Source organism: Parasteatoda tepidariorum, chromosome 10, assembly GCF_043381705.1.
Source record: "Parasteatoda tepidariorum isolate YZ-2023 chromosome 10, CAS_Ptep_4.0, whole genome shotgun sequence".
Taxonomy (NCBI): Eukaryota; Metazoa; Arthropoda; class Arachnida; order Araneae; family Theridiidae; genus Parasteatoda; species Parasteatoda tepidariorum.
The window spans coordinates 3666129-3738217 of NC_092213.1; the positions used below are offsets into that span (position 1 = coordinate 3666129).

The window sequence follows — 72089 nt, forward strand, 5'->3', positions numbered from 1 at the left end:
AGAGGATTGTTCATCAAGCGGTATCATCTTTCTCCACGATCGTGATAACGTAGACGATTTTCCATATCATCCATAACGTAGACGATTTGTTCCATATACTGCAATCCAATAACGAATATTGCTTTCCAAAAATTTGGTAGTGTTATAACTTCAAGAATTAATTTTTTTTTAATCTTAAAAATGTTTCTCTTCATATTTTTTGTGTGACTCCGGAATGAGCACGGATAATCCGCAAACCGGATAATCCGCGCAGGGATAATCGAGAGTGTACTGTATTTTTAAAATGTCAGATGTAAAAGAAAAATCAATACTTCTGAAAATAATTCCCCCTCCCCACAATAATTGTTATTGCTTTTTGTTAAAATAGTAAATGTATGTAGACTGAATTAATTACATAAAAATTAGATAATGTAAACATGTTACTTCAGTTAAATTTTCATGAAATGACTGAATTCTGAAAAAGTTTAAAACAATGAATACTGTAAGTAAGGCTATACGCTTGAACTAAGTGTATATTTGTTATCAGTGAACAATCCCTAAGTATGAATTATAGGATTTCGTTTGGAGGAAATATTAGGATCTTGGAATTTTCTGTGCATTTCTTGACGACTCTTGATTTCCGAAAATAGTTTTCCTTTGCTAGTTGCATGTTTGAAAGGAAGTTGCCTGAATTACCAAGATTTTTAAAGAAATTGACATGTTAGATGTGAGTGTATAGATAGGTATATATGTCCATAAAATGGAGAAAAAAACTTTGCACTTAAAGAATCCAAAATAAACTTGTGAAAATGTTACTATGAACAACAATGTTTGGGGTGAATGAGTAGTATCATAAACAGAATCTTGGAGGTTGGGCAGCTAAATGGAGCATGGCACATCGACCAGAGGTCTATTTTATATTATTTTATAACCCTCGAACAGCCAACACAATTTTTAAGTTTATGACTACTAATGTTCAACTCCATAGCTTTGTCATTTTGAACCCAGTCCAGGAGACAAGGAAACTCCTGGATTAAGTACTGGGAGAAATTTGCCTTCGTGGAGGAATTTTTGAAAAGAAGTAACATACATGGAAAGAAAAGCCACGATAACCTTTCACGGTTAGCCTGGCGGCATTAAATTTTATTTGTAAAAGATATGCAATTAAGTGGAGATAACTGTAGCAGAAGACAAAACAGGCTAGTTTCAGCAAAATGGTTGAATCAAATTAAGAAGAAAAGTTAATGACAGTGTTTAAAGTAAATACATGTTACACAACCTCTAAAATATCAGTACAGTCATTATTTCTACTAAACAGGTCAACCACAAACACAATTCCCTGATTTTTTTCCAGATCGTTTTTATCAAATTTGGGATGTGAAGGTTTGACAGAAGTTTAAGTGACCATAATTTTCTTACTTTCGTAACTGATGAAAAACAAGCTGCCAATCAGTTTTTGAGTTCAAAGGTTTCAACTTGTTGTTCTCCATAAGTACTTTAATTTGCTCTCGGGAAAAATGAAATTTGCATAGTTCTCTCCAAATGTGCTGCTCGTCAAGGAGAAATTTCATGTCATCGCATGCCTGGGAGGAATTCATCAGGTCTTTATAGTCACTTAACCTAAGCAAAATTTCTCTTAATATTGCTGCCGGCATATCGGTCAATCTATAAGAACCATCATCCATTGGCTGGAGAATAAAAAAAGCATAATTTGGATGTCAAATTAAAATACAAGATTTAATATTCAGTAATATACTCATTAAAGATTTATTCAAAATATTTGCATAAAGGGTGAAATAATTAATATTATAATTAATAATATTACAATTAAATGATGAAAGAATAAAAAGATTACGAAAATATTGTTAACAATTTACAATTAAAAAAAAATCAAAACTTTTAAGTTTGCTTCTACTATTTCTGAAGGAGATAGTGCTCATTTGATATTTCTTTTTATGTTGTACAACAGCGTGACCTACACATGGTATGATTTATGCTTTTTTCTTACTAATTTCCAGCATACATGTTTTGTATCACTAATATATTATGCATAGACGCTTTATAAAAATTAAGCCTTGTCATTTTTTGGCCAAAACTATTACTTACATGAAACTGACATGCATTGCAATTGCAACTTTTCGTGTTAAAACATCAAGAGTTCAGTACTCTAAATGTTCAGTGCTTCAGAGAAAACTAAACAAGCCATTTAACTTCTTGCCCTTAGTACAGCTCCTTTAGAGTATTTTGATCTTTTTACTAATTGTACTGTTAGAATTAGTAAAATATTTTTTAACGAACATATCACAATCAATTTGAGAAAAGATAATGTTTGAAAGTTTAAACATTCACTATTGTTTCATATAGATCTAATAAGTTATGCGCAATAATGATTTAAATATTTTTATTTACAGCTTAAATATTTTGCAGTAGGCAAAGTTTCTTCAATTCGAAATATCTTATGTATTACGAAGATAATTAATTAATATTTTTTATAGGAATAGTGGTAAAAAATTTGACATGTACAAGTAAAACATTATGCAAAATAAAGTTTTTATATTGTTTAAACGATTGAGAAATACTAAATTTTAAAAATATATCTTGTAATAGTTTTGAAAAACATATGCAAATGATATATTAAGATATAAAAAGAAAATTAACAAGCTCTATTTAACAGTCATGTCTATAGTTTAGGCTAAATAAAACTAGCGCTCTGAGAAACATACATGATATGCCAACCCATAAATTGTAACTTTACGAACCAACAGTAAACAAAACCAGACTACTAGTATATTTTTGTACTATATATATATATTTTTTTTTTGTATCTATCGCTAATAAAAAAAAAATTCTACAGATTTACTTTTTTGGTTCATACCACACATGCAAATGTGGTTGCTTTTCGCAACAGCAGATAAAATTTCTAAAAACATTTCTCAAGGAAAATTCAAAGAAAAAATATATTTATAGAATATATACGACATTTCTACAAGTAATATGCCCTTAAAAAATCACTTAAGATCAATAGAATCTATTATATTCTAATACACAAGATATTGACATTTGTTACTTTGAAACTGTCTGATTTTTCAACTTAGAATGTCATCTGTTCTAAAGAAAGAACATATTTATGAGGAGGCCTTCATAACCATCAAGACTGAATCTCCGTATGTGATCATTAAAGTACTTTTAAGACAATTCTATTTTACAACATGTTTTATTACCTGCTTGATTTCTATATCACTAGCGAATTGACAAATTCTGTCAATAGTCTTCAGATGTTGTTCCCATAGGAGAGTGCTGCCAAGAGGTCTCCCCCAGCAATAATACTTTCTAATGATCCTCCGCAAGTCGTAGAGAAGCATGTGGAGTATGTGCAAGTTCTGTTGGTTGCTTGCCACTGAAAAAGACACTCTCTATTCAAATGTTTTAAAATATTAATGATCAAGAATGCAATTTTGAAAGATTAATTAAGATTTGTTATTAATTAACACACCTTTCCAAAAGTTTAGGTACGAGTGAGTGACAAAATTATGGAATGATTCATGTGGGAAGAGATTTCTTTAACAATTCCCATGTATCAAAATTCTAATGTATTTGTTACAGTGAATGACCGAAATGGGAGGTTGTTGAATTCCGGTGAATGCTGACAATCACATTTGGTAAATGTCCGAAAGATATACTAGGTCTAGTGAAGTGCCACTGCCCGGTATGCCTTACATCAATGTTTTTTTATGGTCAAGTGCCCAGTATGCATTTAACCAGTATTCCGAACGCTGATGTTTCTCCTAATCTATCCTCAGCAGCTATTAAAATACCGAATAAATATAATAATATTAACAAATAAATTAATATCCAATCGGATATAACAAATATTTCAGACATTTACCAAAGCGACTATGTGATTGTTGACATTCACCTGTAAAAGTCAACATTCTCTTGATTTTGGTCTCTCATGCTGACATATACATTAAATGTATTTTTCCTTCCCAAATATTTTTGAATATGATTCTGTAAAGTCAGTATGTTAAACTAAATTTTGTCACATATTCATATTATTTTTATTATTGAATTAACTTTTCTTTAGCTGTAGATAGATTATTTTAATATGATTTTTTTTCTTCAAAAATATAATTTAATGCAAGCAAAAAAAAGTTTGTAAAAAGAGGCTATTAAATTAAAAGGACCCATTGATATCGGTAATCGACTAATTGGTGATAAAGAAAAAAGGGTCATAGAAAAAGAGAAGTTTTTTTAATGATACAGCTATAAAGATTTTGGTCTTTTGAAAGTTCAACAACACACATAATTTTTAAAAAAACATTTTTTTTTGTGAAACTCTTAAGAAATTAAGATATTTTTTCAATAAATTTATTTAAACTTTTGCCTGGAATTTGTAACAAATTAAACTTAACATGAATGCCAAATTTTAATTTATTAATTTTTCATGAATCAAAAAACTTTCAACTGGGTTTGATTATAAAAAATTTATAAGTTATGAAAGTTTTTATTCTTGGTGATATATTTTATAAAGTCTGACCGTACTGTCATGATTTCAGCAGGCTTTAAAATAATGGAAATTTTAGTCTCTTTACTTGCTATTAATCAATTTAGTTTATTTTAAATACTTAACAATGCATTTAAAAATTTTATGATCACAATAAAAATTCTCAATTCCTACATCAGAAAATGTTTACTTGAAGTATTTTAAAATTGCTGAAAAACATTAATAAAAATGAGATTTTAGGGATTGTAAATTGGGTCTGAGAACAAATTGATATCAAATTTCAAGTTATGGCTGCAAAACATAGCGTTTTACAGTTGGACGTAGACCCATGGACAGTGTTTACAGTCAATGGGATAACTGGAAGTGATGTATTGTGGGTATCTTGATCCTGATTAGTTGTTGAAGTGTGGCATTTGTTTACGTTAGCAACTGCTTTTTCCATTCTATTTCGAATAAGCCAGGCCCGTCAAGTATCATTTCTCTTAAGTGACACATTCTACATTCTTTCACAAAGATTTCAATTCCTTCACTATATATTTCTTCCTTAACACAAATACAGACAGAAAGCCTTATAGAACACAAACTAATTATGCATCGAAGTTGCCATGTACGCAAAACAAAAAATATCAAGTTTACAATAAAACTCATAAATAAAAAATCTAAGTTAAGTAAAAGACGCAAAGAGAAAGAATTATATATAAGAAAGAATAGTGCAGCATTTAATTAATTAGCATAGCTGCGTTAATTAACGTTTTAAATTGTGTGGAGAAACTTAGCTCGACTTTAACACTCCTTTTCGCTTATAAACAATCAGTTGACGCTAACATCAAAAAAAATTTTGAATTGTAAGGTATAAAATTTTTTACACCATTTTAACAAAGGTAATTTTACATGGCAAAATCTAAAATTCCAAATCGGTTGAGTAGCTCCTGAGAAATTGAATTTTATAAATACGTTTTTTTTAAAATTCAATTTTTCAGAAACTATTTTATCGATTTGGTTCAAATTTTGTACGTTACAATGTTAATTTGCATACATTAAATGATGTAAGAAGTTGTATACATTACAATTAAAAAATTTTTTCAAGCATTCATGAATAAAATAATAATAAATATTTCATAATACTAGCGCTGACATAATAGGTCGCATGTGTGGGTATCAGTGATCTTCTTCGTGATGTTACTCAATTGCCCGTATAGTATTGAAATAATACATCCTTAAGCAAGAAATAAACCCAACATAATGGGTAATGGCTTATAATGGTTATAATCCCATTGCTATCAAGATAACCAGAAACTTTTTTTTAAAAAGGTGGGATTTCTTTAATGCAATACAAATTAAGTTAATTGCATTAAAAAAAATTTCTTTTGCTTTCATGCTTGACTGAAAAAGTTCTTTGTCTCTAAGTGAAAAGATGAAATATCTCTTTTTCTAAATTTATTTTTTTATTTTAAAATTATATTTTTTGTGCTTGATTTTTATCATGATAGAAAGTTTTAAATAAACACATCTTTTTTTTAAAAAAACTATTAATTCTACTACATTTTAGCTGTATTATCTTTATTCTCTTAGTTTAAATAAACAGATACTGAAGTTTGTTCTAGTTTGGGCATACATTTTTTTTTATTGCAATAAGTATCTAAATAACAGTGACTTTACTAAAAGACAATTTCTATTTAAAATAACCCAAGCAGCAAAATAATTTTCATCTTCATTGATTCAATATTCACTAATCTTGGCTCAATAAGGGTTCACAGCGCTATTATTTCTCCGATATTAGCCCTATATAGAAACGTCCGATTCACCCGATATTTTACAACCAATATAGGCCCTATATAGAATTGTCACCCAATAGTTTATTTTTATAGTCATTATTCAGCTAATCTATATATATAGGCTTTATATTGACTCTATATAGGCTGATATTATCCAGAACCCATATTGAGCCAATTATTAGCCCCACTGGGGCCAAGGTGAAATTGTTACTAGGGATCATACACTATAACACTGTGGATAAATTGATAAAATTAGTTTTCTCATTTAAAATAAATCTTTTTAAAAATCTGAATGTGAACTAAAAGCAAAACTACAATAAAATGCAATACATATTAAAATGGAGTATCTATTATTTAATTTTTCTATTCATAGAACAAAACTATTCATTAAAATACCTTGTCGAGCGACTTCTTCTAGGACTACAAAGAGTATTTGTGTTGCACGACCACTCAAAGTTGTGAGATTTTGGGTAATCAGCAAATGTAAAAGCTGAAAAAAGGAAAACAATTTACAGAAATGATATAAAGTAAATAAAATGTTAACTTTAACATTATATCATAAAAGTTATCTTTGTGCTGGAATAAAATGTAATGAACAATATATGAAACTATTTCATTCGGGCATAAGAAGATTAATTCTGTAAGGGTGAGTTTAATTTTTTTTAAATAAATGTGAAGAAAAATAAGTTAAAATTGCTGAAAATTTTTTAATGAGATTTTCAGATCATGGAATGTAAAAACCAATTCTGAAACACACTAAAAAAATATATTCATTAACATTATTTTAATATTCCACTTCAAAACGGACCAAATAACCATTTCAAAATCGTAAATTTAGCTTGTATAAGAAAAATTGGATTTTTTTCAAAAACTAAATAATTGTTAATGATTTTAATTAGATACAAACAAAACTGCATTATTTAAAAGAATATCTTTTTTACTTTTAAAACAAGGATAAAACCTTTTATTTAAACTAAAAAATTTAGCCTAATGACTTTTACCAACAAACCAAAAATATTTTTAGAAGTTAAATATTGATAACTTGTTTCTTTTTTTAATTTTAAATATTGTCTTTCTATTAAAAAATCACAAGTACTGTCGCTGTTCAACTTTTGTTACATTTCGTTTTGCAACAAAAACTATGAAACTTGAAAATTTGAAATTACAAAGGTGTATAAAAATGTTGACAGGGAGTACAATGGCATTAGTTCAGGAATTATTTAAAATTGTTTTACAATAGTTAGGCTTACCTTGCATATGTAGTTAAACCTTCTAATATCATGCACTGCATTTCTAAAGTCTAACTTCTGAATAGCTTCACCAATATTATTGAAACTAGTGACCTAAATGAAGATGACAAATAATTGTGTTAATCAGTTAACAATAATATGCAAAAACAGCTATTATAAAATCTAAAAGGCAAATAAATTTAGAAATTGCATATGAAAGATTCAAATTCATAGCAGCATTGTATATTTCATCATTAATTTGTGCACACTATCGTTCCTACAGTTAGACAAAACTAGGTGCTCTTTATGCCCCGAAACACCCATTTATCTAGAATTAGAATAGAGAAAAGCCCAGTGGCTGAGTGGTAGCTCTTCACTCTCTCAGTCTTGGGTTCGGGAAAGGTTGATTCAGCCTTTCATTCTTTCAGTGGGTCAATAAAATGAGTACCAAGCATGCTTGGAGACTAAAAACAGGGGATTTCGCGTTTGGCTGACCACCCAACCAGAACGCCTGCACCCCAGAGTGAAGGTCAGGAAAACTGAAATGGACATAGTAGGCCCTCTTTGAGCTGCCCCGCCACTGAGTTTAGTTTAGAAACGGCCCTTATTACCACAGACTACACAGGGGTGGGAAAATTGTATAAGAAAAAAGTGTGAACATTTGAGAAATGATGTAAAAATGAAACTGTCAAATAATCCAGTGAGGTAATGGCATAAAATGTCACTTTTATGCGAAAAATCCATAAATCTTTTAAAAATTATTTTAAGAGTTATTATAAAATATTTGTTTTCATCAATATCATGTTCAACTTTTATTGAACAGCGACAGTTAGCAGTTTCTTGCTTAAAGTAAATTATTATATCAACTACGATACTAATACAGAATGTTATTCTGTACATAAAATCCATAAATATTTTTTATAATTAATTTAAGAATTGTTACAAAATGTCAAGTCAAGAGCCGCGATGGCTCAGGGAATAGAGCGTTCGTCTTCCAATGAGATGACCCGGGTTCAAATCCCGGCGATTGCTGGTTGGTACGAATCCGCATCCGGTTTGCATCGACCACAGTGCTGACGTGAAATATCCTCAGTGGTAGACGGATCATGGGTTAGAGTCCCTGCACCGTCAGGCTAACCATGGGAGGTTCTCGTGGTCTTCCTCTTCAAGTAACGCAAATGCGGGTCAGTTCTATCAAAATGACCTACACGAAGGCAAAATTTTTCCCCAATGCTTGATCCAGGAGTTCCTTTGTCTTCTGGATTGGGTTCAAAATTACAAGGCTACGGAGTTGAATATTAGTAGTCGTAAACCCCATGAGTTCCTTTTCAAAGCGAATTTGAATGAATACATAAGATCAATGTATTAAAATGTCCAGTGCGCAAAAAAGTTAATTAAAGAAATGGAACACCTAGAATAACTTTTGATCTAACGATTGTATCATGATGTACTAGGGACTCAATCCTAATGGTTTAAAGGGATGATCTAAAATATGTTAATTTTCATTACAATATCAGATGCAAACTTTGGACTGCTCTCCTAACTAAGCAATTGCGCTCATATTTTCCAAATTGTGACTGCAAACTATATTTTGAGGGTCAGGAATCCAAATCTGTCGAAAAAAAAGTATGTTTATCCAGAAAAAGTATCCATCGCGGCTCTGCACCAATCATTTAGCATATTTGAGGTCACCCTTTCAAACCATCAAAATCGAATTCCTAGGACATGCAGATCTGATCGTTAGATCAAAAATGGTTTACATTGTGCAAATTGCAATGGTTTACATTGCAATTACTGTGCATAAATTTGAAATGGTTTACTTGATAAAGTTTTGAGCTCTTAAAACAATAGATGGTTTTTAATAATAAATGGTAATTTTATGATTCACAGATGACTATGATAATTTAACAATTCAATCTAATCTCTTTTCTTTCTATTTTTTAATAAAAATGTAATATTTTCTGGAAATTGTCATGAATTGTCATATTTTCATGAAATCAAAATGTAATCCTGTTACTTGGTAGTATGATAGTTCTGATGCTGCAAAGTAACAGAATGCCAAACCTCTACTACATAATTTATCAACTTTATCCAAATTCACAGACTTGGTCCATAGTTTGCATTTTCAACTCCACTTAATAATCAGGTAAAAAATAAATAATTTTTTCACAATATAATTTAAAATAATCCATAAAAAATGATAATCAAAAAAATATTTCAAACACAAGTAATTTGCAAAATTGAATAAATAAAGTAATTATAACAAAGACAAAGAAATGCTTACTTCTTTGGTATTTTTTAAAGTTATTTGACAGTAAGGTTGATTTTCTTTCAAAGCTAAAACGAAAGAAGAAAAGATATACATTTTGAAGTAGTTATGTTTTTTCATTATAAAATCCTAGAACAATTTAAAAATAATTGAAAATGTACAATTGAAATGTTAAATATTAAATAAATCAAAATACATTTTGAATAAAGACAAAACGACGCTAATGTGTCTTTTCTTCCGTTGAATTTCGAAAAATAAGAAGGAAAAAAATGCAAGAAAAATAAGATAGTTAAAACGAACGCTATTTCGACAACCTTTTATGCAAAGAATAAAAATCTGTGTAAAAATTTCCGCTTTTATTTGTATGTTCTATAAAAATATCAAAACACAAATGACTAATTTCTTATTTATTGCACAAAAAAGAATTTCTGGGAGATGAAATGCTTTGTCCAGTGCGCATTATTTTAATTCGTGTCGGGCGAGCTATGCTGTCCTTAGTAAACATAAAAAAATCCCGGGGACACATAAAAAACAAAACTATGGAAGACGAGATATTTCGCTTTTTAAGTGCAATTTTACTGCAGGAAGACAAGAAATTCATCTCTTAAAAAAAAAAAACTTTTCAAATTAACACATTTAGACAAATTTATAGAATTTCGAGTTGGTTCCTTTCTATGATTTTTTGTTTGTTTTTGAGGTTCTCGCGGGCAGCTGACCGGAAGTTGCAAAGACTTGGCGATTATTCTGCCACTGATCACGATGCGGAAATCTCCCCATAAGTCCGAGCCCGACCAAAACCTTTTTTATATAAACGAGTGCGGGCTCGTGTTAAGCCCATCTCATCTCTAATAGATCATGAAAGTAAAGAGAATGATACTTAGCAACTTCCTCTGATGTATTTGATCAACACCTTCTAGAAAAGAGGCATCAGCACGAGTAAACAAGAAACTTGATCTTTTAGTAGTCCAAACGCAATGACAGCTTTCGTATTTGCCACCAGTGCGCAGCTTAGTAGACCGCACGTAGTGACATCTTTCTTATTTTTCATCCACTGCGCAGTTTACGTTCGTTACGTCGGACTGCTAAATTGATTTGTGCTGAGGCCTTCTTTCTAGGAGGTGTTGGTTAAGTCACTAATAGGTGCAAATAATGATCATGAAGGTAAAGAGAATGGTTGTGGCTTTCTCGTCTCAGGGATGGCTACGAACGTCCTGTGATGTTTTTTGGTTACTGACACGAAAACATTCTCTTAATTACTACTAGATTCTGAAATAATTTTTTACCTGAGTTATTGATAAATTCTATATCTGCACTCCCAAAAGGGAAATCCGAATTGCTCTCATAGGAACTGTTTTCTCTTTTTTTCTCCAGGAATACACTTCTATTTCGAGAATACCTAAAAATAAAAATATTTATTAATCCTTTTTATCTCCGAATTGAAACAATAGAATGCATAATTTTAAGCACATCATAAAAAAGGATTTATATTATAAAATAAATAAAAAAATTATGGAAAAAGAAAAATGGTTTGTTGTATTTCTGTTACCGTGAATGACCGAAATCACGAAAATGTCAACAATCACTGAGCCGCTTTGGAGAATGTTCGAAATATTTGTTACATCTGATTTGAAATTAATTTATTCATAGATATTACTACATTTATACGATATTTGCCTGGTCAGTAGGGCGCTGGGCCCATGTTCGAGAGTTCGAACCCCGCTGGCCGAAGACTCCCCGTGTAGTCAAGTGACGGATGCACGTTAAATCTGTCGAGTCGCTAAAGTCCTCCCATAAAAAATCAATACTTCTGGGGGTACTGGATTGGAGATCGATCTTTCTCTGATTCTGGTCAAAATTACGATCTGTGGATGAATGAATGTATGAATGGGTCCACCCTATAAACGGGTGTGACGTATGGTGCGGCGGAAGTCGAATTCTTGGCCATAGATGGCGCCACTGGAAAACAAGAATAATTGCACCCCCTCTGCTTAAACAGGCATACGTCAACAGCAACATTCGTTATTTTAATATCTACTGAGGATAGATAAACGTCAGTGTTCGGAGTACCAATTAAATGCGTACTGGACAGTGGCACTTAATCTTAAAAAACATTGATGTAGGTCATACTGGGAAAATGTATACCTGGCGGTGGCACTGAACTTACAATGATGTGGGGTACACCGTTCAGTGGCATTTTGATATATATTTCGGACATGCAGATGCGATCGGACTATACCTAGTATATATTTCCAACATTTACCAAAGAGACTTGTCAACATTCACCGGTGGAAAGTCAATAACCACTCATTTCGATCATTCGTGGTCTACAGCAAAATGACAAAACTTTTCTCTCAGCATCGTGAAAAAATGACACAGTGACTCAACAATTTCAGTTCAATTTATTTATTTCAATTCAAAATTTTGAATTTCAGTAATATCCCTTAAACAAACGGGTGAAGTAACAAATTGAACTTCGGTGCTAAAAATACATCAGCATCGCCCTGTAGTAAAAAGTTGAACAATATGTGTTAAAGAGAAATGTTATAGGATTGCAATAGTTGCGGAAATCTTTCTTTAAAACTCTCTTATAAAAATAATACGCTTTTTTTTGTGTTAGTTGCAACAACACGGCGACTTAGAGTTAATGAACTAATTTTTGAAATAGGTTGTTGTTGATAATTTTACGTCGCACTATAGCTGCACAATGGGCTATTGGCGACGGACTGGGAAACATCTCGGAGGATGATATGAGGCCGGAAAACGCAATTAATAATATTTTTTGAAAGTAGAAATTTTTTTTAATTGTTTTGGAATTTGCATTTCAGTTTTGAGCGTGATTGCGTATACGCAATCAATACTATAGAATTAATACTGATCCGCTGATTATTTAAAAAAAAATAATCTCGGACGATTGTTGTTGTTATGTTCTTGTTAATTTACGTCGCACTAGAGCTGCACAATGGGCTATTGGCGACGGACTGGGAAACATCTCGGAGGATGATCCGAAGACATGCCATCACAATTTTGATCCTCTGCGGAGGGGATGGCAATCCCACTTCGGTAGCCCGTCGACCTGCGCGCGAAATCGAGCACTTGACGGTAGCACAGTTTAACGAGGACCAATACCGCACATCCTCGGTCCCTTTGCAGACTGATCCAAGTGGTCACCCACCCGCACACTGACCGTAGCCAGTGATGCTTGACTTCGGTGATCTGCTGGGAACCGTGTCTTAACGATCAGTCCACTGCGGGACTTTTGAAATAGGAAAAAGAAGAAGAAAAATATGAGAAAAGTGAACTCCAAAATTACAAATAATTTTAAAAGTTATTTCAATTAACAATGATATGTAAAAAAAGTTTTGTGGTAGACTTCATAAAAATATATTTCAGAACTCAACGTAATGAAAGTTTTATGAAAGATAATAAAAACACTCAGTTCAAAACTTTTTAACACAATAATAAAAATACGAATTGCAATTTTACCTAAGACATTTAATGTCTAAATTTTAATTGGCATCACAAGCATTTTCATTAACTTTGCATCATAGGTTTCATTGGAACTTTCAGTAAAAAAACTGCCATTAATATGTATTTTAAGTTGTTAGTTTTTGAAAATGAAGGGAAAGTAGACACACTTGGGATCCCAAATTAATTTATAAGTGAGGGGAAAAAAACAAAACAGCAATCGAAATCAGAAAAATCAAGGTTGAGGAAGGCGAGTACATGAAAAACCAAAGTCAGTTTGATTGCGGGAAGGAAATGGAGAGAAATAAAAAGACTATTATTAGAGACACCTTGAAGTTCCACTCCGCAATAAAACAGGTTTTGATGTTCGTCTTTCATTATTGTTATCCATCTATTCCCTTATTGTGACTTCCTAATATTTTTATTTTCTTCTAAATTTTTGAAAAAAATATCTAAAAATATACCTTAAGGCTGTGCTAACTTTTTGTGTGTTATTTTTAAACACGATTTGTTCTGCCTNTTTATTTCAATTCAAAATTTTGAATTTCAGTAATATCCCTTAAACAAACGCAACAAATAACGAAGCAACAAATTGAACTTCTGTGCTAAAAATCCATCAGCATCGCCCTGTAGTAAAAAGTTGAACAATATGTGTTAAAGAGAAATGCTATAGGATTGCAATAATTGCCGAAATCTTTCTTTAAAACTCTCTTATAAAAATAATACGCTTTTTTTGTGTTAGTTGCAACAACACGGCGACTTAGAGTTAATGAACTAATTTTTGAAATAGGAAAAAGAAAGAAAAAAATATGAGAAAAGTGAACTCCGAAATTACAAATAATTTTAAAAGTTATTTCAATTAACAATGGTACGTAAAAAAAAGTTTCGTGATAGATTTCATAAAAATATATTTCAGAACTCAATGTAATGAATGTTATTTGAAAGATAATAAAAACACTCAATTCAAAACTTCAGCTTTAACACAATGATAAAAATATGAATTGTAATTTTACCCAAGACATTTATTGTCTAAATTTTAATTGGCATCACAAGCATTTTCATTAACTTTGCATCATAGGTTTAATTGGAACTTTCATTAAAAAAACAGCCATTAATACGTATTTTAAGTTGTTAGTTTTTGAAAATGAAGGGGAAATAGACACACTTGGGATCCCAAATTAATTTATAAGTGAGGGGAAAAAAACAAAACCGCAATCGAAATCTGAAAAATCAAGGTTGAGGAAGGCGAGTACATGAAAAACCAAAGTCAGTTTGATTAAGGGAAGGAAACGGAGAGAAATAAAAGACTACCTATTATTACAGACACCTTGAAGTTCCACTCCGCAATAAAGCAGGTTTTGATGTTCGTCTTTCATTATTGTTATCCATCTATTCCTTTATTGTGACTCCCTAATACTTTTATTTTCTTCTAAATTTTTGAAAAAAATATCTAAAAATATACTTTAAGGCTGTGCTTACTTCTTGTGCGTTATTTTTAAACACGATTTGTTCTGCCATCTCCTTACACAGTTTTTGAGAGATGAAATCATTACTAAATTCGAAAAATAAAAAGTAATGAAAACTCGAAGATACATTTTTGGATAAAAATAAAAATTTACAATTAAAATCCATTAATTCGATAAAAAAATTGCGAATAAAATAGTGAACAAAAGAATTCTAAAAGTGAAATAGAAAAAAAAAATCGAATTTAATTCTACGCTGGAATTAAAAATAATAATAATATTAGGTTGGCAATTTTTTTTTTTTTACTGTGAAACAAAATTTAATATTTTTTACTCGAAAAATGGACTTCCAACAATTGAAAATCTTCCATACTGTTCGGTAACTTTTTGCCATTTTTCTGGTCACTTCATGATTGCACACGTTCATAGAACTTCTCTTAATCAGCAAAAAACTAATGAATTGAGATTTGAGATCATCGTTATGACTGAAATTTTTATATTTAAAAAGTTTTGTTAACTTCGAAATAAATAATAATCCGATGCTAAGTCGGGGCAACATCACTTTCTAGCTAATAATAATGTCTTAAGTGTTGCTGATGATGTGTGAGGCCTCGCACTGTCATATGGATGGAAACGTAAACAATAACAATCTCGAGCTCGGCACCTACTCTAGTTCCGATTAAAAAGTTTGCAGCTGCTTACTACATGTTATTCTGATAGGCGATGTTTTCAAACGGATAATTTAGTTTTCAATAAAAGGACTAAATTAGATAATTTCTGAGCTCAAATCTGCCATATTTCATAAGATATTAATGTTATTATGTAATTCTGGTGAGTTTGAAGTGAAAATTTGTTTTAGTTATTTTGTAATTAATTATTAAAAAAGGTGACACGGTTGCTAGATTTTGAATAACTCGCTTTTTTGGCCGTCTTGATTTGGCCTCTTTCCATTTGTTTATTACTGTATGTTCGTGTTGCAAGCTGTGCACCATCTTACGTTAGTGTTAACACTTTTAGTATTGTAAACACAAGTATTGTTAGCATTGTAAACACAAGTAATAAGTAATCAAATACATTGTTTGCAAGAATCTCAAAACACAATGATGCCAAATGGCTTTAAAATACAACTGAAACAGTAACCCGGAAATTTAGGCAGTCCCGAGCTTGCAGCGTTCCCTAGTGTAGAAAACACCATCCATTGGAACAAGATTCTTTTACTATAATCCAGAGGTCGCCAAAGTGGTCTATATAGACCCCCAGGGGTCTATTTAACAAAATTGGGGGTCGATCTGATCCAGGGGGTCGAATTTTTTTTATAATTGACTTAATATCAGTTTCTTTATCGAACATAAATTAATAAACACATCATCAAAAACGTGGACATCAACCTGCAGGATGAGTTTGCTGAATTATTATCGGATCTTGAAGCAAAGACGCTTTTTAAAAATTTAACAATAAGTAAATTTTGAACAAATATAAATATAATGCAGAAATATGGAGAACTTTATGAAATAGATTAGCCTTTTTATGCTAGCTTTTCCAAGTTCCTATATGGTTGAAGCCGGTTTCAGTGGCGTAAATTCAATCTTAACTAAGTACAGAAATAAATTAAATGTGGAGTTACGAGGGGATTTAAAATTAAAATTGTCCAATTTTGAACCCAATATAGCGAACCTTGCAAAAAACACCAGGCACACTCATATCATTGGTTAAGAAGCAATAAATCTGTAGTTATTTAACTTATTATTTCTACTTATTTATAATTACTTATTATTTAATAAATATTAAGGTATTTAAATTTCAACATTAATATATTTTTCGTAAAACTATTGTTACACAATGTACTATCACTTTATTAAATGTTTATATCATGAAATAAATGTACAAACACAGTATCTAATAGAGTTTTATCTTAATTAACGGAAAATTACTTTTATGGGGGTCGATGGAGATTTCGAAAAATTATATAGGGGTCGATGATGAAAAAAGTTTGGCGACCCATGCTATAATCCATCTATGTAATCGTAGCATGAGTGGGAACACTTTTGTTTTTATAAGACAGCTCGTTTATTTTAAGTTTTATGCATACATATAAAATGCAGTGATAAATACATATAAAAAATATGTATGCATGTAAGCATAACACTATATATACATACAAGGTCGGGCCTAGACTGGGCCCGACCTTACACCCGATCAGGTTATAATTTAATGCTTATTTTCATAATCGGGTACTTGCACTTCAAGAAGAAGAAAACCTCCCATACCCTAACACTTAACCTATGACGTCAGCTATTCCTTATCAACAAAATGGCGTATTAGAGTGGAGCTAAGATTCTCCACACAAGTTTATTAAATACAGAGCCGTATCGCACATCACATTAGTTGAATTATAATTCTTTCTCGTCTTTTACTTAACTTAGACTTACTATTTGTTTATTTATTTCATTGTAATCGTGATAAATTTTTGTTTTGAGTACCTGGCAGAGTCGATGCATAATTATTTTGCTTATGATTCATATCCGCTTCGTGCCTCTGTTTGAGTTAAGTTTCTGTGTAAATATAGAGTGAAAGAATGGAAATCTTTGAGAGAGAATCTTTGCGAAGGAATATAGAATATGTCACTTAAGAGAATTGATACTTGGCTTACTCGAAATAGAATGGAAAGAACAGTTGCTAACGTGAACAAATGCCACGCATTAATGACCCCTCAGGATCGAGATACCCACACTACGTCACTTGCAGGAATCTCATTCATATCCAATTTCTAGTGAGAGTACATCACGTGACACGATTAAATCTATGTTAAATTAAGTGCGATTCAAATCAATACATTCGAATCAACATCAAATGCTTCAGTACAACGTCTGAATTAAATGCTCCAGGAAAAAAGTGTTTTCATTGTTGAGGAAAAAGCTTTTAAAAATATAAATCCATATTTCACATATTTTTAAATTCAAAAATTTTATTATTTACAACAAGATAGTCAAAAAAAATTTTCTCGTATGTAAAGATAATGATCAAAAACTTAAAAATATGTTCTTAATCTTAATAAAATATTTTGTTTGAAGCACATATTAACGTTTTAAAAACTTTAGATCTTTACTATAATTTTTCTCATTAAATTAAAGTTTTTGTGTCCTTAGTCGTCAACTGGATGTCCTTTATGTCCCCCTTACCCCCTTTTTTTGTTGAAAATTTGCATCTGGGGCAGTGGCCCCCACCCCCCACTTCTTTCGCTTCACTGATTCAGTATCAATTTACAACTTTTTTTCCTCCCTTTTAACAAATAAAATTCATTAAACACTAGAAACACAATTAAATTGATTTTTTTTTTAATTAAAAAAGCACTATTGTATAGAACAGGATTTCCAAGTAACTCGTTTTAGGCTAACTAGTTGAGTGTTATTATAATTTTTATTTATTTATTTAATTTTTTTTACTGATTAAAATCATACTGTTAAACTTTACTTGGGAACAGAAGCGAGAAAGAAAAAAAAAGAGAATTAAATAAAGAAAAGTGAGAAAGCTAGCAGTTGTTCACCTCGGTTTGGACGTGGGCAGAAGCCGGTTCACTAAGAAAGAACGAAACCTGTATTTAAGATGCATTTATAACTTTTTATCATCTTCAGATCAATAATATACTCTCCCATTTCTTTTTGCTTTGCGATATTCGAAATTTAAAGAAAAAAAAATGAAAGCAAGATTAAAAAAAAAGAAAGAAAAGCATATTAGAAGGTTATCCAGAAATGTAAAAGTACAAATAATGTGTATAATCGAATTTTCTAGAAGTGAGGTTAATGTTATGTCTTTTAAAAATTCTAAACAGCCCAAAAAATATTTTTAAATACACTTGATCCATGAACTGAAATTCGAAAGGGAAATTATAGGACAAAATTACAAAAGTAATATTCTCAAATTTGTAATCAAAGAATGTAATCATTATATTTTTGGCGGGAGAAAATATTTAGAGAACATGTCCCTAAATTTCGTAAGGAAATCTAATCGCAAAATGAAGTGCTTTGAACATGGCCATTGATTAAAGCAATTGCAATTGAAAATGTGTGCTAAAGTTATTCGATTCACTTAAAAACTTCCCGAGATAGCGAAATCGAACAATTAGCATAGGAGAGAGCCGGAGTGGCTCGGGAGATAGAGCGCTTGCCTCCCAATGAGGTGAATCGTGTTCGAATCCCAGCGATGGCTGGTCGATAGGAATTCAGCACCCGGCTCGCAAAGACTATAGTGCTGCCATAAAATATCCTCAGTGGCAGACGGATCATGGGCTAGAATCCTCTTGCCGTCTGACTAACCGTGGGAGCTTTTTGCGATTTTCTTCTCCAAGCAATGCAAATTAGTTCCATCGAAAAAGTCCTCCAAGATGGCCAGTTTGTAAATGCTTGATCCGGGAGTTCCTTTGTCTTCTGCGTTGAGTTCAAAATGACAAGGCTACGGAGCTAAACATTGATAGCCGTAAACTCAGAATTGGTTCAACGCCGGTTATAAAATGAAATAAAATGTCTCCAAATTTTAGACCCGCATGTGCAGTGCTTCCATCTAACGTACTGGAGCGTACCGAGCCTAACGTAAAAGTGCGAAATCTCCCTAATGTATGATGTCAGGATGCGGCTTGCAGCGACGCATAGCTTCATTCAATTTAATATACTTCTCTTACACGGCGACAAAAAAAAGCCTCATTACAACTCCCCGAATGGCAACGCTAGAAAATCGACCAATGATTGCCGCTAAAAATGTCACATGCCCGATCTAGGTGAGATGGCTCAACATATAGCGCCTTCAAAAAGGGAAACTGAAATACCAGAGTGTAAAATATTATGTCCTTATGCGCATCGTATTTTTTGTTAAATAATTTATTTATTATATATTAGTTTATAGATGGTAACGAGAAGAGTTTTGTGGTTGCTATGGTGACTAATTAGAATGTAAATTGTTTTTTTGAGTGAGTGTAAGATTTGTTTTTTGGAACTGCGATGCTGTAATTTTATTGTTTAGTTAATAAATCTTCCTTTTATATTAAACGTGATAGTAGTTTCCTTAATTATTTGATTCGAAGTCCTTTGAGTTTTATTTGAGGTCAGTTTATTTCGTATTTTTTGGCAAGAGAGAGCATTCTCACCAAATGAGATTTCTTCCGAAATTCAATGTTTTGTTTATGCAGGTTTTTCCATTGCAATTCACTTATTTCAATTTTTAATAGACTTAATTTATATACTTAATTTATAGATAAATTTATAGACTTAATTAATAGACTTATTATAGCCAAAATTTTAACCTTTTTAAAGAGATATCAGTTTCAGAAATTTTATCTTAAGATTTTAAACTATAGCACATTTCTAATAGGTTTAACGAATTACATGTCATTTATTTGAATTCAAATTTATTTTAATGACTTAGTATTTACTAAAAAGATGTAATTTTTTTTTAAAAAAAGAGTTTTTATATGAATTTGAATGATTGTTTTGAATTCTTAGAATTTTGTGCATTTGCAACGTGCCTAAGTTAGTAGCGAGCGAAGCGATTTTGGTTTGCGAAGCAAGCCATATAAGATTGCGTAGCAATTTTCGGGGGTTGGCGAGCGTTAGCGAGCAGGGGGCGCAGCCCACTAGTTTTAATAATTATTTGTACACAAAACTCTTACACTAATCAAAAAAAAAAATTTTTTTTTAAATTTCCATTAACAATACAAAAGAAGAACTCAACGAACTTTTTCGGTTGAAAAAAATGCAAATCTCTTCCTTAATTCGCAAGAGATAAATTTCAAAAGTACTGGAGGTAAAAGAAAGGATTACACAACACAGTGGCAAGATAATACTTTAAAGCCCATAAAAAGATTAAAGCGTCATTCTTTATATTTAAATAAAACAAATTTTTTAAAAAAAAGGTCTTTCAACCCTTTTTCACAGATGACGCAAAAAACGGCATCGCGAGCTGTGGAATAAACTCGAACAATAAAAACAACTCACGCGTCTACCTGCTCTTTGCTCATTTTCTAAAGACGCACTCAGAAATTCATTATCCTTTTTGTCACAAAAGCTGGGCAGCCATTCAACAATTTACGAACAATAGCGATGAAATAAGGAAAGGGGAATAAAAAAAAAAACTCCGGCGATGACAATTAAAAGAGAAAAAAATGAAAGTGGCCAACAATTCTAGAATATAAAGGGCAGTTACTTAACAGATGGGTGATCCGCCATCAACACTAGTGAATCATGTACCGCCAAGGGTGTGAACCTCGAACCAGGATTATAATTATAAAAAAGATTTTAGGTCTCACACGTAGTAAATTCGCCCTTATAATAACCGATTGTAGTAATTTATAATTGGTTTAGCGTACCCAGGTTTCATTTTAGGCGTTTAGAGAACACCTCGAATAATATTTAATCGTGAAAACGGACGCTTCACGCTATTTTTTTTTTTTTTTTTTTNTTTTTTTTTTTTTTTTTATCGTTTAAACGCGGATAGTTCAGGAAATATATTATCTTAAAAACAGACCTTTCAAAAAAATTTTTATCGTAAAAACTGAACATTCACAAAACATTTTGTTCTAAAAACGGGCCCTTTACAAATTATTTTATTGCAAAAACGAACCCTTCGCAGAATATTTTATTGTAAGAAACTGATCCTATACAAATTATTTTACCATAAAAACAGATTCTTTTGAAATTAATATGTCTTAAAAACGGACCCTCAGAAATTGTTTTATCATAAAAACACACCCATTCAAAATTATTAAATCTTAAAAACAGTCTCTTCACACATTATTCAATCGTATAAACGGATAATTCACACAATTTTTATCTCAACAATGGAACCTTATTTTTTTCTTTTGAAAAATTGAGTCGACGACGTCTTTAAATTCATAATTTTCAAACTTCCAAAAAACAATTACTTGTAAACAGCTTTTGTCACATACACACATATAAATAAATATAAGACCCTAGAGGAGAGAATTTGATTATACGGTATTTTTTGATTCAATAAATTTATGAGTAGAGTTTTCATGATTTTACAAAAACAGGATTCTTTAGAAAAACTCGGGACAAAACAACAAGGTTTATAAAATTAGGACTCTTATTTTTCTAAATTCATAAAATGAGTAGAATTTTCACACTACGTGACAAAAATACATATATCTCTTGGCAAACCTCAATTTTTTTTTGGTTTATAAGTACTTTAGAGACAGATCTTACTTCATCCGTATTATACCCTAAGGAACGAGATTTCTTTAATTTCATTTTAGGCTTTAATTTCTTTTATTGAAATGTGTTTTAATGGAGATAGAAACCAAATTTTAAATCTTAAGGTTGAAAATATTTTCGAAACATTTTTAAAGTTACGTATTACAATATCTTTGAAAAAGTTTTAAAATTTCTTGCAACCTTGAAATTTATTTTAATTTTATTGATTGAAAGTTATTCTTCAATTATATTTCAAGCTTTTTCGAAGGTAATTATAATGTTTTGAAAAAGTTTGAAATGTAATTCTAACTTTAAAATTTGGTTACTAGGTTTAATAGAATACATTTCAATGAAAAGATTGAAACAAAAAATTTACCAAAATAGTAATTTTCGAAGATTTTATACCAAAATTTTGGTAAAAAAATACTCTAAATTTTTTACTTCTCTAATTTACTCTATAGATCCTTTTCTTAATTTAATTTTATTTTTTAACATTATGCAGATAGGTTGAGTTAAATGTTAAAACTCCTCGTATATTCAAGATGTAAACATGTGATGTTAAATAGTTTATAGGATATTTAAGATTTTTCTAGATTTTTTTATGAAAAGTCCTGTTTATCGAGAAATTGTGAAATTTTCTTCTCCTCTAACAGCGTTACAGCCTAGAGCAGGCCAAGGCTTTCTCAGTATGCCTCTTCCAGACAGTTCGACTTGTAGCTAGATTTCTCCATCGATTCGCTTCCAATACTTTAAGATCCTTCTATACAGAGTCCCTTGTTGCAGGCATCCCCTCTCTTCCTTCTACCCTCAATCTTTAAAAAATGTTAGTTTTTTAGCTAGATCTTCACGATGAAAATCATGTCCCAGCCATCTGATTTTGTTTGATTTGATTTGATTTTTGTGAAAAATCACCTGTCTGTTCACGATTTTTGTGAATTTGGGAAAAACTAATTATGGAATCTATACCCATTGTAAAATGGTTTTTTTTTCTGTTAGGATCCTGATTTTATAAATATGTGATAAAAACGCCTCGTTTTTTATAGATGATATAAACTTAAAAAAAAAAAAAATATTTAAGCCCAAAATTTGTCTTACTCATTACTGAAAACTTACAAAACCTAAAACGAGTGTCTACAGTTGAAGTTTCATTAAACAATAGTAAAGAACAAACATTACGGAAGTTTGCTGAATAACGACTACATTCACCGACAATTTAAACGATTTTTTTTTTATGGTTATTAAAGTACTCCATCCACAAATGATATCCCTAAAAAAAGCTAGTGACGAAAAGTTACCATAATCCTTATTATAATGCCACTATCTCGATGCTTTTAAATAACTTTTCCACGTGCAAGTGATAGAGAAAGGTGTAAAGTGAGGTAAAAGCGATATTAAAAGCCTCTTCTATGTTCGAAAACCAATTGAACCGTGTCGACTGAGTATATATAACTGAAATAGCTAGTTCAATGCCCGCAGCGACAATTGTTCCAACATACTTGTCCGCGATTCCGTAACAAAACGTAAGACCTTTCCTTATTTTCTTTTTTAATTTTTCTGACTAATATGGACAGACCTGTCCCCACAATAAGAGAAGTGTCGCATCATTTTGTCCAACTTTTCACTTTTGTTCGTTCACTTCGGGTTGTTCCAACAGTTAACAGTTTTTTGGGTTAAACAGGAAGAGTCGGTATTATTGAATGGAGTATGTTAGGAAGTAAAGAAAAAAAAATGTTCATTAAACATCACGTGACCGCCGGGTTTTATCGATTGGATGTAAATCCTTGTACTTGCCTTTTCAACTAGTTGGTAAATGTAACAAAGTCACATATTGATAAATTACATGAGATCCTTTTTTAACAATACGATCAATACAATTATAATTGAAGAGCTTAGTACAATAGCACGTGAAGTGAAAAAAAAAATCTCAAATTGAAAGAGATTAGTGAATTGTAAAACAGAACGTTCTTCGTTGTAGAACACACACACACACACACACAAAAAAAAAAAAGGAATTATTTTGGAACAGTTAATTTTCGACTATTGCTGTAATTTATCGAAAATAACAACATTATTTGGAACAGTTGCTTTTCGAAAAACAGTAGCAAAACGGTTTACTATTGGTCGAGAAATACAGTTTGTCATTTTTGCAAATGCACCTTTTCGAAGCTAGCACAAAATAACATTTGCTATTTTTAGAAAAGTTAAATTTTCGATATTTCCTTCCTTTTTAAAAAAATTTTAATTTATTTAAGGCTTTATTGACAGTTTACAGGTAAATAAAAGACCATTTTTAGAAATGCGATTTATTTTGGTGAGAAAAATTCTAAACATATTCTTACTTTTTTCACAACTGGGCTTTATAGTAAACAAAATTTTTAAATTTTTTTTTCAGAAAATATTTTGTTAATAGATCGAACTGTATTATACGAGTCTTCTACGAGACATACGTAATACCCAAAACTTTATCAATATTATAATAACTTTAATTTAGAAATTTACTACCCATAACTTACAGTGAGATGCCCTTTTTGGAGACACACCTAAAATATATTATGGTTTTATGATTTCTGTCGACAGGGGTATAAATCATTTATCACAATCAATATAATCAATCAGTCAATAAGATAATGAAATACATCGTGTCATTTATTTTACATTTGAATAAATTAAATAAAAAACCCCAAGAGGTGTTTCTGACAAATCTCGTTCCGAATCAAAACAAAGATAACAATCAATCATCAGTTAAAAATAGCGCAAACGATCGCAAATTAGTAGCTGAAATTCAAATACATTATTCAAGCAGATTTTGGCAACACATTATCTAATTTATTTGCTAGCTCATCAAAGCTCCTCAAGCAACGCTTTCATATTAAATAAACAGCGCATAAGCATAATTCTTAAGCGAAGAACACGCCCTTTTTTTAAGAACAAAGAAGATTTTGATCCATAAACAAAATGTAACAATAATTTAACAGACGAAAAAAAAATGGCTATTTTGAATCGTCACGGCCAAGCGATATTCTCCATGCATTTAGCAGACACGTCGTCTAGATAAAGAGTTGGAAAAAAAAATTGTACATTAAAAAGCTCTTTGGAGTGTAAGCAAATCAAGTTTAAGGAAGTTATTCCAATCAAAACAGCAGGTGAAAAAAGTAGAGAAGAAAAAAAAGAAAGAAGCGGAAAAGAACATTTCTCGTCATGTATAAACATTTACTGCACCTTTCCATAAGTTAACGGATATAATTAGAGTAATTTAAATTTATTTTTCTAAACACTTATCTTAATGGTAATAAGAAATTGTTTGACTTTCAGTAAAAAAGATATAACTATAACTTGTGTTTCAGAGCCTTAAAGCAGCAGTTCTCAATTTTTTTCAGCTATGTTATCCTAAATAACTAAATGATCGAGCTTCTTTCGGCATTAAAAAAAAAATGCATTTTTCTGATTGAAAATCTAGAAGAGAAACACTTATGGCATTTTATAAATGCATACATCTTTTTCATAATTTATACGATATATTGTTATTAAACTCTGGATTATTGATTGGATATAAATGTAATCATTACTGGTCAAAAATCCTAACCTACGGTGCCCGATAATCCTTCCATGGAACCCTAGGATCCAGCTGAACACCTTTTGGGAACCGTTGCCTCAAAGTCAAAGCAAAGCTTTCACTTAAAACTATTATCCTTCTCAAAAACAAAGTTTGCGGAGTAGGTAGTTGAAATGTACGACATCTTTTTTTGAAAGCTCGACTTATTAATTAATATTTTCACCGAACTCAAGGAAAATATTATTAAATAAATATTAATTTGAAATGATATATCTCTATTCCTTTAAGAAAGATTGTATAGTTATAGGTGATCTATTTAAAATTACTTTTTAACATAAAAGTTAAAAAAATAAATAATAAAAACGTACTTTGTTCAAAATATTGAAATCGTGCTAAGTCATAATAAGAAAAAAGTTACATACATATCAATATCTCACACGCACATTTATAAGTATCGTATTATAAGATGATTCTTTTGACTAAATATTATTTCATTTTAAGAATATTCCAGTACTAGGAAACTATTACAAATATGATGCACAGAATTCGTTTGTACATCCTTTCAACTATGCTACTGAGCTACAATGNTTTTTTTTTTTTTTTTTTTTTTTTTTTTTTTTTTTTTTTTTTTTATTATTGTTTGAGGAAAGAGAGATTTATGAACTTTTTCAATAATTCTATCAAACATAGACTCAAAAGCATTCCAATGTGATAATTGTCATAGTATTGTTCACCTATTAATTATAAGCATCTGGTAAATTGTTGGAGTAGGACGAATTTCTCCGACTCCTCAGCCCTGTTCAAAAGAATTATCTGGATTTTAAAAGGCAAAAAATATAAATATCTTTAAAAAAAAAAATGCAACTAAAGTTGCCAATTCCTCTGGGTAAAATTTTTTAAAATCTATAATACTTAATTTTGCGCATTCTAATGTGTCTAAACATTGCAGTGTTACAATAAATTTTTAAATGATAAAAAATTAGGTTGCAAACGCTTTTCATTTTCTCACAAAATTGTGGCTTTTTTTTTTTTTTTTTTTTTTTTTTTTTTTTNTTTGGTATGTAACACCATTTTCATAATAAGTATAAAGTACATTGGCTAAGGTGAAAATTCTTAACCTAACAATTATGAAATACTAATACAAACAACAGTTATGAATAACTAATACAAACAACAGTTACGAATAACAAATACAAACAGCAGTTAAAAAAACAGCATATTAATAGATAAAAATATTAAAAATCCTTGACAGAGCTTTTGAAAAACAGCCTTAAAAAGAAATTTCGGGGAGGAAAAAAAAAAAACAGTTTTTCATAGAGCATGCAAATTGTATAATAACGATATTGTAAACATGAAAAGTTCCTAATATTTTCACATTTTTCTTTATTACAACAACTGTTTAAAAAATAAAAAAAACCGGAATAGGGATTATTTTCTACGAATGTTATGTGCTTTTTAAATTTCCTATGCTTCTAAATTTGAGGTATTTTTCATCTTTTTCAATTAAAACAAAATAATTTTAGTCGGACAATTCGTAGTTATTTTAGAACTGATTTCATAACACACAATACTAAAACACAACTTATAGTTGAAAAATTGTTACTTGTTTAAGGAAAAAAATGGTTAAGAAAATAAATGAATAGATTAGAAAAATTCTTTATAACTTCCTTAAAACCTTATTTTCTGGGTCATTAACCTAAATTTTAATAATAATAATAACCTTTTCCATTTCCAGATGAAATAAAATTTTTCCATGCAGTTTTGCAAATCAATTTACGAGGAAGTAATGAACTTCGAAGTTGCTTTTTTAGGGAAAAAACTGACATGATAAAGTAGAATATGAATTTTTTTGTAAAACTTTATTCAATTTAAAAAGAATTTTATTAAAAAAAATGTACAAAGAGCTCGTAAAATCGATTCTCTTTATAAATTAGTAAAAATATATAAATTTTATAGCTCCTAAGCGTTTTATTCTGTTAATTAAAAATAATAAATAGTTTGCTCTGTTAATTAAAAACAATGCAACTAATTAATCAAATTTTTTAATTATTTTCATACCGTAAATATTCTACTAACAGATGAGGTTAAGGGCTATTTAAATATTACGTAGGAACAGATTTTTATTGATTTAGGACACATACCCCTGGCAATAAAATAAGCAAATCACAACTCCTTATTTAATTATTTTTGCAATTTAATAGTTTTTTTTAATTTTATTTACGATGAAGGTCTTGTGTAAGGTATGTTTATACTTCTTTTTTTCCCTTGCCAGCAAAAATAAGCAAATCGCAAACAGATTTCTTTTTTGTGTACTTCTGTGCACCTATTTGAATACTTCCTTATATGATAATAAAGGAGACCTTTACTCGTGAAAAGGCCAAAATCTCCTTCCAACTGATTACTGTGTGATTTCGCATACATTATTACATTTTTTATTTTTCAAAGAAATTTTTTTCATACAAGAATATATAAAATTATAATGAATAAATTCAAAGAAGTGTAAAAATATTTGGTAACTAGACAGTAACCAGTTCTCATGGTAATATGAAATTGATAAGAAACAACAAATGTTTTTAAAATATCCAAGCGATATGTTGAAAATAATTAACTCTAAAAAAATAAATAAATAAAAAAAAAAAAAATTTTTTTTCTAAAAAATACATTACTACTAACTTAATCGTGCCATATCGTCGGGTATCATGAATCCGTCTTTAAAAAATAAATAAAATTAAGTCTTCCTGATAAAAACAAGGACATAAAAGCAATAGATACTGACATGCCACCTCTATAGATTTATCCCAAAAAAACAAGGTTTGAATCAAAAAATTCTGATGGCGTAACATTTGCTAATACGAAAAAAATTTACGAGATAATAGTCCGGCATACAAAATACGCAATACACATCTAGAGACTACTTAATGAGAGAAGATTTCTATTTTACTGCCGGAATACAGGAACACCCGATAGCGAAACCTGCTGGACGGTAATACAAATTCATTTATTCCTTTATCTCGCGCTGAGTCACCCATTTTTTTTCTTCTTTTCTTTATTCCAGTCAAAACTCCATTTGATGAAAGTTGCCAGGCGGAGTGAGGCCCGAGGTTATAGGGCAAAAACCTTTCGTCTCCCATGAAGAAGAGTCAGTAAATAAAAACATGTTTCGGATTGAATTTTAAGTGACGATAACCTAGGAATATAAAAATCCAAGAAATTAAAGCGAGGAACAATGATAACAGAATTGAAAAAAAAAAGAGAACACGGACAATCAGAAAAACAATAGAGGGAGGGCAGCTCCTTGTCTTAATGTTACTGTATCTGTTACCAACAACATACAATAAATTTTTTTTGGCAAAGTCGTAAATTATTTTCAAAATTATTTCTGAAGATTTACGTTGTTTATCATGGAATCAAATTCTGTATATAAAGGGAATAAGAGCCATGAAGCCAAATTCGCCAACACGCGTTGGAACAACACCCTATTCATATTTATACAAATCACCGACTACCCATAACAGGGCTCGAAAAAACTCAGAAATTTTACCCGTCCCCGAGGACGGAATGTCCAACAATGTATCCGTCATCCTTTGAAACTAACGCGTGGCTTCTAAATAAATACAAATATAATTTTCTCTTATTTATTACAAACATTTATATAAATTGCACAATGAATTAGTAGTTGCTAGGATTACACTATACAGTAATAAAAGAAATACTAGGTTACTGATAGTAGCCTAGTATTTCTTTTATGAAATAATTTAAATGACAAAGGTCAAGTTATCTGGAATGTTCAAAAATCCTANTCAATTTATCTGAGGGTACTGCGTTTTTTAAATGAATCAAATATGACGTTTGCCAGTTCCACAATCAAGCCCATGATTTACAGAGGTTTCTGCACAGAAATCTGAAAGAAATTTTCCATTTAGGTAGATGTTCATAATTGCGTTTAACGCTTCTTGTTTAAGATCAGTACGTAATGTGTTTTCTTTGTAAGTTCATTGCTGAAAAGCCCCTTTCAACCGCTGCAGTACTCCCAGACAGAGAAAACATCAATTCCACCATGCGCAGTATGTTGCTGTACGGGATTTCCAGATTAGGGGGTCATTATAGAAGTGAGGCGCTAGACTCTTGTAAGATAACAAAAATTGCAAATATATCACGAACATTAACGGGAAAATGTCCGTCCGAGCCGACGTCGGATTCGAGAAATTCGTTGTCCGCAGGGAATTTTTGACCACCGAGGACGGGCTGTTTTTCGAGCTCTGACCTATAATACTCATACGCTTTTCAAATACAACAATATCGTGATCAATTGATCATTATTGATAACTAAAATTATTGAATTCAATATCGTCGTAATTATTATCGATAACATGTTATAAAAATATTATACATGTTGGTAATTATTTAATATTACATTTCTGTGAATGTGTGCTAAATTTTATTTTGACGACGAAACTATTGACCCATTCAATATGAATTAGCTAAACAGGAAAAATATGGCGATGCATTGTTAAGTGTCTATAATCGTTATAATAAAATTTGTACTCGTGGGAGACAATGTTTATGTGGGTCACCAACACAGGGTCCCTATAACCGATAAGTATACTTATAGGTTATAGGGTTAATTTTATTCTCAAACAAACTTCATTTTGTTTGCCCACACATAAATTATGCGCAGATTTAGTAGAGAACCGAGGTTGTAGAGTAAATGCGGTATCTTCTTAGACAACCGACGTTGTTTTATAGTTACTGCGATATTCAGTAGAGAAACGAGGTTGTTCTGTAGTAATAGCAGTATTCAGTAGAGAACTGAGGTTTGTTCTGTAGTAACTGCAGTGATTAGTAGAGAACCGAGATTGTTCGGCAGTCAACCTGCGGTGGGAACGTTTAAAATGCTATTTGAGTGCTTGTTAGATGCTAGCAGTAAATATTAGTTACTAGTAGTATTAGTTGCTAGTAGTAAATGCGGTATTTTGTAGAAAACCGACGTTGTTTTTTAGTTATTGCGGTATTCAGAGAACAGAGATTGATCTGCCGTAACTGCAGTGCTTAGTAGAGAATCAAGGCTGTTTTGTAATAATTGCAGTGCTCAGTAGAGAACCGAGGTTGTTCTGTAATAACTGTGCTGCTCAGTAGAGAACCAAGATTGTAGTAAACCTGCGGTACTCAGAGAACCGAGATTTTTCTGTAGTAACAGCGGTGTTCAAAACTTACGAGCGTGAACGTGTGAAATGCTATTTCAGAGTCTCACAATCTCTAAATTGTATAGAATGCGGAATTTCAAACTTGACCGCATAAATAAAAGCAAGGGAGTTATTTTGAAATTAGCAATATATCTTGGAAGAAAAAAATTGAATTTCAAGTGTGTGAAAACCCAGTGTAGACGTGGGCAATAACGTAACTAAGGAACTCGAGGCCCAAAATACGGATAAATATATAATAATGCAGAATCAGTGAATTAAAACCTGGTTGTTTTTATGCGCACATGGACAAAAAGAAAATCAATGAGAACGAAACAAATACATTAATAATAATAATAAAAAAAAATAAACATATTTTCTAGGAGTAAAAACCTAACTGCTATACTTGGATAGGAGAAAAAATAGAATGGTTAAAAAAGAAGGGGGGGGGAAGTGAAATGAAACAGTTTCTGTTAATCACCAGTATATTTGCCGCGTTTATATATACTTCTTGAAAAATGTGTTGTTGCATACTAATCCCTGGATGGAAGTGGTCTCAATATTATCCCAGGTGTTAATGATGGCAGCCATCAATTTTACCACAAATTTAAACTACCTGTCTATAGCATGCACATCCCTACTGTACTGAAGATAGTCATGGTTTCTTGGAGATTTAAGGATCATTCCATGACATGCAATCCAAAAACCATTCCTGTGAAGATTTTGCAACGTAAATGCCAGAAACTTTGCTCGCTGGAAAATAGAGACTGGTCTACTAGTTATCTCTGCAATCAATAGATTTCTAGCATTTTTCTTATTTTTATTTATTTATTTTGTAGTAAGAAGCTGCCAAAATTCTTGGTAGAATAATCTTGCTGAGTTTACCACAATAACCGAAGTCTTTCCAGGCTATTAATGAGCCGCCGCATTGCTACATAATGAATAATTCTTTTTCTCATGCCATGTATTGATATGGTATGAGAAAACGCTAAGTCGTCCATGTAAGTCAAAATTCATTTCTTTTCTACTCTGTTTGTGAATAACTTTCAAGGCGAGTTACATTCTTGTAAATCTCAAATTGTTTCTATGTTATACAAAACGAAACAGTAGATAAGAAAAAGAGAGGAATATCTTCTCAAATGGACTACAAAGTAAAACTTCATGAATGGGGTAAAAAGGGTTTAGCTATAGTGATAAAACTAAACACGGCTTTTCATTCAGGCTGCATGAAGCCTATCGATTTTATTAAAAATTTCTAGAAACCCTTAACTGTCTTTTACAAAAATAACTGGTGGTCCAACTAAGATTTTTCTTCAGGACAACGCTCCCTTTCTCACAGTAAAATCTTCATGCGGACGATTTATCGATATTATAAACACACACCACCTAAACATCGACAAGCACCTACTCCCATGTTTAGATCTTCAACTTTTAACGGCCATAGTAGGAACGCCACGTAATTTTGACCCTTGTCAAACGATCTCTTTCTTCAAACTTCTACACCACGACCGATGACAGGAATTTCAGCAACGTCTACCTTTTTGCGCTTACACTCCGGTTTTGTCGACCGCCAGGATCGAACCCACTGCCTCAAGTCAACGGTGCGAGCGACGCCTTAACCGGAGCGCTGATATTAGGGTGCATGTAATTGAATGTTCTGTCCATTCCCTTGATCTCAATCCCCGAGAAAAATAGAGGGAGTATCTTCAGTAGGGCTGTCTATATAATGGCCAGTCTGTAACAGAACTGAAGGCTACAATCATTGGAACGTAGGATAACATTGATGCAACTGTCCTTCAGAGAATAGCAAATAGTATGTAACATTGTATTATGGTTGTAGAGTTCTAATAACGTGTTCTTTCAATTTAAATTTAAATTAGAAACAAACACGCATTCCATGATGCAACCCAAAAAAATTACAAACGGTAATATTTTGTCAACTATAGACAAATAAAGGATAACACTCAAAACATGGGAAAACTTACACTTCATTTATGTTTCCATATTCATTTTCTTAAATATGTTTTAGTCTCACAACGAGTTAAAATTTGTAAATGACAGGGAACTCTTATAAAGGGTGAAATTAAGCGTAAATTGAAATACAAATCACAATAATAAAACTTCCCAGAATATTAAACCTGTTCACACATCGCCTTGTGAGCATATCATAAGCAGAGTAATACAAAGGAAGTTTTCAAAATTTCTTCGGGTTTTAGGAAGTTTGTTATTGCTTGCATTCAGTCAACCATGTATTTCTGTAGAATTTGTCTTAAGTAAGAGCTCCCCATGCCATTCGTTTGAACCCGTCGCTGTGACTATATAGTAGGGGTGCGGGGTCACTGTTTAGGACAGGTTTTGGCTCGAGGCGGCAAGAGAATCTTTTTCTTCGGTCTATTGTGTTAGCCCTAGGGTGAAGAAAAGCTACCCTCCTTGAAATGCACTATTCTTCTTTCCATATCAGCAAACGGCCTCAGACTTAGTGGCACGGAGAGCTCTTACCGTAGACAAACTATAAGCTTTCTTAATACACATGTTTCGTTCTTTTTAGTTTTCGCCGTGCAAAAAAACAAGGTTCAGTTACACACGCCTCTGACTTCCTTAATCCCCACAGGAAACAAACGCGTAGAGAATTTTTTTTCCACCAAGTATTGTGCAATTTTTGACAGGAAATAAAATAGATCGATAAATGTATAATAAGAATAACGAAATTCAGAATTAATCTTTTAGCGCCCTTTTAATTTTCTTCTCACAAAATACCAAATTAAATAATAATTTTGACAAATTTTCACGAAATTAAATTATTTTCTGAAAAGACTTGCATTTAATTTAAATTATGTAACTTATAGTAACAACAAATGGAACTTAATATGCAGTTATAAATAAATATTGATAGAATATACAGTTACTAAATATACAGTCATAAATATGTAGTTATAGAATAAAATTATTGGGTTTTGTATATGTATAGAAAAACTTTTAACTGGTTTTATTTATAAAAAAGTTAATATCTTTTAACAGTTTATTTATATAAAAGTTAATATCTATTACCAGCTCTATGAAAAAATCAAAGAAAATTACATCAGTATAAAGTAACGATTTTCACTGTGATTAAAATAAGTCATAAAATTACATCCATTAAAATTACTGTAAAAGTTGCACTGATAATTTAAACTGAATGAGAAAAAATTTCCGCAGCAAAGAAAAAAAAATAGACATAGATACGCGCTAATTGCTGCTCGACAACTGCCAACTCATGCAAGTCAAATTGACCACATAAAAGACGTCTTTTTTTCCAAAAACGGTTGGAGACACAATTCAGTCGACGACAACTCAACCAAATGAATCATCAACTGCGCCAACTACCTTTAGTAGAAAGAAAAAAAAAGATAAACAAAAACGAACGACGACCTTTGAAAGTCGCTTCTTCATATTAAGGTCACCCAGAAGAGTTGCAATAAAAGAAAATAAATAATAGTCACTTCTAAAATAAATCAGAGGTAGTTTAGATGGGAATTATCGACTCTTAAACACTCGGAACATCAGAAAGGATTGAAGGAAGACACTAACACTGGAACAACAAATTGCTTTGGATTGGTTTATTCATCCCTGCTGGCGCCAAAGTCAGCCACGGGCGTGGGTTAGGTGTGGCAATATACGTGCAATTAGAGCGCAGCATGTTCTTAGAATTTTAACAACTTTTTTTTTTCAATTAAAAATAACAATAACAAGCAACAACAATTTCATTGTCTGGCACGTACTTGGTGGAAACAGATTAATTTATCAGTAACTTTCAGTTTTTTTCTTTTTTAAGGTTAAACAGCATGGCACGAAACGTGAGAGGGCATTATTTGGTAATGATAAAGCAATTGTTTCGGTTACTGATATAGCTGAATAAAAAGGGCAAAAGGATAGCAAGACACTGCCAACAGAAAAGAAAAAGATCTCAGAAAATATCTTCTCTCTTAGAAAAATCAGTTCAACATAGAACCGTAATATCGGTAATTGGACCATGATATTGTACAAACATGCGGTAATCTTAATAAGGTGTTTAACAGCGCTCTTAAAAGGTCTTTCACAAAGAGAAAAAAAAAGCCTCAGTGTAAGTGCCTTACACTTAAAATAAAGCTATTGTTTTAAACTATTTTTGACCCGGGCATCGTGTGCCATTGTACTGAAGCATTTGGTGTTGATTCGAATGAGTTGATTTGAATCGCAAGTGGATTTAACATAGATTTAAATCACGACACGTGATATAGTCTAATTCGCGATTTAATACGAATTCAAAACATATGGGAACATTTCTTCTATCAATTTTTTTTCTAGCCATAAAATAGAGTTCTTCAGTTTAGAAATGTTTCACTTCAGAACTTACCAAAAAGTTCCTTAGTCTCCACGTTTAACAAACGTCCTTATGTTAACGCTGTTTATCAAAGCTTTTTCGCCAAAGAAAATATAGAAAAAAAAGTTTCAGTGCCTTACACTTGAAGTAATGAGTTGATTTTAAACTATACATATAATCTTGCCAAGCAGAACTAAATGGGCTTTAGAATGGACAAATAACTTAAATATTTCAAAAATTAATAAACTTTTTTAAAAATCCCCTACTTGATGAAATATTTCCACCCAGATAATAATTATCAAAATCAATTAAAGATTTTTAATTTTTGTAAATTTTTATGAGCCCAGATAGCAGAATAACTTTTTAAATATTAGAACATTAGATCACAAATTGCTTTGGATTGGTTTACAAATACTGTTCTTTTGTGGCTTTTTAAGAATTAGCACAGAGGGCGCTGGCTAAATATGGGCTTAACTTGATCATTGTTATTCACAGCACAGCAGTTATTAAAATAGCATACTATTCCCCCAATTCCTATTTCAGGTGACGACAGAGGTTTTGAAAAAACATTTTTAAATCGGACCAGTTTTCGGTTAAATTGAACAATAATATCACGAAATTGAGTTCAATAAATACGATAATATGGGTACCATATTAAGATTGCAACAAATTTGAACGATATAAAGGCTCACAATTTCCTATAGTGTATAAGACTGACGCGAATTTGTCGAGAACATTTAGGAAGCTGATACTCGTTACCCTTGATACGGTAAAAACTCGAAAAAACTCTTTGGTCAAAATTCTTGATGGTTCCATCAAATCATTTTGATGGTTTATGTTGGTTTCAGTGCGATTCATGATGGTTCAACATCATACAATATTTTCCGTTATGCGTTCTGATATGCCAACAAACTTCCATCATTCCATGATGGAAAATGGTACTTTCATACTATGATGGTTAACCATCAAGAGAAGTTTGATTTTCATGGACCAACAATCTATTCAAGAATATACCATCAAAAATTATGTTGCACCATCATAAATCAGTCCGAATTCCTACATTGGGATGATGGTTGTTCATGATCGTTCGAATATTTGATTTCAAAGAAACTATGATGGAAATTTCTGATTGTTTAACATGAACAAACAAGTTGTAGGACCATCATAAATATTATGGTTCACGATGGAATTATTGATGATTATGTTGGTCCACCAATGGAAAAAAAAATCTAAAATTTTGATTTAGGCTAAGTTATTGCTTAGTAAAAGTCCGAAATATGCATAAAAATGAATCTATTTCGGTCTTTTACCAAGCCTTTGGGGTGAAACCACCAAGACAGTTTAGTAATTCCTACATCTTATCTAAAATCTAGGATTTACCAATCTTCATGCCTTTACAGTTCCTTATCATGACCAGGGTGCGTAGAGTTTTTAAAAAGTGCTTAAAGGTGCTCATTTTTGATTTACGTTTTTTATAAGTGCATTTTTTATTTTATTCGGGGTTGTTAAAAAGTGCTTATTTTTCAATCTTTTAGTAAAAGATTTTTTCTTTACTGTATTGATTGTTGTTCTAAATTACAAAAAAAGCATGATTTTCACAATTTTCTTTGCAATATTTATCAGAAACTAGTCATTCTATCATGATTATGTAACGTTTTTGAAAATGTTTCTAAATTTTATTGATTTTTTTTAATGTTTATAAATTAAGAAATTTAAACGATAGAAGAAAAATAATTTTTATTACCGCACAGTTCCTAATTATGAGTTTTTTTTTCTTGGAAAGTGATTAAAAATATTTTTTGAAAGCTTAGGAAGTACTTAAAAGGTGCAGATTTTTTGCTGAAAAATTTGCCTACGCATTCTGATGACAAAAGTGAAAATTTTTATTTCCGAGTGAAGAGTTTCATGATAGAAGGTACCAATTAAGTTTTGAAACAGCGAGAAAGCTTGGGTTTTGTTAAGCTGCAGACAGATTTCTCTGTCTGGTTATTAAATTTAGATGTTAAAATTTTTTTTAAACTGAAGCTTTTAAAATAATTAAAACGTGATTTAAAACTTTTATCCACGAAGCCTATAGAAAATTTGAAAAATCCGGTAGTTTTAAAAAAAAAAAAAACTTTGCGATTGGGTACTTGCACTTCAAGAAGATCTCTCTCACACACACACATTTGACTTATGATGTCAACGCCAGCCAATCCTTATCAGCAAAAGGACGTATTAAAATTAAGTTGAGTTTCTCTACCTAAGTTAGAATGTTAATTAACGATAAGTTAATTAAATACATATCGCACCTCGAATGAGTTGAAAAATAATTCTTTCTCGTCTACTTTTTTACTTAACTTTGATTTATTAATTGTTTATGTATTTTATTGTAACCGTGATATATTTTTGTTTTGTGTACCTGGCAAATTTGATACATAATTAATTGGTTTATGTTGCACATCGCTTCGTGTCTGTCTGTGTTAAGTCTCTGTGTAAACATATAGTAAAAGAATTGAAATCTTTGAGAAAGAATCTTTGTGAAAGAATATAGAATGTGTCATTTAAAGGAATCGATACTTGACGGAATTGGCTAACAAAAAATTGAAAGGGAAGAACAGTTTCTAACGTAAACAAATGCCCCCCGTTTCAAGAACCCATCAGGATCGATTTACCCACACTACGACACTTGCAGGTATCCCATAATCCATCAAGAACAGATATCATTTCAGCTTCCAATAACAATCTACTCTTGAGTGGTTGAGAGCTTACAACACCGTTCCGTCAACAACAAAAAGAAAAACTGAAATAACTCTCTCAAATAAATTAATTGTTTATCCACAAAATACGAAAACAACGCCATCAAAAAACAAAAAAAACTTATAACATAGGATCGACTGGAGGAAAGCATTGGAACTTCCTAAAAATCGAGTAGAACAAGGATATTATGGGTTGTAGTCCTTTTCTGGCTATTCTTAAAAATTAAAGTAGACAAAATCTTTGCTCAATGAACCAAAGCATCGAGGAAAAAACTGTTGCAATATCAACAGGAAAAAATGATTCGTAATCGGTAAAAAAAGGAAATGGACAATGACAACTATTTGAATGGTATTTTGGAGAAAATAATTCCTGGAGCGGAAATCGAAGAACTTTTCAGAATTAAACATACCGATAAGGGAGAATGAAGACAAGTGCTGTTTTAATGGATGTATAGTATCTTACTAAAAACAAGGTTAAAAATAAACGTGGTTAATAACTTATTTCATAAATAAACTCCTCTTTAATAGCAGGGAAAAAATTGTCCTCCTTAAAAAAAAAAAAAAAAAAGGAAACTATGGCCTTATTATTATCTAATTTACTTTATTTTTTGAATTCTGGTTTTTGCAAACTAGTTTTTTTTTTCCATTCCGTGAAATTTTGCAATCATTTTTCAAACCCCCCCCCCCCCCAAGTTCGCAATCTTAATACAAAAAGGTGCATTAGTAAACGGAGAAAGTCTTTCATTTTGATACTATAACAATTACCTACATCGAGGAGATTAGATTCTATGCATTTAAGATCAGAATATAGAAATATCTCTCTTTTATTAAATATAAAAAACAATGTTGTAAAACAAAAACATTCATTAATTACAGCATTATTTTATTTCAAATATTTCAATGATTTAATTATATTTGAGGCCTAAATTTCTATGATCCTATAAGTTTTATTTTCCTTTTAAGAAATGGTGCTCAAATACAGCTCAGTGGCAAGCAGAGATGGGTGAATATTCAGAGCTCTTCGATTCGATGCGAGTCCAAGAAAAAGAAAAAAAAGATAATTAAATTATTTAAAAAAAATTGGTTGGGATATGCATTTATAAAATTCTAAATCCTTTTTTAAATTCATTATAATTCAATTAGTGGAAATTATTTTTCTTCGTAAATTTTTTTTTATCATTCTAACAAAATTTTTTAAAAGCGATAAACATTTAAATTTTAATGACCTATGATAATTAAAGTACAAAGTATGCCTAGCATACCAAAGTAAAAATCAAAATTTGTTTGAGAAACATACTTTCTTCTTCATAAATATTTTGCTTCGATCAAAAAAATTTTTGTTAATAAAATTAATTTCATAATGAAAGTATTAGTAGTAAAAGATTTGTAGAAATAGTAGTGCTTTATTTGCGTCGCACTAGAAGTGCACTATGGGCTATTGGCGACTGTCTGAGAAACATTCCTGAGGATGACATGCCATCATAATTTCGATCACCTGCATAACCGCTTTTGGTAGCCGGACGACCGTCTTGCGAGCTCGAGCACTTTACCGTAGAACAGTTTAACGAGAATCGATACCGCGCACCCTTAGTCTTTTCATTGGCTCACTGACCGCAGCTAGTGATGCATAACTTCAATGATCCACTGGACACTAAGTCTTACGACTCATTCACTGTGAAACTAGTGAAAGATTTAAAGTTTTGGTGTCCTTTGTTTTATTTTATTTTGTAACCGGTGCTGAACAGCCGACCCAATTCTGAGTTTACGACCATCAATGTTCACTGCAATTTTAAATCCAACCCAGAAGACAAGGGTACTCCTGGATCGAGCCTTGGGAAAAACTAGCCTTCGTGTAGAACTTAATGACGGAACTCGCATTTGCGTTACATGTAACAGAAAACCACGAAAACCTCACACGGTGAGCCCGACAGCAAGGGACCCTAACCTCCCATAAATGATGCCACTCTTTTTGCAATATTTTTGAACCCGCTTCCACTTTGTCACGTCACATGTTGCTTTATAGTATCTAAACACACGCAGAACAAAATACGTGTTGTAAATTGCTCGGCCATCGCTTCCCCAATCTCATCTTTTGGATTGCATTGGTGCCTCTGTGAGGCAACTGATGAGTGATGGAGAGATTGTCTATGACTTGTTGATGCGACATGATTTTCTGGACTTGGTCTAGGGCTCCAGACCAAGGGGATAAACAACAACAACACATTTCAAATTTTATTTTTAAACTCTTAATTACGTTTTTTGAAAATATTTGCGAGCGAAACAGTAATTAATAGATGAAATACGTACTCATTTTGATAAAAAAAAATTTAAAAAAATACAATAAAATTAAATATTTAATCAGCTGGCTTTTAAATAGATTTTTTTCATTCAAAATGTCACGTGTCTTGCTACTCCCTTGTCCCAAACTGTCACAATTTCACGAACCCCCATTCTCTCCTTCGATCTGACCCTTTATTTATTTGCCTTTATTTCGACCCTTTATTGATTACATTTTTACACACCTCTTTTCAGGGACATATTATTAAGGAGTTTGCTCCGAACATCCACACGCCTTTGAAATAATAAAAATAATAAATAAAATGTTTTTTTTTTCAAAAAGAACATTGAGTTGATTTTTAAAAAAAACTACCTCAAATGTCTCAATAGAATATCACAACCGTCAATCTATCCTTTATTCCAGACACATTGTTAAATCGTTTGACTTCCCCGTTTGTTGCTGATTCATTGCTTTCAATACTAGAAGGAAAATTTGATGTAAGAAACAGTTACGGAGACAATCCAAAGTGACCTCTGCTCCAGTAGCCAGGTTAAATGATCTCTCTGAATAATGGAATAAAAAAGATATCAAATATACGCCTCACAAATCAGAGTAATAGAACATATCTCGCTTGGAGCACACAGTTATAGTTTGCTTGAGAACAAAAATCTTATCTATTGTTTAGTAGTACACCCTGATACACTATAAGGAACACCGTGAATTGTAATGTAATTGTTCTAAAAATTGAAAGAAAAGATGTTTAGGTATAGGAAATTCATAATTTCTTTAAAATACGATAGTGAATTTAATTTTGTTTCCAAATTTCGTACTATTTACTGCACAATACAATGCTTCAATACAATGCTACAATAGTGACGGTAACTTTTAGTCATTTATTAAAGTTCACTAAAATTATTTAAATTCTACTTTAAAAAATGTACAGAATAAATAGAAATTAAGTCAATTAACAACGATTACTCGTACCAAAAACTGTAAATTTTGTTTCTAAGTGAAGTTCCTCAGTTGATTAGACAAAGTATTTGTCGCTGCTGTTATAAATAGATAAAAAAAAAATTTAATATAAATAATAAAGGAAAATCATTCCATAAGTATAAAAAAAGTAATTAGAAAAACAATAACAAAAAAATTAAAAAGGAACTACATGACAAAAGACCTGAGAATAGCCGAACGATATTGAACGTTGAAAAAAGAATTAATCATAATCATTATGTTGTTATGCAGACGATTTTTCCTGTTCTTTGTTTATCTAAGCTTGGAGGAGGTAATTATTTAATAGAATTAAAACCCAAAATAGTTTGCACTCATTTTTCCATAACGATAATTAAACAAAATAAACTCTGGCTGGCCACCAAACCGGGTTTTATCGTTCATCTGAAAGCAAGGCCAGCTTATGCTTCTTTTATTATCGATTACGAAACTAATCACCCGCGAAGCTGCCTTACGGTGGATGGGCACGTCGATTCAAATCATATAATTAAGTTACTAATAGGATCAAGATTTTATCGCTTAGTCGCTCGAAATTACAGGAACGGCAAGACTTTTAGTGCCACTAATCTAACAACAAGGAAGGGTTTTAATAGGAAAACATTGCATCACTGAATTATTTTGTACAAAGAATTTATGCAAACTAATATTTAACACGTAATTTTCAAAATAATTATTCAAAGATGCATTAACTATGAATTAAACGAAAGAAAAAGTATTATGTATTAAACCTGTCAGAAGGGAAGATATTATAAAAATTATTATTGTAATTACTGAATATCTAGATATACTTAAGTCGGAGTAGCGAAAAGTTTATTTCTGAACAAGCAGTTCTTTTCTTTTTAATCTATTTACTATATTCGGCAAATCAAAATTAAGCCTTTTTTTCTTCTTTTTTTTTTATTCAAAAAAATTAAAGAGTGAAAAAATTCATGTCTAATAGAAGAAAGAAACAAATATCAAATGGAAAATCTTTCTTGCACGGTATAACACAACCACTGGGGGAAAAAAAAACAAACATATTTTACTAATTGGCCTTTTTACTGTACAAATCACCTTTACTTCTTAAAATAGAAATATCTGAAAGTGTCAAGGTTTTTTTTTTCTTTCATAACTTTTTATATTTAGAATACATTACCCAAATAATAAAGATTTTACACATCTTGAATATATTGATTTTATACATCGTGAGTTACATAGTATTTTATGCATCAAATTTATAAAAAAAAAATTATATTACATAGAGAATTTTTTTAAAATAATGTACATTTTCTCATTATATTTTCCACGCTTGATTTTATGAAGTCATTTAATATGTGCAGTGAACGGCTTAAATCTACACTGTTATCAATAATATTCCTTTAACTCTACACTGCTTTTTATTTATTTACTTTTTTTGCACACTTATTAATACGCTTTGTACGAATAGAAAATACGCAAGAGTCAAACGAAATTAAAGTTAATTACGAGAAAAATTCTGATATAGCCTATAAGTGAAGGTAGTGGTGTGACACATAAATGAATTTAATTGTTGTTTAATTTAAAAAATGGGAACATTTATAAAATGTATAACGTTTATAAATGTACTCAAATTTCAAGCTTTACGCGAATGAAATGTATATGGAATTAATTAATGAGAAATTATTTAATTGCGTATAAATGTTAAACAGACTTAGATAAAATGAAAAACTTTCTGCGAATACAAAACCTCAATAAAAAAAATTTTCTTCATGCAATTGATTAAATTGCATGGGTAGAAAAAATCGTAAAAACTAATCTTTTTACTCAGGAATTCGAAATCGAGGAACTTTCTTTAAGAAGGCGCATTCCCCCCCCCCTTTAAAATGAAAAAAAAAGCGGTAAAAACTCAGCCCTTATACCGTTTGCGCATTTTATGCATATTTGATGGTAAGAACGAAAATTGAGCTACGTAACATATTGGATATGAATTCTTAACATCCTTGTCAAAAATGAAGTTAAAAATAATGCGCATACGTGCAAGAAACACAATCTCAATCTGTTGAAATAGTAGTGAAATTTATTAAAACTTAAATTTTGCTTTTTGCAAAGCTACATCTTCTACTTGAATTTAATCCTGATATTTCAATCGGATTAAAATAAGGCTCAATTTTGCTTCAGTAACAATTAGCAAACCACAAACTCTTGCTCCTCGGATGCTTTCGTAATATTTGAACGACTATGAGGAGTAGTGCCCGCGACAATTTGTCTTACCTCTTGACGAACTGTGTTTACGATGAATTATTACAGCGACAAACTGTGTTCACGAAGAATTGTCCCCCCATGACAAATTAGGCGAGACGAATTGGCGCAGAACCCGAAAATATTTGAACTATCTCTTAAATACCATACCACCCAATTCCTTTTGTTCACGATTCTAAAAAATATTTATGAAGGAACAAAGTGTCATTTTATCTAATATGTCGTTTACATGAAGTCAAATAATAGCCTCATGCACAGAAAAGTAAAGTTTTCAAGTTATTAAAAGAATTCTTATTAATTCAAAAAAGGAATGTTGGAAAATTAATCTAAGTTAAGCTGCTTAGAAGCAAGACCATGTGTTTCATCACCATAGGTAGGTAAGTTCGCAGAGTGAAAGTATTGGTTTGAAATTCCGAAAGCAAAAGTAAAAAGAATAGAAGTAACATAATGTACCTATTTCAAAACCTAACTAGGTATTTAAACTTGACGAGCTTTTGTTAAATCTCATTTTCTAACGAGATTAGTTAAAATGAAAATACTTTCACATCTCAAGGTCATTAGTAAACAATCAGCTAACGAACGCAAATGATTTCGATTTTCTTTAAACGAAACGGTCAACAATGAAAACAGAGCAATTAAGTAATGCAAAAGAAAGAGAAAAAAAATGGAATTTAGCTGCAGACAATGGAATATCAATCTTACAGCAAGAAAATAGATAAGTGATAAGGATAAAACGGATTACATTGAGAGTAGCGAGTAACTGGCACAGTTTCCGTCAACTTTCACTTCTTCCGTAATTTTTTCAAAAAGTGGGATGAATTTGGAATTTAAATCCTTTCTAGAATTTGGGTCGATTTTGTAAAACATGTTGATGGAAAAAGTTTCGTGATTATACAAAAATAAAGTTTTTCCCCTTCAACAACCATATAAAATTCGCTCGAAGGCTTGAAGCGATTTGCTTCATTTAACAATAGTGAAAATTCTAAAACAACATTCACTAGTATTATTTAACCTGTTTCTTTTCACATTTTCGGCAAATTAAATGCATTAACATTTAAAAAAAAGTATTGAATACTAAATCATCAAAATTTTAGGTAAATACTTTATATAAATTCTTTAAAACATTTATTCCATTAAATTATACACGTTAGGGTTAGTATCGATTAACCCTAACGTGTAAGATGATTCACTGGACGGGAATGTAATATAAAAAAAAAGTACGTAACCAATGTATGTATTAATTAATTGCGTAATAATGAGTGTAACATAACTTACTAAAAATAAGAATAAATGTAATTCAATGATTTACAATATGGTAACAAGTTAAAACAAATTACTTTAATTAAACAGAAATTCTTACATAAGCCCAGCCCACCCAGACCCTTCTTACCACCCTTCAAACTTTGAACATTAATAAATTTTTTCAACTTCTTGTGTTTTTTTATATTTTTTATAATTATTTATCATGATATAAAAACACATGTCTGTAGTCATTGACATAGATACAACAGTGACTCGATTATTTATTCTGTATTTGTTTGTAACTTGGTTTTATTTTGTATTGCATTAAATTAATAAATGAGTTTCATTATTTCATTCAAACAAAAACAGAAAAAATCTCAGAAGTACAGATTAAATTTTATCAACGTGTATTTAAATAAACTATCGAAAATTTTAAACGAATTTTGCTTAAAAAATTTTGTAAGATGATTATGGCAACTTCTACACGAATTTTAACGAACTTTTTAAATTTGAATCTGTTTATTCTACATAAATATAGCTCTTATTGATCGAAAAGTTTTAATTACTCTATTAATATGTTACCTTCTGCTTTTTACTTAGGCTACATTATGGACTTAAATTAAATCGTTTAATCTATTTTTTTTTCAGAATCTTTTGAGTGAAATTTGAATATGTTGGATTTATCTATTGAAATACATCCAAATACGAATATTTGCTCAAAATATTAACAATTTACGAAAATAGATATAAAAAATTTCTATGGTGAACCAATAAAAACATGTTTCTTTTCTTTAAAAAAGTAAAATACTGAGAATTGTTTTGTCAATTAAAGTTTAACACCTGAAAGAGAAAAACTAAAGCACAGCTAATTTTCAATACTTTTTCGTTTAAATATGTACTAACTATGGGTGAGTTCCGCAACTTCAAATTTATTCGACTTTTAAAATATAAGTAAGTAATCGTTTGACTGCTAACTTTTCGTACTATCTAGTTCTTCGTATAATAAATCTCTTAGCACATTTTAAATAATTTTGTCAGAGAAACAAGCAACAAAAAAATTTAAATTTTAAATACCTTAATGAACGACTCTTGAGAAATTTAAGGAGCGTTCTTACTGCATCTAGTTTGATAACTCTGCTTAAAAAGCACCAATCCCATTTTTTAATGCATATTTCATATAAATTTTTATATTAATTAAAAATTTACAATAAAAAACATAGTCGGAATACAGTTGAAAAATATTTTGTACTAAAAATTAAAAGTTTATTATCAAAAAATTTTGATTCAACCCAGAATCGTTTGTCTATAACAAAAAGGAAAATGTAGATTATCTCTACTCTTCTCTTAATATTAAAACCTTGGCTTAAAACCGATTCATCTTTTTTGGCTGCTTTCGAACAGCAGGGTCAAGTTCCAAAAACTTCAAATAAAGGAACACAATGTTTTCACTTCTACATAAGTTTAAAAATAAATGGGGGAACATTAAATTAAATCTTTCGAAGGGCGCAATAAAAGCTCTTCCTATTTTAGAGACATAATTATGGATTAGAAAGTGAGCATCTAGGGATTCTAGAGATTAAGTTCGATTTCACATCGTCCGACGTTTTAAAATTTTTGTTTTACTTCTGAGAATTAAAAATTCAACTTAAGTGTGCCAGAAAAAAATTGCTATCATTTTCAGAATATATTTCGAAATGCATTTAATAGCATAAAAAGGTATATCATATAAGATATGAAATACGTGTACCTTCATGGCCAACTCATGTACTAGAAAGTACGGTAATTATTAACAAAGCGTTTTGAAGTGCTTTTTGAGTACTATTTGAGGTATATTGATTACGTGGATTCATCAAAAAATCACCTAGGAAGGCTAGTTCGTCCCAATGGTTAGTGTTTTCAATATAAATGTAAACAACAATCTGGGACTTTTGACTTGCTCTACTTCCGGTTTGAAAGTACACAGCTGCTTACTACAGCTAGTTTCTGCTAAGTGACATTTTCAAACCGATATTTTTTTTTAATGAAAGAAATTAAATTACATGATTTCTGAGCTAAAATCTGCTGTATTTCAGAAGATATTAATGATCTTAAGTAATTCTAGTGAGTTTGAATTAAAACTAGTTTCATTTATTTACCGATTGTTAAAAAAATTGTTAAGAAAAAGTGACATGGTTGCCAGATTTAGAAAGAACTCCCTTTTTTAGCTGTCCTGATTCGGCCTCTTTTTGCCTGTTTATTACTGTTCTTCTTGCAAGCCGTGCACCATCATACTTTAGTGTTAGCATATTGTTCGAGCAGCAAGACTGAGTTCATTTTACAAATCATCATTTAGGCTTAAATTTCGAAGTTGGGATATTGTTTGACAAGGTAATAAGTGTTTCATAACGATTCTTTTTTTTTCTTCTTCAGATAATGTTTCTTATGCCTTGAAATGACAGGTCTTGATATGGCGATTCTTATAACGATTCTTCTTTTAAACACAAATAATAAATCAGGTAACAAATACAGGTATACAAGAAATACTACTCAATAGAGATCACGTTGTGAGACAAATGGCTTCACAATACACCGGAAGGAGCAACCTAGACAGTCAAGAGCGCATCCTAGTGTAGAAAACACCAGCCATGCTCAATCCAGGAGCTTCCTTAGTTTCAAATCGGCTTCTCACAGCCGGTAATAAAGGAACCAATTTAATATGCCAAGGAAGATGGTAAGTATTTTGAGCCTACTATAATAACTCCAAAAAGTCATTTAAAAAGATTGGGTAAGGGAATTGCACTCCCACCCATGTGCCAACACAACACAAAACTGTGTAAAAAAATATGCCACAAGACAGACACAACGTGGCTATCATACTTAGCAAACGTATGAATAAGTCATAAAGACAGCAATTATGAGTGATACCTTTCACAGTTCCATTCATAACATCAAACGATTTTATATCAGCTTTCTACTATTAAAAAAAAAGAAAAAGAAAACGATGAAAAAAAAGTAAGACACGACCCTTTAAATTGTGTAACACAAGGCTGGCTTCCAAATTGTATGAATCATGAAAAATGGATGATGGTCATCACGCAACCCTTTGGGAAATAAAATCCCATTAGGATATACCTGACCATAAATTTCTCTCAATCATTCGGACGCGATGTCCAGTAAACAAACAAAAGAAAGAGGACACCTTGGTGTTCTAATGGAAACTTGCACGATCTGAAGGCGATCGATAGTTCTTGAAACAGTGGTACCAAATTTTTTGCGACAACGGAACCATAAATGATCTAGTCTTTTTTTTTTTTTTTTTTTTTTTTTTTTTTTTTTCTTTAGCGGATCCCTGAAACCTGCTAAATAAAGTTCATTAGTAGTTGTGAATATATACTAACCATAAGAAAATTACAAAATAATTTATGATGGGTTGATCAATTAAAACTTTTAAAATTAGGTTTTATGTTAGGCAACCGAATTCAAGGGTAATGGGGCCGCTTCTAGTCTAATTCTGAATTTGTTCATGATTGGTGTACGCATAAGCTGAATTATGACTAATGAAAAGAAAGAAGAAAAAAAACAGTCACGAGAAAAACATGTATATTCTTGAATTTGTTTATCTTACTTTGAATTGATAAGTTCGACGAGAAACGCTGGTGCATTATTTTATAAACACAAAACCTTTTTGTAATTTAGTCACTTTATTGTTATTTTTGAATTGGTATTTTACTTCAATAATTTCTCAAAAATAACCAAAAGATTAAAAAACCATGGATTTTTGGTTGATATAAATATAATTACAGATTCCACAAATAATTACTGGTTTAAAAAAAAAAAGAACTTAATCTCGGAACCCTAGGGTTTTTACGGAACACCTTTTGGGAACCACTGTCCTAAAAAAACAAAGAAGATTTTTAACCAAGGAAAAAAATAATTAATAAATAAAGTAAATCTAAAAGCAGACAGATATAAGAGGTGGAAAAGAGAAAAATAGCGAGTTTCTCAGTGAAAGACCTTATTAAACGTGTTACAAGTATTTTCAGGCACGGAAATGTCAATATTTTCATAATATATTTAACATAAGCAAGAATATAATTAAGACTTTTAACAATAAAATTATAATTTCCAATTCCACGTCAAAAAAGGGTATTCATGCCTACATCGACATCATCATCACCTGGCAGGTATGTCACGTAATTTTGACCTTGGTCAGACGACGCGGACAGAGCCTGAACTGGTACCCCTCTCTCCTAACTTCCACACGACAATCAACGAAAGGACTTTCAGTCATGCATCTTCTGTGCATGCAAGCAGGTTGATTTATCGGCTACCAGAATTGATATCGGCTGGAAATATCGATGTTAAAAAATATATCGCGATATTTTAGATAATTTATATTTTATCATTGACTAGTAATCTCGTAACCCAAATGAATAACTAAAGAATATACCAATACCAAAAAAATAAATAAATAAAATAACATGATAATATCTCAGCAATTATCATTAACACTAATACCTGCCACATTATCGTATTCGAAATTCATCATTATTATCAAAAATTATCCTATGTTTTATACTTGTCATATGACAAGGCATTCAACAGATATTACGGTACACGATATATCGAAGAAATGCGTTCCAAAATAACCGTTATCTCGACACGACATTGCACTTTATACCACTCACAAGGGAAACTAGGGAAGTGTGACTCGCCAATTTTGAAATAAACTAGTGGATGTATGCCTTATGAGGAATAATTTTAGGGGTCAACATTCGTTTCGGCCCATAGAAGGTCCTATGAGAGANGTTTGGGAAAATGCGTATTATATTTCGACTCTCATATAAATGAAATTTATTACTGTTTACTAGTTTTAATATTGAAAAATTTTTTGAAAAAAAAAATTTTAAAAATTTGATGGCAAATTTTTTTTTTTAAAAATGCCAATTTTTTAAATTTTTTTTTCTGAAAAGCTACAGATATATAAAATTTTCGAAATCAATTTTGACAATAAATATGCATTATATAGTACGTGAAAGTAGCACAAAATTAATTGGAGTATGAGATAATTACAATAACTAATAGTCTGCATTGAAATAATGAAATACCGCTTTTTCTACATACTTAATTATTTTTTATCTCTCATAGGACCCTCTATGGGCCGAAACGAATGTTGCCCCCTAAAATTATTCTTCATAAGGCATACATCCTACTAGTTTATTTCAAAATTGACGAGTCACACTTCCCTAGTTTCCCTTGTCAGCTTGAGTTTTTAGTCGTTACTTACGTTTATTCAATAAGTTCCCTGTGAAGACTAATAGTGAAAAAATCTAAAATAGCTTCTACAACCACTTTCAGTAATGATCGTTTTAATATAAAAATTAAGAAGGAGGAAAGAATTTAAAAATTCTAATAATTTTATCAAAGGGGAAAAAGGGGGAAGAAAGAGAAAAACTGAGGAAAACTCTGAAGAAAAAAAATCTCCAGGGATGTTCAATATTGACATTACCGTTATCGCAACGTAACAGAAAGAGTCAAAATGCATATTTAATAGAGAAGAATATATTGCCCTTGCGCAGAAGCTAAAATATCGATTAGCCCTAAAATGAAAGGCATTTAAGTAAGTTTTGAAAGAATTCATAACAGGAGATTTGGTGGTGGTGGGGGGGGGAGTTCTCCCCTCACGCCCCTACACACTTTTCTCCTCTTCAAAAATAATGAATTCTAAGTGCTTAAAAATATAAGATCGAAAAGTATAATAGGAAGGGGATTATTTCCTTTCCTTTATTTTCAAACTGATTTGAAGTTGAGGGAGAAAATAAAAAATGCCTATGTATGAAGATTATTTTTTAACCTTTCTAAAAAAATAAAAAATTTAATGAAAAATTTGTACAAAGCACGGGGGAAAAAAATGACATTCCCAAAATTGCTTTTGATCTAATGATCGGATATTCACGTATCAGGACTTAGTTGTTCAAGGGCCTTTGCCTAAAATTAATTAGTGCAGACGATATTTTAAGGTACAAAATCAAACACAAAAGCATACTTTCTCTGGATGTTTTTCTTTTCCCTTTATTTTGTTTGATTTTTTTCTTTCTTTCTTTTTTCTTGATGGATTTTGATTTAATGATTTAAAAAAAAAAAAGAAAAAAGAAGTGGTCAAAAGTTTGAGTCCTGTAAATTTTACTTCTATGCATTTCACTATGAAGGAACTAATCCGGTGATAAAATGTGATTATCCGAAGACCAGTTTAATCCACGAAATACGTAGTTTTAAATAACAAAATTCAAAGTTCTTGAAAAAATAAAATACAGCTTCATTAAGGTACTGAAATGAGCTATAAGTGGAATTAACATGAAGGAGTTCAAATATTCGACTGCTCTCCTAACCTAACTAGTGTGACCATATTATCCAGATTGTGACTATACTCCATATTAGGGCTGGGATAGCCCGGTTGGTAGGGCGTTGGACTCGTGTTCGTGAGAACGGGTGTTCGAATCCAGACGGTCGAAGAATCCCAGTGTATTAAACGGTGACTGTTGCACGCTAAATCTGCTGGGGTCACAAAGTCCTGTAAGTTCCCATCACAAATCAATACCTCTGGGGGTACTGATCCAGAAATTCACTTGTCTTCTTGATTGAGCTCTAAATTACAAACCTGTGGAGCTGGACATTGATAGTCGCAAACTCAAGTTTGGGTCGGCTGTTGAACGACGGTTATGAAATAAAATATCACAGAATATATAACCCATATTGAGCGGCTGGTCGATACGAATTCTGCACCGGACTCGCTCCGACCACAGTGCTGACGTTAAACATCCTCAGTGGTAGGCGGATCATGGGTTCTGTAGCCGTCAGGTTAACATCGGGTTTTCCTCTCCATGTAATGCAAATGCTGGTTAGTTCCATTATAAAGTCCCCCACAAAGGCAAACTTCTTCCGATATTTGGATTCAGGAGTTTTGGATTGGATGCAAAATTACTAGGCTACGGAGTTGATGATTAGTAGTCGTAAACTCAAAAAATTGGATCGGCTGTTCAACGATGATTATAAAATATGCCCCGTATTTCCTGAATCCATTTTCGTCGTCGAGAAAGAAAAAAAGCAGAATATGTTCATTTAGAGTAAGTACGTTTTTGTGCCAAATTTTGTAACTTCGGCGGATCAAATTAATTAGCATGTTTAAGTTTAGGTTCTTGAACCTTATTTCTTTTTTCCGCGCACTTTACACTTCAAAGAATATTTTTTAAGATATAAATAACTCCCATTATCTTTTAAACTTATTGTTACGTTAGCAATATACTATACTTTAACAGTTTGTAACCATTTTTGTAAATTTCAGGATTCTGCTATTATTTTAACGATAAATCTCTCAAGTTCCAAAACCTTGCGCATTTTTTGAAAACTTTGAAAGCTAACCTCCTAAAATTTGTGAACTTTGCTGCAAAAATATTCAAATTTAGAATGTTTAAAAAAGTTATTATTTAAAAAAAAATAGATTAAAAGATTAAAAAATTTTAATGCAAGAACGAAATTATAAAATAGTTTTATTATGTATTTCGAGCGTGCAGCGAATATAAAAGACCGCTAAGAAAGATTAATGTGCTAAAAAAGGGTCTGAAAATTTTCTTTGGTCAAATTTGTTCTCCCCCCCCCCGTTTTTTGACAATACTCCTCTTTTAACATTTCCCACTAAGGAAAAATTTATTGTCGAAGGTGTAAAATGAATTTTGATTTGCACAGACAATCGCTTGGTGCATTAACTACAAACAAAACTATAAATTTTACTTAACTGTGATAAAAACTTATAACAATTAAACGAGAATATTAAAGAGGAAAAAAATTAATCACTCTCTAATAAATAATTGATTAATAATTTAAAAATTAAACTCACCAAATATTACAGAATTTTAAAAATAATTTTCACAATTAAAAAGGTAGAATAAATTGAAAAGTTAAAGTGTAGCAATTTTTAGATCATTAATAATTTTTTAAAACTTTGACTTGGTTTAGTGTATACACCCATTGAAAATTGAATCCATTAATAATGAAATTTTATTTCATGCAATGCAGTATTTCTGTTATAATTAACTAAAATTATATCATAAAATTAAAAGATATAAAACTATATTATTAAATTATAATAATTATTTTCCATTTTCGTACTTGACTTGTGCTTTAATCACGCTGTTTCTCGCTTTAGTCAACATAGCACCCTATCCCTTTAGATAACCAAAATTAGATAGATAAATTTAGTATTTATAAGCATTTGAAAAGGAATTAGGTTTCAAATTCACCTGCAACGCAATTTTTTAAGGAAACTTCAATTCAACTTCTNGGGGTGTTCTCTTGTGAGTAATCAATATTTTAAGGAGTTTGTTCCTGATTAATTTACCTTTATAACAGACCCAGTTTTTAAATTTTTTTTTTTTTAGGAGTGTAAGATATTATTAGAACATACAAGGCCCAAATTATTTTTATCTACTCATAAATATTTTCATTTATATATTCTTACATGCACATAAAATTAAATTATTTTTCCTTGTTGCAATTTTATTTAAATTTTTCTATTCATTGAAAAAAATTGACCAAATTAAATTTTTTTACCAAGTTATTGCATATGCGATGTTTTTTACGTCGATTATTTTAAACATGAACATCTACTATTCTACTTAAACTAAAAACTTTACTTAAAAACATAAAGACTATCAAATTTAAAGAAATATATTTCAAAATACTAATAAATAAATAAATATAATGAATCAATACAGCAATAAAGCATTTATATTTATAATTTCAGAATTATTGTTATTTCAGCTCAAAATTGATGTTAGGTAATGCTGTAAATCACAATTAAATATTTACACCACACCAAAATAATACAAGTTGAAATTCAAAATCATTAAGTTGTTACGAAACATTTCAACAGCGAAAAACTTATAAAACTTCATAATTTAAAATGCTTGGTTCAAAGTTCATATGATAATTAAAAAACGTAACATCTTTTTAAATTCCCAGAAAAAAATCATCATTAACTTATGAATTTTAAGAAAAATATAAGATTTTGTCTTTTTTAATAAACAAAAAAGGTCTAAAATTCAAAACATCAAACAGTAAAAAAAAATTATGTTAACAAAATACTTAATTAGGAACAACAAAAATTTTAAATAATTAAGCCACAGTAGGAAACAGCAGACATTTTTAAAACTATATTTTGATTAAAAAAAATCTTACAATAAATACAATTCAATGCTTTGTCAAATAATTTTAATAAATTTTGTATTAGAGGTTCTATAAAAATAAATAAAAATGAACTTTATAAACTTAATGAGATAAAAATAAGCAATAAAAATAATACAAGAACTTTATAATTAAGTTTATATTTATTAGTCTTTTACATGTTTCTGAAAAAATAAGCTTTAACAAAGACAAAATTATATTTCCTTATCGAGTAGTTTTTATTAACAACAGCTTCATGAAACACACATCTTACAATTCATTACGAAAATTAAACTTTATTAAAATGTCAAAATTATTTTCATTACTTTTTATCAATAAGTTCATAAATGTATTATTTTTCTCTATATTTACTTACCAATGCAAAGTTTATTAGGTTTTTCTTTCTGGAAAAAATTTCCATGATTTTATCCCTATGTTTAAAAATTTCCACAATTTTCTATTAAGACTACATTTTTTAAATTTTTATACTAATTCATATTCAATAATTTTTTTTTTCTTGAATAAGAAAATATAGTACACATTTTTTAAAAAAAAAAGTTCTTAAGCATGAATCATTTTGTTTTCAAAAGTTTAATTTTCTAAGAGTTTTGTGAAGAGATCATTTCAGAAAACAAATCCCAATTAAAAACTATTTGTCTTTATTGAAGCTTGAATTTTCCGATATATGTAAGAAACTAGTAATTTAATTAAGATATTTCTAAATATTCTATAAAATAATTTAAACAGCAATTAATATGACTGGTTTATTTGTTATTCTTCATATTTTTGTTCTTTTACTATTCTCTCAAAAGAAAATAATAAAACTGATTAGATTGAGTAGGATTTTTTGAAAGAAAAAAAAAAGAAGAATTTTACGAAATGAATATTAAACTATTGCATAAATATCTATTTCCTTAAAATGTAATAAAGCTTTTACGATAGCTTTTTAAAACTGGAAGCAAATTTTGCATATTAATCAATTTTATGCAATATTAGATAACTTTCTAAAAAACAACAACTTATAATTAGGATAGTACATCCATTAAAAACAAGAAAAATTTCATTTATTCTAGGACTTATAAATCTTTAGTTTTTTGAACTCTTTAACAAATTAATTAGGCAAAAATCGATAGCATAAAATCCTTTGTTTGTTATCCTCACCTAAAAAGAAAAGTCATTTTAAATATATTAAAAAATTTATTAAAGAAAAATGCTTCGTGCATCTTACATAGCGTCTGCTAAATAAAATAATGCATAAAAATTATTATTCTAATTTTTACATAGCATTAGGAAAAACAAATAAAAATAATAAGTTTTTTTACCTAGATTGACCATGATTGCTTTTATATTCCAAAATTTTCTTTCTCTCCCAGCCTTCAGAAGTTTTAACCCAGGCTTCCCCAGGCGATCGCCAATCCTTTCCGAGGAAAGGCATAGGTATTTCAAAATTATTCTATTAAATGCGATCTGTTTCAAAAATTTAAAACACTACGCAGATTGTTTTCAAATAGACGACTTCAAACGCTTTTATGATCCAGTTGTTGATGTTCTGTTGTTGACGAAAATGACGTCACAAAACATATGTGTGGTGATCCAGTTGTTTAACAACATTGAGCGCATGCTGCTGTCTGACGTCAAAACGATTATGATAAATTCGATGAATACGATTATGATTCATCGATGTTTTTTACGGAATTTTTAAAAATTTTCAAATTATTAATATTTGTTAAATAAGAGTTGTTTTTGTTCATTTAAAACAACGATAGACATCTCAATAAATTAAGTTTTGATTCTTTTCTTTGAGAAATCAGGGAAAATGTTCCTATCCTATTTTAACTGCCAGAAGAATCTGGCAATTCTCAATTAATACCAGATTTATTTGTTTTGTTTTGGAACATTTTTAATACCTTTAGAAATTAACATGCTTGCTGTAAAATATGTATCTAAGGATTTAAGAGGATTATCTTCTCTTATACATTTCAGCAGAAATGTTAATTTTCGTTCAAGAAATCCTCCCGACCCTCATTTCGATCGCAAGCGAATGATCGAAGTTTGCAAACCTATAGTGCTCCCTGATCGTACTCCTGATAATGAAACTTGTTCTAAACTTAAGCTTGTAGAAAAAGAAGTACCTCATCCATATGAAGTAATTTTATCGTCCGAGTTGAAGAAATACTGGGAAACTTCTCGAATGATTTTGTTTTATCATTTACCTCCATTATCAAATCGTACACAAAGAGGAGTACGAAACACATTTTTCAAACAAGTTCAGTTTCATGCGTACAGTGCAAACGTTATGAAACTCGCAATTTCGGAAACTCCATTCAAATCTGCTCTTCATTTGTATGAATCAAACACAGCTGTTGTTTTTTCCGAAACTTTAGCAATTAGTAAATTATTGAAAATAAATCGTAAGATTCAGCAACAAGGGGTTGCATTTCTAGGAGGCATAATAGATAATGTATTTTACAGTAAAAATCAAGTACAGGAAATTGGTGATTTGTTTAAAAAGGACTGTCATTCAGAATTGGCGCAACTCTTGGATTATGTGCCATCAAAAATCAAAAGCACTTTGAATTATCAAACACAGACACTCTCACATTATTTGTCACAAATTTCAAATGAAAAATAGTTTTTGTTGAGAAATAAATTTTTATTAAGCATTAAGTAAAATCATTATGTGCGTTCAGGGGATATTTCCGTATCTTGATCTGTCACGCCAACAATTGCAAAGGTGTCAGATTTCAAACTTGCAAATTTTAAAAAAAAGAACTGCATGTAGATGTTTGCCTGGGGGTGGCTGCGAGTTATACCCTTCTAGTTTGTTTGTTTCTTTTTTTAGTTTCTTGCGGGCTGCGGCCTAGAAGTTGCCAAGACTTGGCGATTATTCTGCCACAGATCACGATACAGAAATCTTCTTGTGCTCTTTATTTATTTTAGCTATGAAAATTCCAAATGTTATGAGCTTGTGGATCATTAGTTCAGTTTTGAACAACATAAAACCTTCTAATGCACTGCAGGGGGTGATAGTTTTCTATCTTTTTTTAAACCCTTATGAATGAATGAGAGATTAAACTATAAAGATTAAAAGGAAATAAAAGAAGTTGTCAAGCCTTCGATTCAACCCAGTCTTTTTTTGAGTATGTGTTTTACTATGATAATGGCAAATAACTTTCTTATTGCTTTCAAGTGAATTGCGTTTTCTTAAGAATTCAGCTATTCTCTTTAATAGTGAAATATTTTTTTAAAGAAAATTAAGCAATGATTTTATTTTAATTATAAAATATTATGTGTTAGACTTTTTATTTTGACTTGCTGCCTTTAGAATAGCTAAGCATTTAAACTGTTTTAATAAATACACTTAGAGAGTTGAAAATATAAGAAAACAAAGTACTGTCAGAAAAATAAAATAAAAATATTGATAAAGCTAGTGTTTGAAAGAAACAGTACTAGATAGATTTTGTTTTGGTTTAAGAGGAAATTATTTTTCCAGCTTAAAGCGTATTTTTAATGTTATTTTTCAATCGGGATATCTTCACTGCTAATTCACTTTAAATGATAAAAAGCTCATGAAAGAGAAATTTTACTAATAGCCTGCTTATATTTACATTTCTTTAATATTTTATTCTTAAAATTTTTTACCACATTAACCAATCTTTATGAAATTAAATTATAACAAAATATTGTAAAAAACTAACTTTGATAATCCTTTATTTAATTATTGAGTAACTCGTGTTTTTATATTTGTTTCCCTTAAGGACTTATTAGTCAGAAAAATTTATTTTCTGAAGTAACAACAGTGTTGGGCAATATTTATTGTTCATGATTTAATCAGAAAGAACAGTTCTGTCTTCTAAACCTTGTTTCTTATCTCACAGAAGCTACAAGATGAAAAAAAGTCATCTTATGAAAAAAATATTGTAAATGAGATTGATAAGTAACAAACCAAATATTTATATTGAAATAATGAATCATTTTATTGATTGAGTTGTAGAAAAATGATGGCATTTATAACTGCAATATTTATATTAAATGTCAAACTCGAATAAAAATTCTGAGTCTTGATTATAAAATTTTTTAAATAGAATGCTAATTGCTGGTGAGAGGAATTAGAAAAAAAAAACAACATATGATTAATGTCAGCAACTTCTTTTCTCTATGGGTTTAANATCCTTTATTTAATTATTGAGTAACTCGTGTTTTTATATTTGTTTCCCTTAAGGACTTATTAGTCAGAAAAATTTATTTTCTGAAGTAACAACAGTGTTGGGCAATATTTATTGTTCATGATTTAATCAGAAAGAACAGTTCTGTCTTCTAAACCTTGTTTCTTATCTCACAGAAGCTACAAGATGAAAAAAATATTGTAAATGAGATTGATAAGTAACAAACCAAATATTTATATTGAAATAATGAATCTGTTCATTTTATTGATTGAGTTGTAGAAAAATGATGGCATTTATAGCTGCATTATTTATATTAAATGTCAAACTCGAATAAAATTTCTGAGTCTTGATTATAGAAATTTTTAAATAGAATGCTAATTGCTATTCAGTAATTCACCAATCCTGGTGAGAGGAGTTAGAAAAAAAAAAAAAAACAACATATGATTAATGTCAGAAACTTCTTTTCTCTATGGGTGGCACTTAATCTTGGAAAGTTGTGTTTTATTTGGGTAATGTGTTATAAAAATTTCTTTTTTGTGGCCATTTTAAAATCTTGCCTCTGATATTTTTGAGATATCTCATAAAACAACTTAAGAGTACTGAAATTTTTATAAGTAACAATACAGTAATTAATAGAAAGTAATAGCAAAAGAAAGTAATAAAAGTTTACAAAAATTGTCATCTTTGTGGCCGTTTTTTTAAAAAAAAGTTAGTTTAAGATTAACCGATTCGAACAATGTCTTCTATTTTTTGCACATTTGTCACTTCTTTTCAAATTTGATTGATTAATATCTATCTTAACCAGTTAATTTGCTTGTTTATGAGATAATGACAGTTTTGTAGAGCTGCAAATTGCTAAGTCTGTAAGGGAGAAGTTAATAGGTTCAATGAAAAGCGGCAAGTCTGTAGGAGCTCTGATTTGCTCTATTTTCTGTTGTTTTGAGGTGTTTCTTTCTTTTATATGTGTTATTTCAAATGTCCCTAGAAACAATTTTACCCTGGTCCCAGTTGGGTTAAAATTTGGCTCAATATGGGTCATATAAGAACATGCACAGAGGGAACAATATGTCTAGAATGGCAGAAATATAGATCCTACATTGGCTGAATAATGGATATAAAAGTGAGTGAATCCGATAATTCTATATAGGACCGATATTGATTGTAAAATATTGGGTGACTCGGAAAATTCTATATAGGGCCAATATTAGAAAAATAGAGTCCCTTTGAATGCTTACTGAGCCAAGATTCATGATTATTTTAATGCTAGGGGTCATGTGTAGTCCCATTTTTAGTTTGAGCAATGGGGTGCAATAAAATAGTCTGTTTTGGATATAAAAGCAATATATCCAGGAGTGATAAAATAGTCTGTTTTGGATATAAAAGTAATATATCCAGGAGTGATTGTATTCCGGGTTTTCCGTATCTAAAAGCTGGGCATGTGATTTTTTCGCAAAAATCGCATTTCATCTCGAGACTATTAGTTTGCGAACTTCCGCGAATCAAAAACTTATAATCTGACGAAATTTGAAACTTTACCTATATTTTGTTAACGAAACGTTTGCATGTACGTGATTCTTCCGCCAATTTAATTTGGCAGATTTTCGGCATTTTTAATATTTAGAACTGCTCCGGAATCTCCTAATATCATGTTTCTCATTCACACGATTTTAATATTAATAATCGATTTTCATATTTATACATGATGTAAAAGCTACGCATTGCAATCTGTATACACGCAATCAAAAAATTGTGTGAGTTTTTACTAAGTGTCGGTCCCTATTTCAAATAATATAAAACATTCTAAATTTTTAAACAATTACAACATTTTGTGTGAACTAGAATAAATGAATAGTTCAAATGATGTTTCTGAAAAAAAGAAGAAACATAATGTCTAAGATAGGAAAAAAATTAACTATGATATTGAGCAGACAATAAATTTTCTACCTGTTGATACATTTATTCATTATGTACATTTATAAGAATTTCATGTATTGATAGACAAAACAAACAATTTCAAAACTATAAAAAGAGTAACAAATCAGTTTTTAATTTGAAGTAATCTAACACTTGTTTCAAAGGAAAACAGCAATGTAATTTTTTGATACTCAGAATTATTTCGAATTTTTTCTTCATACAGGAGAAAAATTTTTTTCTTCCTTTCTCAAAAAAAAAAAAAAAGTTTAGTTTATTCTGCTTACATGAGTCTGCTGACAAAACACTAACAAAAGTTATTTTTCTCGAAGGAAAATCAAGAGAGGAAAAGTTTTTTCAAGTCACATCCAAAAATTTTGCTGTATTTTATGCGCTATAGTACGTAAGCGACATTGCTGTGTATAAGATATATAATGTGTGGTGTTTAGAGCCCTATAACATCCAAAATACTGGATGGAATGTGATAAAAAAATAATGAGATACATCAGAATGCGTAGCCAAATTTTTCAACAAAAAATAAGTACTTTTTAAGCACTTTAAAAAAAATATAATAGAGATACATGCACTAATAATTTTTTTCTTCATATATATATGTTAACAAAATCCAAAATAATTTTCAAAGTTACATGATTATGATAAAATAACTAGTTTCTGACAAAGGATTTTTTTCTTGATTATATTATCCACCATAAAAACAATTTTATGCACAATTTTAAATGTATTCAATATTGAGTGGATCATTCTATTTTTTAAATTAGTAATTATTTTACACAATTATGTTAAAAAAATTTCCTTCAACAATTATTTAAAGAGGTTATCAAGTGTATTTTTTAGATTTGAATAAAAATTATTTACAAAAGCATATTCTACAAAACACCAATAATATTACCATTATTAATCATAACGAATTTATAAAGATATGTATGCCGAAGAGGATTGTGGTTGAATGAAATGTGAAAACTAAGCTTTTTGCATTATTCGTGAAAAAAAAAATGATGCAGTAAACAAACAAAAAATTTCTTTTTTGAAAAGGGAAAATTAAGCATTTTTTGAACACACCCAAACCCCTTTAAGGGCTTTTAAAAAATGAAAATAAGCACCTTTTAAAAATATACGCTCCTGATGTGTACTTGGTGAGCTCAGGGTATGCTTCAATTTCTAAAAAATAAAGAGTTACGACACTGAACAAAGCAGTTGGACATATATTGGTAACCTTTAAACATGAGATTGGAATTATAGTTTTCCAGCCTGTTTGTGTTGTAAATTGTTATTTAAAGTCAGACCAAATACACACAATAATATGGAGGTTTAATTTACACCCAATATTACAGCTTAAAAACACTTAAATGATGCACATAAACTGTTTTATCAGTTTTATCAACTAGATCAAACATTGGAAATGAGGCGAGATTGTGAATTTTCTGTCATGCAAATATGGGCTGTAAAAAATACCTCAAATAAAACTAGTTTGTCCCAATCAATGCTTGATCTAGGAATTGCTTTGTGTTCTGGATCAAGTTTCAAAATTATAAGTAAACAAAGTTTAATGCTGATGTCTATAAGCCCAAAAATAGGTTGGACATTCAACACTGGATACAGATAAAAAAGATATATAAAGCCAAAATTTTTAAAGAGAAAGATCAACTAAATCACCAAATATTGTGATTCTTACTCTTTAATAAATTAAGAAATGTAGCATTTCTAAGAGTGTAAAGCCTATTTTAAATCTCGCGCAATACTGTAACATTAAAAGATTTGAAAAATGTGACAACTTCAGTTGGATTTAACTGAGTCACTAGAACTAAACGGGCCGCAATCTGGTTGGCAGGACACTGTATTCTAGTTCGAATCCAGCCGACCGAACACTCCCCGTGAAGCAAATGGTGCACAATATGGAGGACTGACCTGAACCATGACTCTGGTTCAGGTCAAAATTACTATCTGTGGATGATTGAATGATTCCGCCCTATAAATTAAGAAAAGAATTCAAAATTTTTAAAAGCAATTAAAATAGAAAAACGTGCAAAGCAGCAGTGAATCTGAAAGGAATTGAAATAAGAGAAACAATGAAATAAGAAAAAAATTGGATAAATAAGTCCGCCCTATAAACAGGTGTGGCAGAAGTCAAATTCTTGACCATAGATGGAGCCACTGGAAAATACAAACAGCAACTATAACTAAAAGGTAAGAGGAAACCAAATCCTGGATAGGGAATTTCCCACTATAAAAAGGGGATTCTTGGACATAATGCATCCATTACACTTCTTAATTTTTTACATTCTCTAGTTTTTACACTTAACCTTTTAATGTATATTTGATCGTATGATTCTCCCTTCATGACCTACAGTATCGTATATGAAATGAGCTTTTCTGACTCTAGTGGCCCTAGAGCACATGTACTTTATCTCAATATAATACTCTTGTATCACATCTCATATTAGCAAGCATATTAGTACTCTTCATTTTTGTATCACATTACTCTCCATGTATGTGTGTTTGGAACATGTGCTTCTTCTTTCAATCGGTTTTGAAGGAATTAACAATAGAACCAAACAGATTTTTATCCACTTTTTTAGTTTGAGAGTGTACCCGCTTTAAATATAACCTTTAAGCATTGCATAAACATTTCCAAGTACAACTGTTACACGTGTAGTTGCAACAAGTTTCTTAACAAATCAATTTCTATTCACCCATGTTTCAAATTAAATTTCGGTATATATATTTTATTGAGTTTTTTTTTCATATTTCACATTATAATTTATTTTTATTATTGCAGTTTAGATTATAAAATGTTCCCTAAATTAAGATAATATTCAATTGAATTGCTTGAAATAATACAAATTTTATTAAAAGGATGCTTTTAAACGAAAATTGCTTAACAATTGAAAGTTTGAAGATCAAGTGCCACTTAAGGCAGTGGAATGTTAAAAATAACGGGAACATATGACAAACAAATACGTTCTGGATGGCTCAAATATATTGATATGAGTAAACGAAAACCTATAACTGAAATCAAAGAAAGAGAAATTCGACAAACTTAAGTTCCAGTTGATAAGATAAAAAGTAATTAGCGTAGAAGCAAATTAAAAGAATCAAATATCTTCTCAAATACTTCTTAGGAAGAAACAATTTTATTGTTATGAGAAATACCAATATTAGAATTAATTCAATAATAAAAAATATTTTGGGATCAACAAAGCCATGTTTATTGTTCAGAACAAAATGATGCACATGTTTTTGAAATCAAAACAGAAGGGAAAAAAATTCTACAAGTAATGTCGTATTATTGCCAGATACCAACCTGATAGTGAATCTGTGGGACAAGTTTGATCCACAGGTTCATGTAATGGCTCAGACAAATCTTCAATGCCTGTAATTCGCTAAAGCAGCAGGGTTTCGAAGGCGCCTGGAAAAATATTGGCCACGATTTATTCTCTTAAATGCACAAGTACGTAACCATGATATGCACTAAAAGGGGTAATAGCTGTAGAAGCAAAATTAAGGTTAAATAGAATTTTATATTTATGCATTGCTGGAACCGTAATAATACTCAGTATTCTACATAAATTTCGACTTTCTTTTTATTGTATTTGATTTATTAATGACTATTTTAATCTTATTGCACATTAGCATATAGGTGTGTTTGACTCATGTGATCTTGTACATTATCGATGCAGGAAGAACGTAAGACAGTCACGTTTTTATTCTTCATCAATTAATTACATAAATTTATTGAGTTCTAAATTATGTTTATTATAGATTTAACAACTTTAAAAACGATAATTTTTTTTGTTGATATTTTTATTCCATTAAAATAAATAAAATAAAAAAACTCAGGAAATTGGTTTTACTATTCTTGTTTGGGCCACTATTAAAAAATTCTAACACAAATACAGAACCAAAAAAAAAATTTATTGGAACATAACTGGTTGTATATAACTATTTGGTATTAGTAAATTATTTAACGATTGAAAAGCTATTGTAAAACACTTTTCATAGAACAAAATATGCATTATTTGGCAGATAGGCAGATTTTGACAGATAGAACACAAGGGATAACAAATAAATAAGAAAATACACTCTTTATTTTACATTATTTATTTATAAATTATGAAACACTGAACAGGCNAGTAGAAAAATCCATAGAACCAAAAAAAAAAAAAAAAAATTGGAACATAACTGGTTGTATATAGCTATTTGGTATTAGTAAATTATTTAACGATTGAAAAGCTATTGTAAAACACTTTTCATAGAACAAAATATGCATTATTTGGAATAACTGTTTTATATATATTTTGACATATAGAACACAAGGGATAACAAATAAGAAAATACACTCTTTATTTTACATTATTTATTTATAAATTATGAAACACTGAACAGGCAGCACTTGATATAAAGAGTGAAATAGTAAATTAAATATTTTGGAATAAGAATTATGATTATTAAAATTGTATAACTGATGTACAGTTCAATTGAAAGCACACCAGGTTAATAAAATATTTTTATTTTGATCCATCTTAAAATTTAAAACTAAATGATAAATGCTGCTACACTGTTTTATCTTTACTGCTGCCTTTCCTTGGACACGCCAATATAAGTGCATGCTGTCCCCCTCCTGCTACCTTTAGAACTTGCCAGGAATTTTGTAATTCTTCTTTCTTTCCTTTAACAAGGCGAGGTGAGTTAATATCATTCTCATTGGCACTTTCTCCATGCCCTAGCTGGCTAGAAGCCATTCCCCAAGAAAAGAATTCACCTACAAAAAAATAAATAAATATCAGTTTTATTTTATTATAATCAGTTCAGTAAAAATATATCAATAGAGGTTGTATTTCCTCTTAAATTCCTAAAAATTTTTGCAACCATTAAAAAAAAAAGAAAAAAAAAGGGTGTTTTAAGCAAAACACTGATTATACAACCCCATTTTTAAACCAAATCCGCTAAAGTTGAAAAATGCAACTGCTGAGTTATTTATAAGCAGGGAGGCAAGTAATATCACTCTTTTGAGTGGGAGAAATTTTAACCCACTGATGGTTTTGTGAACGGTGTAAAAATTTTCACCGGCCGTCTTCGCACAGCAAAACAAGTTTTTTCATGCTATTAGATAGAAAAATAGTGTGTAGGGGAGAAACATTCTCCTAGTTTTTCCCTTTTGCTTAACTGTCAAGAAGGTTAAAGAATGTTTCTAAAATTACCCCAAAATTTNGATACAATATCGATTCCAACTATCGAGAGTAGGAGTAGCCACTTCAGTTCTGACGTCACTGCATATCGTCATATGACGTCATCGCATTCAACTCCACAGGAAAGGAGAGGAAGAGGATTCCGACGAATCCTAGTGTAAGAGGGCGGGTCAAATAGGAGTGTTAAAGAGGGGGGGAGGAAGCACCTGCAGCTACACTTTAGGCAGATGGTGGTTTGTTAAGAGAGGGCGGAATTAACGCGGGGGGAAAAACTTACACACTCGCGGAAAAATCAAATAATTTTGAAATTGGCCGTAGATTGAGGTAAAATTCGGGAGCTTTTCGTATCGATTCCGGAGGGCGGGAGAAGAATAAAAAATTCGGGAGACTTGGCACGTCTGACTGTGCTGCCAACCCTGTATCGGTTTTAGACTATGGTATGTACAATTTTAGGCCAAAGTAATAATTATCATTTAAAAATTTGAAGGATAAATGACAATTTTCCTCTTAACTGAGGTAAATATTATTTCACGCTTAGGGCAATTAACAGCAACCTTTTTTAAAACAGAGGTATTTGTTTTAGTTTAACATTTTGGGCAATAAATAAGTTATAGTTTTTTATTTTAAACCAAAGGAATTTTTCTTATTTAACAGCTAGCTAGGACTATAAGATGGAATACCACTCTTCTAAAATCAAAAAGAAAACATTTTTATGAATTTGGTAAAATGAACATAGCTGTAGTGGCTAAAACATTTATTACTACAAATACAGGTCTTGTAAAAGGTCAAAAGAAAATCGAGATAACTAAGACCGTTGATAGTATAATTTATTTTCTAATACAGTCGAACCTCGATTAATCAATACCCCTATCGTTCTGAGTATCACATGTATCTGAGAGTTGTTCTGTAGACAGCATTTTTCTATTCTATATTGTGTGTGCAAATTGTAGTACTATAAATTTACGCCTAAACAAAAGTTATGATAACTAGATGCGTTGAATGGTCTGAAAAAGCTCGTGTTATTATTGTTGTAATCTGGCTTCTGAACAAACTGCAATTAAACATAAAACAAACATGTTCCCACTGATTTTTTCGTTATATTATTTTATTGTTATTTATGACATAAAAACAAAATTGAAGTGTTATTTTGAAGCATCATTATAGTTAATACTTATTTTTATAATTTTATTCATAGTTTAATGTTTATGCACTAAAAAAGCCCTTCAATTATCCCACGATTTCCCCTGCTCCCGAGGATGCCGGATAATTGGGGTTGTACTATACACTGAATCTATATAGGCATGTTGTATATAGAGAAAAAAGAACCCTTCAATAAAAGAATATTACAAATAAAATTTAGTGAATATTTCTTACATTATTTTTCGAGCAATAAACTTACTTCAAATCACACTAAAAGCCAATGTGAAAATTTAATATTTCGTTAAAATTTAATCATGGGTTCATCAAAACTTAATGTTGTAATTAAATAAAGAAGAGCTTCCCTAACTTAACAATACTTTACTTTTTAAAAAAATCCATATGGATAGCGAATGATCACTTAGCCTACCATTTTAATAATGCTGTGATTGTTGAAAAGTTAATTGGATTAAAACAATTTTAAATGAAATGTTAATACACCATTATAACTTTATGAGTTACTTTAAGTTTAAGTTACCTTACGAAGTTACAGGATTGGCAAATTTGACAATAGAAGTTTTTTCTTTTCTTCCATAAATATACTCAAATGCCCAAAAAATTCTAAAACAATTCAGGCAAAATAGATTATACACCGCAGACACTTAAGTACTACCAGTTCAACATTTCACAATTTTAAGATTATTAAGTCTTAATTTTAAATGTTAGGATCAAGTGTAATATAGCATTATCACTTAAATACTTTTAGAGAATTAAGACTTTTAAATCATAACTAGAAGTTGTTGTGAAACTTATAAAAGTGCAACAGTAAGACCCCTTAAAAAGAATCTTTTTCGGTAAGATGGAAATCTGCTCTATGGACCGAAGAATGGCATCCTTGATTATAGGTAATAATTTATGATTTAGAATACTTAAAAAAGGATAATTTTATTTTAAATTACCTTTCTCAGTAACAGCATACGACACACAATTTCCGCAAGATATGTTGCTGCATTTTTCTAGATTAGGAACGACAGTAGGTGATGATTTGTCTTCACAAACTCCTAAGCCCAACCTACCATAATCTTGACGTCCTAGAGCATGAACCGTACCTAAAAATATAAGGTTAGTTTTTTTAAAATGTGTGAATATTAACAGCATGCGCGATTTATAACTTCCATGAATCACATTCCACAAACCATAAATATTCTCAAGTAGAAATCTGGTAAGAAAATCATTTGGAAGATAAAAAACAATCAAATGAAATTAAAGAGAAATTTGGAAAAACATTAATGCAGTATGAGCTTAAAATATCTTCAAATAAGTTTATAAAAAAGAGAATTATAATTAAATTGAAAGAGAACAATAGAAACAAGAGGACATTACAGCAGTATTTCTCAACCGTTTTATTCCCACGCATCGGTCAATGTTTGATAATTTTACTGCTGCCTGTCAACTGATTGTTTATATTTTAGTTTGTTTTGGTTTCGTAATTTTAAGTTAATTGCAATTAAACATGCCTACAAAATAAAATACAATAACAGGCAGGGTATAGGCGTGGCTTTAGGTGACACTTTTAAGCTCTTGGGTTAATCTCGTGTCCATGGAAAGTCGTACAAACTCGAGAGAAATACACCACAGTAAATAAAATTAAAATAATTTATTATGTTCCTTGAGCGGTCCTGTACCATTTGATCCGCGGACAAGTGGTTGGAGTTCAACGCATTACAGGTCTTCATCAGGGGGCACCTTGCATGCATTTATGTTTAAGCTATCATGTGAATAACTTTTTAACGAAGGTCTCATCTATGTTTCAAAGACCCATTTTGAAAGTATTAATAAATAAATTTAAAAAATGTTTTTTTACACTTATTAACCAAGGCTCTCATTGAGCAAGTTCTCTGGCATGAAGTGTGCTCCATCTCTGAAAACAATAGTATGACGACCTACTTTTCTATCAACCTAATACATAATCTCTACTTGACTTTATAATTCTTTATCTAACATTACGTATTTTATCAATATTTTGAACAAATCTGTGGGGAAAAAAAAACTATTACAGAATGAATTGAAATCCAAACAAATATAACAAAAATCTTGAGAAATAATATTTCTTTCAAGATTTATACAAATTAACAGTTTTACAAGATTTAGTTAAATTATTCTGTCTAAATCTGAAATTACGAATTTTTTAATCATTAAAAATAAGAGATAATTGTTGAAAAATTGAACACTAAAACATTTGTTAAGGCGGGGATATTTCAACCTTCTCGTTTGAGGTTAAAACCAATTGAACTTTTGAAGGGTTCAAAATGTCTCAGCAAAGATTGCTCAATCTTATGAGACTTGCAATAATAAGGAAGGAAAGGGTTTAGGGCATTTGCCTCACAACGAGGTGATTCAAGTTAGAATACCAGCACTGTCTGGTTGATACGGTTTTTGCTTTTCACTCCTACCAACCACAGTGCAGCCGTAAAAAATATCTTCAGAGGAAGGATGAACCATGGATATAGACGGATCATCATGGCTAATCATTTCCCTTCTAAATGTTACGCAAATGCAGATGAGTTCCATTAAAAAGTCCTCTGTGAAGGCTAGTTTGTTCCAATCCATGATCCAGGAGTTCACTTACCTTCTGGATGAGGTTAAATATCATAAGGCTATAGAGTTGAACATTGATAGTTGTAAAATCTGAATTGGGTAGGCTGTAGAAAATAAAAAAGTCTGTGAGGAAAGGTTAACCATCTCTCTGGTTGAATAAAACTTACCACTGCTGTCCAAAGCTAAAGTGTGGTGTTGTCCACCATTAATCTGTTGCCAATTTTTATCACTAAAAGAAGGAATATGTTGAGGAAAGAACACCATCTGGTTTTCTTGATCACTGTTTCTATTTTGTAAGCCTACAAAAAATACAAAAAAAAATCTCTAAAATAAAACTATTAAGTTTTTATGAGAATAATTAAAAATGCTGCAGAAAAATTATATAGCATTTTCCAGGAAACCTCATAAATACAGAATTTAAGTATAAATTAATAATCCAAGAAATTCACTTAAAAATAAAGGCTTCTTTTGCTTCATAGTTAAAACAAATGAAAGCTTCATAAAACTATGAAGCAAAAGAAGTCTTTAATTTAAAGTAAATTTTTTTGGGTTATTCGTTCAATTCATGATTCATGTTTGTTTATAAAACATAAATCACTCTTTTTACTGGTAATAAGAATAAGGAAAATATTATAAATCTTAACTAGTGGTGTACCAAAAGGTGGGGCAACAACCCCCAGGTTTACAGCGAAAGTGGTCACCTGATTAACAACTAAAGACAGTAAAACATATCTGTCTAAGCAAGGCACCAACTGTACTTAGGACGTGAGAAAGAATTTCCTAACACTCATCATAGCAATAGAATTTCATAACATTTATCTAGCAATAAATTTTCAAAAAAAAAAACCTTTTCGCTTATAATATATTAGTAATGTCAATGAGGTTTATTTTTCTAAACAATTTTCATTTTTGAGAATTCATGAAATACAGACTTTTGAACACACAATTAAAAAAAAAAGAAAAAACTGAAATTTTTTTTTAAAATTAGAAATTTATGATTTTCATGTTAAACACCTTTTTTGAGAATCAACGATGCAGGGCAAAAAAATAAATTATGAAATATTAACTGTGTTGAAATAAATTCTGTTTAAAATTTTATGATCATACTTTTAATTAAAGAAATTTTACTTAAATATTATGGTAATAATTAACATAATACATGGTAATGTGCTAAGTCAATCGACTTTTAATGGGCATTATCATTATGGGGCAAAGTACAAAAACTTTGGGGCTGAAGTGGTTTTCTACATAAAAAAAGTATAACTTTCCACGCGATATCTTTGAATTCAGAATTTAAAATGATCAAACAAATTTTAAAATTCCAAATTCCTACAATGTAAATTAACAAGCACTAATATAAATTAATAGCAACTGTCACAATTTTAAGTGTTTTGAAAAGAATAGGGGTGATTTTGAGCCCAACTCAAAAATCTGGAAATCTGGACTTTTCAGGAGCACAATGATCTCTGAAAGAACTAATTTTTAATAAAGGTAACAAGTGGGTGATATCACATTACGATATATTCGGATTAAGAAGTCTGTTCTTTAAAAGAAGAAAAATACTCATAAAAGAAGTTTGCACAATGGAATTAAATGCTGTATTCATTTTTGTAAACACGCATTTTGAGCTAGGTCCCAATTTAAAAACTCACAGATGAGATGTTGTAAGTATATAAATTATAAATAAGCAAAAAGAAATAAAAGCTTAATTTAAAGTAATCTTAGTCATATAATAATCAACTATCATATATCTTACTTGTAATAAATAACCATAATTAATTTATTCAAATAGCTTAAATTTTAAATGCATAAACTATTGAACTGCAAGCATGGTTACATTCAAGAAAAAAATTTGAAACAAAATTTGCATATATTGATTGAATTAAGCAATTTAACATGATCATGACCTTTAAATATATTAAAGTATGACTGGTGTGATACAGACAGTTTAGATTAAAATGTGCAAATAAAGTGCTATTGCTAAAAAAACAACAATAAAATAAACAATCTTGTTGCACTAAGCATTTTAATTTAATAAAGCATGTTTTTAAGATTCTTTTTATATTATAATGCATTAAATATTAATTTCAACTTAATACATAAAAGGCATTGATTGCCTCATAATAATTCACAAAACTTACAGCTCGGCCAATAAGCACAGATAGATGTAGATGACAAAGCAGTTTGAAAACATCGCTTTCATGAAGTTTTTTCATTTCTTCATTTGAAAGTTAGTTTAATCCATTGGTAACAGGAAAAAACATCAATTATAAAAATATTTAGAAAAGAAAATATAAGGTAAGAATTCTAATTTTTTGTGTGTTAATACACAACAAACATAATGATTTTTTGCTCATACTGTTTTTTTTTTGTTCCAATGTAATCATATAATATAAAACCAGTAAACCTAATAAGGCCAGCAAGTTTTTGCTAAAATTTTGTCACAAGCTGTTTATAATTGGCAACAGGAACCTGGAGTGCTCGGAAGGCTGCATTTCATGTGCAAATATGCTATTTTTTTTAAAAGAAGCTTACTCAGTCTTAGGGAATTTTCTAAACATGTACAGTCAGAAAAAATATATATATATATAAATATATACATATATCACCCTGAATAAATATATATATAGGTTCATTCAGAGAAAGTGCGTTTTTGTGTCTGATTTAGTAACTTAATTAATAGTTAGCACTACTCGATTAACATATTTGAAGTCACCCCCAGGAACCATTAAGACTGACACTTAGTACGTGAAAATCTGATTATAAAACGAAAGTTATTGCGGATGATATCTTTTTTTTTGCCGACTGTACAAAAACCATGAGAATTTTTATTAAACCAGTAGACCCGGAGAAACTGGCGAAATCTAGCAGTCTACTGTTAAACCCAGTAGAGTCTGCACTTATGTAAGTATATAATAAAATTGTTGTTGGCGAACTACCCTGTTTAATAAAGTACTTACCTAGTTGATTGTAGTTATTTAGACCACATGCATATATAGATTGTTGAGCTTTCAAGAAAGTGGCATGGGATTCAGTCCAGACATCAGTAATTAGTAATCGGCGCTTCATAAAAATAACATCAGGTTCCAGTAAAGCGGCTGCAATTAATTTCACATTTTTTGAAATTATAAATTATACATTATTTTAAGAATTTAGTTTTAAAACTGATTAACAAAAAATAAATAAATAAATGAAATAAAATTATGCACAAAAAAATGGGATTTTTTTAACCCATTTTATAAATTGATAATACCAGATTAACCTTAATTTTAAAACAGATTCATGGAAGAAAAAAAGTAGTGAACAACCATGCGAAAAAGTAATTTAAATTTATAACACAAGTCAATGCCAAACTATTCCTTTATTGAGGGAACCTGTGCACTCCAAACAACATAAGTGGCTGAAATAATAAAACAAGAATATTTCTAAAAACT

General features: G+C 30.4%; 3 protein-coding genes across 3 annotated transcripts in view; 1 reads left to right on the forward strand and 2 right to left on the reverse strand.

The window, feature by feature from the left end:
- Positions 1-1398: 1398 nt before the first annotated feature.
- Positions 1399-55261, reverse strand: LOC107454526 (F-box only protein 32; the record flags this gene model as incomplete). Its single annotated transcript, XM_043046850.2, is given in 7 exon segments — positions 1399-1667; positions 3201-3376; positions 6655-6748; positions 7509-7601; positions 9772-9824; positions 11040-11152; positions 54959-55261. Coding segments are annotated over 7 exon segments (911 nt in total), but the record flags the coding sequence as incomplete, so codon positions are not given.
- A 222-nt stretch (positions 55262-55483) lies between these two features.
- Positions 55484-56752, forward strand: LOC107454521 (mitochondrial ribosomal protein L10). The gene has a single exon (XM_016071738.3). The coding sequence runs from the start codon at positions 55558-55560 to the stop codon at positions 56266-56268; it is 711 nt and encodes a 236-aa protein (XP_015927224.2). The 5' UTR covers positions 55484-55557; the 3' UTR covers positions 56269-56752.
- Positions 56753-64073: 7321 nt separating this feature from the next.
- The window catches only part of LOC107454525 (regulator of chromosome condensation), a 16660-nt gene continuing 8644 nt past the window's right edge, over positions 64074-72089 (reverse strand). Inside the window, exons 6-9 of the mRNA XM_016071744.3 lie at positions 71616-71753; positions 68823-68954; positions 67017-67166; positions 64074-64493 (exon numbers count right to left, since the gene is read on the reverse strand). Coding sequence (XP_015927230.2) covers positions 64285-64493; positions 67017-67166; positions 68823-68954; positions 71616-71753 — 629 coding nt within the window. The 3' untranslated portion in view covers positions 64074-64284. The remainder of the gene's footprint in view (positions 64494-67016; positions 67167-68822; positions 68955-71615; positions 71754-72089) is intronic.

Bases quoted from the DNA above. Each gene is read 5' to 3' on its own strand.
- LOC107454521 (XM_016071738.3), top strand. From the start codon at position 55,558: ATGCTTGCTGTAAAATATGTATCTAAGGATTTAAGAGGATTATCTTCT.